The sequence below is a fragment of the Malania oleifera genome, chromosome 5, assembly GCF_029873635.1.
Source record: "Malania oleifera isolate guangnan ecotype guangnan chromosome 5, ASM2987363v1, whole genome shotgun sequence".
Classification (NCBI taxonomy): Eukaryota; Viridiplantae; Streptophyta; class Magnoliopsida; order Santalales; family Ximeniaceae; genus Malania; species Malania oleifera.
In genome coordinates, this window is record NC_080421.1 from 111,007,188 (window position 1) to 111,079,276 (window position 72,089).

At 35.5% G+C, this 72,089-nt stretch overlaps 2 protein-coding genes, 1 non-coding gene and 1 pseudogene across 4 annotated transcripts; 3 read left to right on the plus strand and 1 right to left on the minus strand.

The window, feature by feature from the left end:
• Positions 1-8,084: 8,084 nt before the first annotated feature.
• On the plus strand, positions 8,085-22,287 carry LOC131156304 (uncharacterized). Of its 2 annotated transcripts, none has more exons than XM_058109875.1 (9): positions 8,085-8,329; positions 8,412-8,477; positions 8,630-8,995; positions 9,090-9,351; positions 9,525-9,582; positions 21,077-21,163; positions 21,292-21,426; positions 21,531-21,669; positions 21,838-22,287. In XM_058109875.1, exons 1-9 carry the CDS (start codon positions 8,109-8,111, stop codon positions 22,064-22,066), a joined length of 1,563 nt encoding a protein of 520 aa, XP_057965858.1. In that variant the 5' UTR covers positions 8,085-8,108; the 3' UTR covers positions 22,067-22,287. The 2 variants fall into 2 exon arrangements, with proteins under 2 accessions (XP_057965858.1, XP_057965859.1); XM_058109876.1 differs by having other exon boundaries at positions 8,099-8,329; positions 8,724-8,995.
• A 12,867-nt stretch (positions 22,288-35,154) lies between these two features.
• LOC131156130 (alpha-1,4 glucan phosphorylase L-1 isozyme, chloroplastic/amyloplastic-like) lies at positions 35,155-36,778 on the plus strand. The gene is made up of 2 exons (XM_058109577.1): positions 35,155-35,298; positions 36,581-36,778. Exons 1-2 carry the CDS (start codon positions 35,155-35,157, stop codon positions 36,776-36,778), a joined length of 342 nt encoding a protein of 113 aa, XP_057965560.1.
• A 1,806-nt stretch (positions 36,779-38,584) lies between these two features.
• On the plus strand, positions 38,585-39,475 carry LOC131156248 (uncharacterized; annotated as a pseudogene).
• Positions 39,476-49,638: 10,163 nt separating this feature from the next.
• On the minus strand, positions 49,639-49,711 carry TRNAA-UGC (transfer RNA alanine (anticodon UGC)). The gene has a single exon. It is a non-coding gene; the product is annotated as a tRNA-Ala (tRNA).
• Between the last annotated feature and the right edge of the window lie 22,378 nt (positions 49,712-72,089).

Sequence of the window (72,089 nt, forward strand, 5' to 3'; positions counted from 1 at the left end):
TCTCTAAGAAAAATAGTAGTATTATTGAAGACACGTTAATTAATTTAAATATATTATTTATGTTTGTAGAAACACGTACCCATATTAATGATTTATAATTAATTGTCAAATGCATTAATAATTTAAATTTTTATATATATAAATATAATAATAATATGTGAGATTTAATTATTTTCACTGTTGTTATTTTCACTAAATATATAAGAAATAACCCATTAGACCCTACTGAATTTAGAAGTATTACACATACAAATAGATATGAACAAACGGTCTATTATGAAATCTGAATTTACCCAAAATTTCTTTGCATGTATAAATTGGATATGAATATGTATTTTTTTTTTTTTACATCACATATTCAGTTATCAACAGAACATTCAAGCTTAATTTAGAAAAATATATTTTAGCAAAATCTTTAAATTTTAATTTTGTATTAATTTATAAGGAATTAAATATAATTTAAATATTATATATATATTTAAATTCAATATATATATATATATATATATATATAATCCCTTAGCATGTGCAAGTTAAATATATCTATTTTTTTTTTTTCATTACATATTCAATTTCCATCAAGTATCCAAGTTTAATTTAGGAGTACAAATTTTGATGAAACCTTTAATTTTGTATAAATTTATAAAAGTTAATACAACTTAAAATTTTCTATATAAAAAAAAATATACATATATATTTTTTTTAATGAAAGCAATATAAAAATTTACTAATTTCTTTCAAATAACTAACCAATGTCAAATCATCAATTGGCAAAACATGCCCAACATATATTTGATCTAATAATAATAATAATAATAATAATTATACTAATGTTAATGGAATATATATATAAAAAGGGTACTCTTGTAGTTATATAAAAAAAAAAAGGGGCCTCATGGGTGGAAATCATCGGCTATAGCTCACTTACCCCCGAAGCAAGGTCAGGGCATGAGACCACTTGGGCGTAGTGGGGACTCGAACCCGCGATCACATGGATGCACGGCCGGTTCCTTACCACTAGGCCACCCACCCAAGTGGTGATCTAAGGATGAAATTAATTATAGTTAAAACATTAACAAAGATGTAAAAAACATAAAAATAACCTAGAGTTTGCAAATTTTGCAATACGTGTCACTCGCTCAATTTCCGCGACACATGTCGTTATCCCTCGATTTGTGCAAAACGCGTTAATCGATATCTGTGACACGCGTCACCCCCTCTCGGTTCTCACGACACACATCGTTATCCCTTGATTTGTGCAAAATGCGTTGATTGATATCCATGACACGCGTCGCCCTCTCTTGATTCTCGTGACACTTATCGTTCTCTCTCGATTTGTGCAAAACGCGTTGCTCGATATCCGTGACACACGTCGCTCTCTCTCGATTTCCACAACACGCGGCCATTCCCTTATAAAAAGGGTACGCCCTCCTCGAACTCTAAGCATCACGGTTTTCTATCATCTTGAATAATCACATTTCGATTTGTAGTGATTAGCTCTTCCCAACTTGTCTCTTAGTTGTCTCATTACTCGAAAATGTTGCCAAATCACCCAACTCCCGAAGTTGCTGAGAGCAGCACTAGATCGTCGATTCAAAGATGGAAACCCGGTAAGGCACAGCTGGAGATTCTAGAGGAGGTCTTCCACAACAGTCAAGGGGAACTCCCTTCAGTGGAGCAGACTATCTTGCTTGCAGCACAACTCCGACGGTATGGTCCAATCGAGCCGAAAAATATACGCTTTTGGTTTGAGAACCGTAGGCGTAGGCGGGGATCAGTTGGAGAAGCCACTATCTCAACTACTGCCCCAACAATTCTCCATATTACCTCCTCCGCCACTATTGACCCGAGCAATGCCCCTGCCATTCCTCCAACCCTCTTCCCTATCGAGAATATTCCGATTGTGAAACTTACAACTAATATCTCACCAATGAGCCATATCCCTCACAATGGCAATATCACGGTCACCACGCTAAGGGTTTCGGATAATGCTGGCCTACTTCACCATTTCAAGGAAATCCGATTCGCAATGAGACTCATATACGGGCCACCAATAACTCGGGAAGAGAGCAGCTCTTCCTCTCTCGTCGAACAAACAGGCGTTCTCTCCCTTTTTCCGACCCAAGCCGGCGATATTATAAGAGGTCAACTCTGCCAAGAAAGAACACAGGCGGTGAGCAGTGACACCGCTAGTACTGCGATAGATGTTGACGTTGATCTAAGGCTCTAAAGGCCAGATCTCGTATATTTTTTATTTATTTATAGGACATGTATAATATATATATATACATATATATAATTATCCTTTTCCACATCTTCTGAATTTTTTTTCCATTTCAACCTCTATTAGACCAACGATTCACACTTCAATTCTCAAAATAAAATACTTCGTTCAATTGACCCTCAATTTATTCTAAGACTTAATTAAATCATTAATCAATTTACTCTTTCTAATAGCGCAAACCAATTATACTGTACTCATTTTAAATTAGCAAATTTCGAGGACGAAATTTTTATAAGGAGGGGAGATTGTGATGACCCAAAAAAAAAAAATATATATATATATATATATATATATGATTAAAGTACAACAATAATAAAATAATAAAAATAGTCATTAAGTTAATATCAATACGGAAGTGTTTTTCTGTAGGATCCTTGATTTCATGTTTGATGCCTAAGAAAGACCTTGTCTTAGCGAGTGCTCAGAGACCATTGCGGCTCAGTCGCTCCCTGGAGGTCGGCCTGGTCAAAATGGAATTTCATAGGATAAACAGGATAGACACTGTTTGTACACGTAAATAAGTATATATACATAAAATAGTGTTTTGACAGACATAATTTGTAGAAATACATAATAAGATGATAATAATATAGGTATCATATGTGGGGCCCAAGAGACTATGTGGGGTCCACATGAGTCCCGGAGCCACAAGACATTGTTTATATACGTAAATAAATACACAAAATAATGTTTTGACTGATATAATTTGTAGAAATATATGATAAAATAAGAATAATATAGGTATCCTATGCGGGGCCCACAAAACTGTGTGGGGCCCACATGAGTCCCAAAGCCGTATGGAGGTTTACACGAGTCTCAAAGCTATGTAGGATGCATAAAATCATATGAGAGTTATTCGACTGACGTAGGATCCATTTGGGTCTCGAAATTGTGTGGGGCCCACATGAGTTTTTAAAATTTAAATTTAATTCTTATTCAAAAAATAAAATAAAGAAATACTAAAAATAGTTTAAAAGTAATAACAATGATAATAATATTGATAATAATGATTAAGAAAAATAATGAAATAGTAAAATAATTAATTAACTAATTGATTAATTAGGTAAGTAATTAATTAAAAAAAAAATTATTTAATGGGAATGGTGGCAAGCACTCCCACATGGTCTCCATCCCCATCCCATACTCAACCCATACCTTGCCCATCCCTTGCCCATTCTTTAATTTTTAAAAATTATAATTTCACCCATCTCCCCACACTTTTATAAATTTCATTCTTCCCCAAAATTTTCCTATAAATAGGGAGCTCTCAACCTTCATTTTTCACAACAATTTTCTAAGGAAGAGAAGGATTAGTGAGTGAAAGAATTTGTGGTGGAGTGAGAATTTTGAGTAAGTTCTCAATCACCCACTTTTTTCGATCTTATTTCTTAAAGATAATTATTGTGTTCGTAGCACACGGTAAAAGAAGAAGGTAAGTAAATTTTGATTATGTTAGTTTCTTTTTATTTTAAATTCATACCCGAGTTTATTTTGTACGTAAATTTTAATTATGTTACTTAGTTCCACAAAATTTACATGAGTTTATTTTTACGTATATTTAATTATACCAATTCTATCTTTAATATATTTGCATCTATTTTTGGGTTAAGAAATGTTCCAATCCTCTCGGGTAAATTTTTAGCATTTCTTTCTATTCAAAAATAAAATTATATATATTTATAACACAAAAATTGTGTGGCATGAGTTTATTTTTACGTTACATTTTTTATGTAAATATGAGTAAAGATGAGATTTTCACGATATTATTTTAAATTGCATAAATTATAATAAGATGATTTTCAAACCCCTTATGGCAACGAAAGTTTAAAGTTACAGATGCTCGGTACCGCAGCTTAAAGTTTATACGGATCAGAGTGCACCCACACTGTTTATAGAGTGGTTATTTATGTTAGTGGATTTCTCCTGAGTGCACACCTGGTTTAAGTCCAGGACTTAATAAGGAAAATCTCACTTAAAGTTTACGTACGTTGATTTAGTTTGGTCGGCCAGCCAGCTAAGTCCAGTCTTCGGACCGCACAACCCAGTCATGGGGGTAAACATGACTTACGACAAACAGGCCTAAGGGTGATTTTTATAATATATGTTTATACATATTTAATTACGTGTACAAAGTTACTGATGATTTGAAGGAAAAGTGTAAGTTTACGTGAAAAGGATCATTTTAGTGCTTAAATGACGATCTAAGGAAAACGTATAAGGAAAAGTATATGTATGTTTATCATTAAATATTTTTACAGTTTTAAAGTTAAAAGTTTAATTTAACAGTTATAGTATATGATTATAAAAATTTACTGTTGAAATTGATGACAAAAGTTTTATGCAGGAATTTTTAAATTTATATTTATTCTAAAAGCAGTCTTGAAGTTATAGTATTAAATATTGTTTTACGAAATTATTTAAAAGCTCATTTTGGCCACACACTAATAATAATCTTATTTACTTACTGAGCGTCGTCTCACCCCAATCATATTTTATTTCAGATAACTCTGAAGGACATGTCGGAAATCAGGCTTAGCAAGCATGCGGGTGGGGATTAGAAAAATAAAGATTTATTTAGAAACATTAGTATGATTTCAGATATTTATGTTTGTGTAATTTTCTTCATTTGAAATAAGTGATTGTAACATGAATAATTAGCGCTCTGGTTTGAATAAAATTGAGTTTATTTTGCTTCCGCTGTAAATCAGTAGTAAAAAGTTAATATCCCAAGCCTCTCAGGGTCGGGGTGTTACAATAGCTAAGGAGTTAAGGGATTTATTTGTGGAGTTTGCATATCATTATAAATGACTGCACAAAAGGCTTGCATTGGAAGAAAGAAAAATCCTTGACCTGTCTGCACTATAAGTTCTTGTAGAGTTCAGACAGGTTCTTGGATGACCACTCAAATATGTAGGTGAAAATTTGTGTCTCATTTTTGCAAACCGAGTGAATGATTAAATTTCTTTGATGGATGGTTTATATTTTGTATGAACTATTATTTGAGCTACTGGATTGCATGCCTTATTTGGAATGCCACCTGCATGGATGATGTTGTGATTTATGTTTTGTATGCTATAGAAAACTGTTAGGCTATCTGGTATACTCTCTTTGATTTACAGATTTGGGAAATGTTCTATTTACAGATGACATACTGCATAAATTTTGTTAATTTTTTCCCAAAATAATCAAATCCAAAAAATTAAGTGCTAAATGTTTATAATATGATGCATGGTTAAATTGTTATTGAAAGGATGAGTGATTACTAAATGTAGAATGATCTTTATCCTAAATTGAAAATGCATGCATAAGAATATATATATATATATATGTAAATAGAGGAGTTGAGCATCATTCTTAGAAATAGAGCATAAAAAACTCATTTGCATCACGTGCTTTACTTTTTGAATATTGAGACTCTTCCGAAAATCATAAACATTCGTATCCGGCTCTTAAAACTTTATAATTAAATATGGATTGTTCTTGGTTATGAACACAAAACCATGCCTTAATATCGTATGTACATATATGTTCAAACATTGTATACTAGCTAGCTAATTTCTTGTGAAATTATTATTTTGTAGGGTTGCGGCTGTCACTACGACGATGCCAAACACTACAGTCGAGTCAAATACACACAAGTTTTGACTTTTCCCGTGTTTCTTGTTAATTGAACAGAATTAATTTGTATATTTTAATTTGAATTTGTACTTGTATGTATTTTGATTTTGAACAATTTGTATTTTAAATTTTAATGATTTATGAATGTTTTAGTAATTATGGTTTCATTTTATGTCTACTAAAATGTAATTACAGGTTTTTACAAGAATTTTCAAAAAAAAAAAAATAATTTTTTCAAAGCATTAGTGACGACTTGTAAAACCGTTACTAATAATGGGAAGATGAAGTATTAGTGACAGTTTAGAAACCATCACTATAGAATCAACATTATGGGACCAAAATCATTACTAAATGTCAATTGTTACTAATACTTAATTATTAGTGACCGTTATTAAAACCATCACTAAAAAGCGTACCATTAGTGGCGTTTATTAGATCCGTTACTAATACAAGCGTTTTAGTGATGAATTTGAATAGACCATATGTATAATTTATAATGATGATCGTAGGCTATTAGTGACGGTTTGAATATTTCGTCACTAATAAGTAATAGTATCCGTAGATATGCTGACAAAGTTAAAACCGTTACCAATACTTAGAGAACCATGACTACTAGTATTAGTGAAGATTTTTTGATTATTAGTGACGATTTTAAACCGTCACTAATAACCTCATTTCTTGTAGTGTATACAAGGCATATCAATGACTAAGAAAATATTCATAGGAGAAAATATAAATGGACATGTTAGAAGGGATAATAAAGGTTATGAGAGAATACATGAAGGATATGGTTATGAAGACAAAAATGAGTCTCGGGAGATGATCTTAGAGTTTGCTATGTCAGATGATTTTATTACAATGAATATTTGTTTTAAGAAAAGAGAATAACACTTAATAACTTTAACAAGTAGACAATAGTGCGGAATTAAAAGCAATTATGGAAGGAATTTGTTTGTGCAAACACTTCATTATTTTAATGTAATTATTGAAAGTGATTTGCAAATTATTGTTGATTGGTTTCAAAAAGGTAGATGTACCTTATGGTATCTTTGAGATTTTTGAGAGGAGCTTGTGGCGGAACTAGAAGGAGTGAACTTTATAGTGATCGATCAATATAGGGAAGACAATAGAGCGGCTAATTTTCTCGTTAAAAAAGGAGAAATGAGAAATAATGTCATCTACGAAGAATAACATCTTTTACCACATTCTCTGAAAGGTATACTTTGGATGGATAGGTTGAGTTTCACTTCCTTTCGTTGTCAGTTCAACTCTTGAGTTTTTCTAGGTCTGTTTAGACTTGTTTCTTAGTTAGTATTGCTTGGATTTGGTGTATTGGTTTGGTTGGTTTTTAGTGTTGTTTTTGGGGAGGATTTAATTTCTTCATCTGTTTTCTCTCTTATGCTTATCTTGTAACCACGGTTTTCCTCCGCCAAAATAAAAGGCAAATAGAATTTTCTTAACTAGAAGGATAGATCATATATCATGTAAGAATTATAAAGTTATTCCAAGTGAAAACGTAAGTACAATATAAAGTCTTAATGTTAGATATATATATATTTAAAAAGAGAGAAAGAGAGAGAGAGAGAAAGAAATGAGTGAAACCATCTTTGAAAAGTTCATCTTAGATTGTAGTGAAGTCATACATATAAAGGAGGAGTTCGTGTACAAAATAAAGAAGCTTATTCTACTCGCCATTGACGATGACCTTGAAGCTTCTCTATCCAAATGACTCTTAAAGACAATGATTATCATAAATTCCTTAAAAAGAATAAAAATTCTTAGCTAACACAACTTTTAGGCTTTCTCAAGCTTAATTAAATTTAGAAACTTCTAAATTATGGACGACAATGTATCCAAATTAAGGAAGCTCATTGTCAATAGGGGTCTTTCAGAGATTCCTCACCTCTAAACTCTAACATCTCCACACAATGAATTGACAATACTGGTCAATGCCAAGTTTGCTTGTTCTTCTCCTCGAAGATTTTCAAATTAATATGGATGACCATGTCTCCAAATTAAAGAAGCTCATCACTTGTGTTAATTTTTTAAAGATTTCTTGTCTTTAACCTATCTTTATCTAATGTCAAACTTACTCGCTTTTCTTAATATTCTTGTGTAAAATCACTCTCTTAATAACCTTACGCCAATCATCATTTTAAAGAGAGAAAGAGGTGACAATCATATGGAATAGGGGAGACAAAAGATTATGGTTAGGGTTGGGGGTGAAGATGAAACATTTATGTTGAACGACATTACAGTTATTAAATTTACAGGGAAATATATTCTGTGTCAGTGCTGGGAAAGGGAAGCAAACTGCGAAGTCCACGTATTGAACTCCATAGGAGGAATGATAATGGAAGCTCGATGCCAGCACTGGCTCCCCAAGAAGAACAGATTCTGCGCTAACGCCCCTCTCAACGATTCCCTGTAATCTCTCTCTCTCTCTCTCTCTGTTCAATTCCTCCGTCTCTAATTTCGCTTATATTAATTGTCTAACTGAACATCTTAGGTTCTGTGGGAATCACAACCAGAGGCCAGACGGCCAGTGGATTCCATGCCCAATCGACCCTTCTCAGTAAATCTCTTCTTCGATCTTTTTTCGATTCATTATATGCACTAGAACTATAGAATAATCTCTGAATCTTTTGTTTTCCTTCTTCTAGATAGTTATTCGTTTAACAGTTGTTGACATGTTGCGCGCTTGTTGTTTTACTTGATCTGATATAGCACTGTACTTCGAGAGAATCTCAAAGGGCATCTTAGGAGATGCCCATTAACGAAACAAGTTCAGTCCTTGACCCTTCAGCCCTTTTACCAAAAGGGCATTAATCGATGTACAGATGAAGAAGATGAAGAAGCAGAAGAAGAGGGGAAAACACCTAACCCTAATAAACACTCTTCAGGTTTTTTGGATGGTACTACTTCAGAGATGAAGAGGAATGCTGTCTACAGTATGAGTGTACCTGAATTTTTCAAATTGATTAGTAAAATTGAGTCCGTTCATGTATTAATATGTAAGGATGTTCGGGACTCATATAAGATGCCAAAAGCTTGTGAGATATGGATTAAGAGAGAAGCAGACAGATTACATCGGTATGTAATCCAAACCAGTGAAGGCATGTGGCTTTTTTAATAATAATAGGGCTAGCTTATTCTATCTATGGATCATGCAATTGATTGCTTACAGGACTGTGCCATTTCAAGAGAAACATGTTTTGCAGCAGTGTTCGATTCTCGGAAATTTTGAAGATTTTGGGGTGTTGAAGCATTCAGTTAGGGATTTGGGAAGGGACGAACAGTCTAGCAATGAGGGGGCACATGGGGATGACAATGGCTCCCCTGCAGTGGTCGAGTTTGGAGCTGGGAAGGGGTATTTGACACAAATGCTTGCAGATTGTTACGGGATCAATAGAGTCTGGTTAGTTGAGCGCAAGTCATACAAGCTAAAGGTTAGTTAATTCATCTACAACTGACTAAATCCACTCATGCTTTAAATAAATGGAAACATTAATTTGTTTCATCAAAGGATAATGTGCGTGTATTTAACCTATAGTACTTTGCCAAACACAAAGATTGATGATTACTTTATTTATAGTCTATAATATGATAATGCTACTTTTAGGCTGATCGAAGTCTGCGACAGAAAGAGAACTTGATATTAGAGCGTTTGAGAATTGACAGTAAGATTTTTCTGAAGCCCATTGCTGGGAGCAATTATTTTGTGGTTTCATTGTAGTTTTCCGTAGCTTTTTTCTTTTGGTGTTTATTTATAATGACAATAGATCAAGTATAATGTTTTTCATTCGAGCTTTAATCCTGAAATTGAAAACATTTTCTCTCTCAATTATTTTTTGGAAAGTATGGTGGAGCTAAAAAAAATGTTCAGAAGTGCTGAAGCCAAAATTCTGTGGTGAACATTGAGTATGTACCATTGCCATGTAGAATTGGAATACTTTAAAGATGTCTATTACATATTTGTAAAGCTCAGAAGGGATAGTGCATCTAGATGCAACAGCCACTTGACACTTTGACATAGACTTGCAAACATGTTCAATACGCATAAGCAACGACATTAACTTTTTTATGGTGATTTTTGAGGATAATTATAGGATTAGGTTGAGATTAGGATTAGTAAAGTGAGAAGCTAATTGCAAACCCTAGAATGTGGCTTGTTAGTGAGTCCTACTTTCCTAAACAAGAAATCAAGCTTAAGTTGCTAGTTTGTCTATTGCATTGACTCAATTTGACCAATGATTGGTGGATGTGGGCATATTTATTATTAATCCATGGTTCCATGGTAACTTTACTTATGATATCTTAGTACAACAAAACACAATAGGAAGATGTAACCTGTAGCAAAATGATTAAGATTTGAGTATCCTTGTGTTACACTTGTTTAAGAAAATAGAGAAATAGACTGATGGTGTTGGTTCACATGGCATGTCTACAAGGACTCATTCCTTGCCACCAACCCCCATCCCAGGGGAAAGGAGGATTTGGGGGGCGGGTGCGGAACTTATAAGATATTGAAATGTTTGGTTTTTAGCTTAAATTTGTAGTTTTTGTTTTCTTTGTCGTTGATAATTTTAGCTTATGAATAGGCATAGGGCTAGTAAGCCTCAACTAGGAAAAGCATGGAACATATCATTAAATGTAGAATAAACGTAGATAAGTTGAATTGGAGCATCCGCTTAGTCAACAAAAATTCAATTAAGCTATGATGAACTTTTAAATGCCCGCTCACTTTAGACATAGAAGCATTGATATTTTTGAGGATTTTTTTGTTGGGGAGTCATTCCCTAGCCTCCCTAGTGGGGCACCAGGAGAGCAGCCATTGGGCCGTAAGCTCATACTCTGCAAATACTAGAGTATGAAGACATGCGAGGAGATTCAAAAAGTTTTTTATTCCTTGCTTTGTAGTTAATTTCCCTGCTTCTTCTGGCAGTAGTCAAAAGATTGGAGGGCATTCAGAAAAGATCCCTACAAGAAACATAGAAGAGCAATTTAAATACCATCTTGTCAAATGGAGGTTGTCAAACAGCCTATTCAATGGTTTGGGTCCCAAATTCCTCTCTGATTCCAGTGTGGACAAGACGCAAGCCTGTGCTTCGCTACCAGTGGCATTTGATATTTCTGGCAACATTTTCACAGGCCAAGGAGCCTGAAATACTTGGATGCGATGCAAGGAAGTCGATCATTAATGAGAGGAAGTTCTTCAGCCTTGTGCTTGTCGGCAAGCATGTTGACCTCCTCAGAATCGTTGAATATCTGGCCAGGCCCTCTTTTTGTTTGGATTCTCCCCATCTCAGCCCATGGCCTGTGGCCCCTGGGCAGCCTCGAAGGACAACTCCTTTGCCCCCTTCTCATTTATGAAGGCCCACCCAGTGCCAAAAAGGCTCAGATTTTTGTTTTTGGACTCCTGCCCCTCTGCAGACTCATCTCAAGTCTTGTTGGCAATCCAACTTGGAGTCTTCGAAGTCCTTGGAGTTTCGTGCTCTATTGACGTGAAGAACTTGCAGGACAGCCCTCCCTCTCCTAGTATTGAAGAGCTTAAAGGGTTGGACGTTAACAACATCAAGGAGCTGGGTTCTTCACAAAATGAAGATGGTTAGTAAGACAATTGGCGTATCTTTCAAAAGTTTTAAAGATAAGACCATGTGTGTATTTGGAGAAATAGAGAAGAGAGAAGAGAGGAAGGAAAACTCACTTTTAAAAAACCTCAGGACAGTTGCCGGAAGAGGATGCAAATGGGGGACTCTAAGAGATTGGAGTTCTTAGTTAAATATGATAAGAATGGAGGGAACTCATATTTGGTGGAGGCTGGAAACAGCTGGGTTGCAGAGGTGAACTTATGTTGAGAAAATTAATATCGTTGAACGTGAGGGGTCTTAATGACGAAGCTAAAAGGATGTTAATCAGTTCTTTTCTCAAGGATTGGTGAGAAGATGTAGTTTGTCTTCAGCAAACAAAATGGTCAAGAGCTTATGGGGAACAAGAATTGCAAGTGGACTTCTATTGGAGATGGAAATGCAGGAGGTATATCTTCTACTGTGGAATGATGATATAGTGGGACTGATAGATCACTCTCTAAATGCCTTCTCAGCTTCCTGCCTCTTTAAGAACTTGGAGGACAAGTTCAATTGGATTATCACTGGGGTTTAAGGTCCATGTGAAGGTTCTTTTGTGGAATGAGCTCTTGGAGGTTAGAGGTAAATGAGATGCTCCTGGGGTAATTGGGGGACTTCAACATGGCCTTATATCCCCGTGAAAGGAGTGGGGGACGAAAGTTCCATGATTTCATCAATGTTTGTACCCTCATTGACCCTCCCCTGACGGCGCCATCACATGGTCAAACTCCTGGGAGACTCCCTCATTTTCAAGGATAGATAGGTTCTTAATTTCCAGACTGGAAAGGGCATTTCCCTAAGGTTACTCAAATTTTGTTCCTAAGACCATGTTGGACCACCTCCTCATCCTTCTTGACAAGGGAGGAATTAAGCAGGAGCCAACTCCTTTTCGATTTGAGAACATGTGACTCATATATGATGGATTTGGTGAATGAGTTAAGCAATGGTGGTCTTTGCAGTTGCCTTGAAAATGAAGGGGCTGAAGGAAATTTTGAAAGGGTGGAAAAAGAATACCTTTAGGCAATATACATTTGAAAATGAATGTGATCCTAAATGGCATTAAGGAGCTGTACGACGAAGAGCTTGGATGGGGCCTTAATGCCAAGAGCAAGGCTAGATGACTTTAACTTAGAAAGAGCTTGTTGATGTCGTGAACATGGAAGAAATTTCTTGGAGATAGAAACCCGGTAGGAGCTGGACAACAAAGAGCTTGGACGGGGCTTAATGCAGAGAGCAAGGCTGGAAGACTTAAACTCAGAAAGTGCATGTTGATGTCACTAACATGGAAGAAATTGCTTGGAGATAGAAACCTGGATCTCTTTGGCTAAAGAAGGGGGACTGAGTACCAGTTTCTTACTTTCTTCTACTGAACTGCTAATGCTTGCTGAAGGTTCAACATGCTGACAAGAATTGAAGTGGAGAAGGAGATCCTATTTGAAGAAGGGGATGTCAAAAGGGGCATTGTGATTTTTAAAAGAACCTGTATATTGAACCATAGACATGGAGACTGATGGCATTAATTTCAGCAGTCCTTGTCCTTCAACCGCACAGTGTTTCAAAGGTCCTTTGAGGAGGAGGAAATCTATCAAGCTCTTAAGGGCTACAAAGGAGATAAAGCGCCAGTCCTTGAAGGTTTCACCTTGGCTGCAATATCAAAAGAATTGGTTTCTTCTCAAGCAGGATGTATTCTTTGATGATTTTTTAATAGAAATTCATGACTAGTGTCAATCCAACTGTGTCACCTTGATTCCCAAGAAAATTGGGGCTTGCAACATCAAAGATTTTTGCCCAATTAGCTTGGTGGGCAGCATTTATAAGCTCTATTCCAAAGTCCTCAGTGCAAGGCTCAAAATAGCAATTTCAGAAGTTATCAGGCTGCACCAGCATGAATTTGTCATGGACGCAGCCCTAATTGCAAACGAAGTTGTGAATGTCTACAATAAGGAGAGGAAAATAGGATTGCTTTTTGTGAGCTGGACATGGAGAAGGCAATCATGTGAATATCTCTTTCACATTCTCAGAAGAATGGGCTTTGGGAAACTGTAGTGTAGCCATCTATATTATATTTCTACCCCTTCTTTTTCTGTGCTCATTCAGGCAAGGGGATCCCCTCTCCCCATTATTGCCTATCATGGTTGTGGAAGTGTTGAGCGTCTTGATAATAATTCTACTGAAGGAGGCCTCCTCAAAAGGCTTATTATCAGAAGGAACAGTAGAACACTGGAAGTCTCACATCTTTTGCGAATCACACCTTTTCTTTGTGAGGACAATCTCAGGTGCATTCTCCTTAGGTTCAAAGTAGTTACCGGCTTGAAGATAATCTTGGGTAAAAGTGAAATTATTCTGGTGCAGATCAGCGATGGTGGGCCTTTCCTTGCAGATTTGTTAGGGTGTAAGCTGAGGGCTTTTCCTATTACATACCTTGGTCTTCCTATGGGTGCCAAATTTAAAGATAAAGAAGTTTGGTACCCTATTGTTGAAAAATTTGAGAGAAAACTTGTCGGTTGGAAAAGGAATCACCTATCAAAAGGTGGGAGGCTCACCCTCATCAAGAGCACCTTATCAAACCTCCCGGTCTATATCATGTCCCTCTTCTCCATCCTTAGTTCAGTTGCTAAGAAGTTGGAAAATATTCAAAGGAGATTCCTATAGGAAAGCACGGGTGAGGGATTTAAATATCATCTTGTTAAATGGGGGATGGTTAAACAACCTATGCAAAGAGCAGAATTAGGATTAAGATCTCTTCCTACTTTCAATAAGGCTCTCCTTGGGAAATGGCTTTGGAGGTTCATGAAGGAGAACAATCATTTTTAGAGGGAAGTCATGGCCTTCAAATATGGTTTATACTATAACAGTTGGGCACTTGGGCCTGTAAAAAGAAGTGAGCGGAGCTTATGGTGTTGGTGTATTGAAATTCATCAGGAAAGGATGGGATAATTTCCTCTCCCTCATTTATTTTTAAGTGGGAAATTGGGAGAATGTTTTCTTTTGGCATGATACTTGGTGTGGCAAGTCTCCACTTAATTCAAAATATCCTTCCATCTTGAGGCTGGCCTGTGATAATGGAGCTCTTATTAGCAAGCACCTAGAGCTCACTGACCATGAGACTTCCTGAACATTCCCCTGGTTAGGAAAGTCTTTAATTGGGAAATTGACAATATTGTAGAAGTTTTGGTAGCCTTTTTAAAATCTAATGCTGGGCCACTACCATTGAGCTGAAATGGACCTTGGACTAAAATGGGAATTTTACGGTCAGATCCTACCATAAATATCTCACCTCTCCAGCAGAAACCAGCAGCAAATTCCCCTGGAAGTCCATCTGAAGAACCCCAGCCCCACAAAGGTTGATTTCTTCATGTGGAGGCAACTCTCATAAGGATTCTTACCATTGACAACCTCCAGAAATCTCTTGTTAATAGGTGCTACTTATGTCTGGATTATGTGTAATCAGTGAAGCACATCCTCTTGAATTGCTCCTAGACTAGAATTTTTTGGAACCTGGCCATTTTCCTTGGGCCTTATTAGTCTGCAGTGGGTTACTGTCAGAACAGTGAACAGTGGAGGGGGAGTTATGGGCTTGGAGAGATATCCACATCAGCAAGGAAAGGAGGAAAGCTCTTTTCCTCACTTCCCTTGCCATTTTTGGACAGTGTGGAAGGACAGAAGCAAGTGAGCTTTTGAGGGATCAGCTACACCCCTTCAGTTGTCGAATATTGTTAGATTGTTACTGTTTCTAATTGGTACAATGGCCTGTGTGAACGACTCCTATGTAATCCTTGAATTTTTTGACACTCTGCAATGCGGGTGATGTAACTTTTGCTCATTTGTACTTGTGTGGCATCCTCTTGATACTCTTTTATGGGCTTTGTTTACTGATAAAAATAAAAATAAAAAGCTCTTGCTAAATGCTATCGAGGTTCAGGAATGAAAAAGACTTACTTTGGAGAAAGTTTGTTGCTTCGAAATATGGCCTTGACCACAATGTATGGATTTATAAAGCAGCTAAAAAACCCTGTGGTATGGGAGTTCGAAAGGGGAATGTGAAAAAATATGTACTTCAATGACACTTGGTGCGGCTCATTTCCTCTTATTAGCACAAGATTTCCTTAAATTTTCAGCTTGGCCTGTGACAAAGCTGCTCTTATTAGCACTCTCCTTCAATTGCAGAAAGTGGTATAATCTGGGACATTCCCTTTTTGAGGAATGCTCACAATTGGGAGAATGATAATTTTGCAGAATTTTTTTGCAGCCTTTGTAAAGTTCTTTTTTCATAACACCCCCAATGGACCAAAGGGGATCCTTTACAAGGCTGGCAGCTTTATAGTCAGCTCATTCTATAGGAAACTTATTTCTCCTACAGTATGGAACTCACAACACCCAGCAAAGGTTGCTTTTGTGTGTGGTTGGCAACTCTTGAGAAGATTATTGCTATTAATAACCTTAAAAAATGCTGTACCTTTTTAGTTAACAGATGTTTTTTATTTGAGGAAGATGCTAAATCCATTAGACTCATCCTCCTTTACTGCTTTTGGAGTCACTGTTCTGGTTAGGCAGCAGGGTATCTGCTAAGACAGTGGGGAATGATCTGGGCCTGGAGAAGCATTTGCTCAAGCAAGGGAAGAATAAAAGTGTAGCATTTTTTTAATTGTGTGGAGAGAAGGAATAAAGAGCTTTTGAAGGATCAGCTACATTGCTCTCTATTATCAAAGATAGATGGATAGCCACACTCTGGATTGTATATGATAGACGCTTAGACATTCTTGATTTTTTGACACCTTATATTACAGACTACTTTTTTGTTTCTTAATTTTTTTTTTTACATGGGCGGCACCCACTTGGTGCCCGGCCAATAAAAAACCAAAGAGAGTAGGGCCATAATTATGTAAGATTGAACTATCTTGAGAGTAGTCTTATTAGAATAAACCATTAGTGCTCTTGTAGAATAACAATTGCAATTGTTTTTACATGCCAATTTAGCTACTAAAGATTTGGATAACATTTAGTTTGCGGAGTGTCTTAGTATAGGGATTTGATAGTTTACAAAAGAGAGTGTTTGCTTCCATAAATTTTTGCTATCTGGAAAAAAAGCGGAATAAATGTTCTCAGCAGACAGTAATGACAACCCAAACATTTTTATTAATCATAACGTGGAATAGACAAGGACTATTCCCAAATTTCAGCATGAGAATGCCTATTCCTGCCATATTCCATGCTTGACGGAATAACACCAACTTTTGCATTGTCATTTTCTTTATGATGGCATAACTCTTTTTTTTGTAAGCTATAAAATCTATACTATGATTACGCTATTACTATGATTATGCTATTCCTAGAAATGACATTCCATGAACCAAAAATAGCCTTCAAGTTTTAGCTGTAGAATATAGGCGTGCGCATGGTTTGCTTTAGTCAGTTTGTTTTTGATAAAAGATTGCTCCTTGTACAAATGCCACTTTAATTGTTTTTTCATAGGAAAATAAAAATTTGTTAATGTGTGGAAAGAAGAATTAAATGGAGAGGAGGATAAGAAATCCTCCTAACACAAAAAAAATACAAAAAATAAGCAAAGAAATCAAAAGAAAAAGGCAATTACAACAAAGCCCCTTTCCAGTCCCTTTGAAGATTTGACAAAAACATTCCTTGAAATAAGCCCAAAGAATGGGCCCAAAAAGAAAGCTCTGAATATGACTCTATCCCAAAGAAAATGCACAAAATTTATATTGCTATTGGAAATATTTGCATTCCTTTTGACCCATAGAGTCCAAAAAGCGCCAAAAAAACTGCAATTGTTTGTGCTCTGCTAAGAACTAAATGAAGGTGTATGAGAATGCTTTTTCAAAGTAAAATCAGAATGAAAGAAAGAAATAGTTACATAGAATGTTTTTATCAAAGATTTTTTTAACAATCTCATGCAATCAATAATTCCATTTGGATTAGATAGCAAAGTCTCATCATGTAGATGACAATTGTTGCAGATTGAATAACAAGGATTAATAAGTAAAAATGAGGATGATGAACTGCATGCTATATGCTAGATGTTGTAGCATTAGGTCTTGACAGAAAGCACTTATTTGGTAAGTTGCTCAACTACCTCATGTTTGTAAAAGGAAAGGTCCATTGGAGGCCCATAGGGCCTGGGTTATACTATGGTAAGTAGCAAGGTTGTTACAATCAAGATCCTACATGGAACCAGACTATCAGTGGAAGGCTGCAAATGTTGGCAGGGTCAAATCAAGGATCATAAGATTCTACTAACGATATAAAAAACAGATATTAAGAAATGCATATTTATATGTTATTTTTTATAAATTTAAATATAATGAACCTACAGTAAGTGTTCAAAAGTAGGAAAATAACTAGCAAAGTACTTATATTGTAGACCCCTCATCCTCATCTAACAAAGAGATCAAATGTTCGAATTTTGTAATCTAACTCAAACCAACTTGTAATGAAAAAAAGTGTAAATATTTATAGAAAAAAAGAGAAAATTTTTAACTACCAATCAGTCAACAAACTACTATGCAACATTAATATCCCTCCCTCCCTCTCTCTCTCTCTCTCTATATATATATATATATATATATATATATATATAACACACTGCACTACCTGCCTTTTTCCCTCCCAAAGCATATATATATATATAGTGTGTGTGTGTGTGTTTAATTGAGTGTGCTTTGGGAGGGAAAAAGGCAGGTAGTGCAGTGTGTGAGCTTACTTTGGAGGTTCAAGGGGGCTTGTATTCCCAAACCTAATTTGCTTGAAGTTACAGAGGTTCATGCCAAAAGGAGGAGTCTAATTGGGGGGAGAGGGGGAAGTTATAGTCATTAGACTACTAGGGGGTGGGAAGGACAACTTTGGATCCACAAGAACTCCTTGAGGGTTTGGGAATTAAGTTAGTCATTCCTTTAGGGCAAGATTTGAAAGTGGTTATCCTAGGACGTATGAAAGGAAAAAAGGATGCAAAAATAATTGAATAAATTAGCTACTTCTTTTACTAGGAGATCCAAAATGAGGTTTCCATGGTATATGCTGTTTGAACATGATATTTTCTTCATTGATGAAACTAGGGTTAGAATAGCATCTAAGTTAGAATTATGGGAGAAGTTTTAGACTCTAAAGGTTTTAAGATAAGTAGAAGTAAGGCAGAATCTATGAAATGCGTTTTCAATCATAATAGGAGGAAAGTTGGAGAAAAGATTAAGCATTGGTCCAGAAGTTAATAGCGCTAGTAGATTTTGATTCCTTAGATGCATTATGCAACCTAAAGGAGAAATCGAAGATGTAATACATAGAGTTAAAGTAAGTTGGGTAAAATGGAGAAGTGCTTTGGTTCGGGCGTGTTGTGTGTAGAATAACCTCAATTCCTCAAAGTAAAAGGAAAATTTTGTAAGATGGCTCTAAGACCATGTATGCTATATGGATAAGAATGTCGGCCAACCAAGAAACGACACATCCAAAGGCCAAAGTTGCTGAAATGAGAATGCTAAGGTGGATTAGTGGTATAACATTAAAAGATAAGTTAAAGTATGAACATATTTCGGGTAAGTTTGGGGTAGCTCCTAATCTCCTATAGAAGATATGATAAGGGAAGGGTAGCTGATAGGGTTTGAGCTTTTGTAACATAAGCCAAATAGTGCACTGTGTGTGTATTTTTTGCTCCAGACTCCCAAGTGAGACAAGATCATAGAGAGTCTTTTTTGAATGTGCTTACAATCTTACAGCCCTTTGAGCAAGTTTTATGCTTAAAAATAAATTTGGGAAGAGTAGGATAGCTGGTATTAATATGAGTGACTTTGACCTAGAGCTGGGTGTGGTGAACAAGAGTGGCCTTTGACTTATTTAGATGTTTCTTTGTGTGGTAATCCTAGTTTTGTTGGTTTTTGGGATCCTATGGTGGAATAGTGACTAAGTATCTCAATGGGTGCTTTTATTCTCTTGGTGATCGTATCACTCTTATTTAGGCTCGTCTCTCCAGCATTCCTCTATGTTTTTGCCCATTTTTAGAGTTTAAGTAGGGGTAGCTACGAGCCTTGAGAGAGTCATGAGAGATTTTCTTTGATCTGGGATTGGGGAGGAAAAGGATCATTTGTTTAGTTGGGAGGTGATTTCAAAGTATACAGAGGGGGTTTGAGTCTTGGTAAGTTGATGTCTAGAAACATTACTGTGATTTGGCAACTAAGTGCAAGCAAACTGGATCTAAGGCTTTATCTCTGGATGTGCTTACTCTTTGTTTTGATAGTTCAGAATCCACTTCTCATCTTTTTATGTGTTGTTCTTTTTCATGGAGGGGTCCAGTAAGTTGTTTGGCATTTTTGGAGAGAGCTGGGTTTGCCCAGATTTGGAGGATTTGTTGGCAATTTCCTTTAAAGGTTTTTGTAGGAGGAGAGATGGTTCTGCTTTGTGGAGTTGTGGCCTTTGTACTGTTTTGTGGTGTATTTGGTTGGAATGGAGTGCTTGTCTCTTTGTGGGGAAGGAAATGACTTGGCCTTTGCTTTGTGATATGATCCAATATATATGGCCTCAGTATGGGCTTTTGCAGCAGGTTGTTTTAAAGGGGTGTCATTACTATGCTCAATTTTGTACATTCCTCCTTGATTAATGATATCTTTCCTTTTAATACCCAAAAAAAAATATTAAAAATGAAAAATAATAAAAAATGGAAGTAATACCATCATCATATGTTAGATTTTTAATTTTGGTTATGTATGATGGTTGAAAAATTTTATAACATGGATTTATGTAGTACATAATCTTAATAAGTTTTTTGGTGAAAATATGATTGTTTTCCCCTGCGTTTGGGAGCATGGATCTTGGGTTTTGGATTTGGATTATTGTGGATTTGAACCAAACGTAGTATAAAATTATTTTGAGTCTCGGACAAATCCATAAATTCAAACCCAAAGCCCAAAATTCATGCTCCCAAACACTACTAAACACATGTTGTTCCATACAGAGGTGAAGGATATAGCAGTAATCTTCTTAAAATGCCCGTCACAATTCTCATATTTTAGCCAAATACTACATTACCAAAAATTTAACAACATGAATCGAATAAAAATATTCCAAAACATTTTTATCTTGTGAGCCAAACGGCACTTGGGTTTTTTCTTGGAACGCTAATAAACTATTCCCAAGAGTTTGGTTTAATATTTTTCAGTGGGCATTTACATTAGTGTCAGGACTTTTTTACGGTTATGGTGCTGAAATTTTGCTTGAATTCCCTTTATTCTACAACAAAGAGATAATTATTCGAGCCAGTGTCTTATTATTTTTAACAATTCACCAAGATCTCATCCCCCTGATCCATTGATCCTTCCCCAACTCTGCTATATAAGATAATTTCTTCTTCTTAAATCACTACTCCAAACCATATGAGATGCTCAGGAAACAGAAAATTCTTCCCTTGCATTGGTTTATATGTTTGTTTCTGCTGATCAATGAAATATTTTCCTAATGTAAGGCCTCTTATTATGTAGATGATGCCACCATGCATATAGTTCATTCTTTACTCTACATTTTACTTGACAAAATTCAACTTGTACAGTTGAGGATTTGAACTTGAATGCTGTTGAATCATTGCGGGGAGTTTCTTACCTGGCAATTGGTAAACACCTCTGCGGGCCTGCAACAGGTGATAAAGATGTTGCCTCAATGAACTTGTCCTAATTCTGGATAATGAAGTTCTTAATACTTTATAGTCATTTGTTTCCAGTGTGATCAACAGTTATTCAATTGCTCTTGGGATTATTTTTTCTGCAGATTTGACTCTAAGATGTTGCCTAAAGGGACAACAGCATCATGATAGTGCTGTACAGTGTAATGCCAATCCTTACCTGATTGGCCTTGCAATAGCAACATGCTGCCATCATCTTTGCCAATGGAAACACTACATTAGTAATATATCCTTCTGTCTTATCAAATATATGAATTTCTAGTTCGTATGTTCTACCTCTTTTGCTTTGCTGCTAGCTTTTCACTATAAGTTGTTTGTGCTGCAGATAAAAGATACTTGACAAATTTAGGGATCACCAAGGAAGATTTTGATGCGATTACATGGTTTACCAGCTGGGCAGTGGATGCTGACCATGGCTCAGACCTTCCTGATGTTTTTGACTGCGGATTTGATATTTCATCCATGTAATTTTGTTTGAATTGATTATCAACATGTAGTATAATAATGAGGCAACAGACTAGAATTGCCATCGTGACCAAGTGCTTTCCTCCCTCCCCTTTTCTTTCTTTCTTTTATTTGTGTATTTGTTTATTCATAATTTGACAGATTCATCTTGTCATATGTTTTAACAGCGAGAAGGAAGATGGTTGTGGCAATGCAGGAGGGGTTGAAGAAGCTACGAAGAATATGAAGGCAGCAGAAAGGGCAGTTCTGGGGTTTATGTGCAAGGAGATCATCGACAAAGGAAGGTTAATGTGGATCAAGGACCGTGGTTTAGATACCGAGCTTATAAAGTATGTTCCGCTGAACATCTCTCCAGAGAATCACTTATTGATTGCCAGGAATTCTTTCAATATCTGAGATTTCGAGTTCTTTCTTCTACTTGAGGTTTTAGGAGTGACATTTTTCTGAAAGTTATTGTTAGATGAGGCTTCTTTTTTTCTCCCCAAGTTACTGATATGTCTGAGAATAGCTATTTTTGGTTGTGGATATTGCACAAAATACATTAAATGCTGATACAATTAAGAATAGCCATCTATGATTCTGGACATTGAACAAGGAAATTCTTATTATTTGTGGCACGTTTATTCTTCCTTCCAGTACTGCTAAAAAAAAATTTCTATGGATCATTGCACATTTTGAACTGCTGTAAGTTTGATTCATCAGTTTAAAATTCACCCATCCATATCACACAGCCTGCCGGTGCAGATTTGTGTTCTTTCTGGTTAGTTTTTGCCATCTACAGCCAATCGATATCTCAAGGTTGTGTTCGAGAACAAAGAATTGGGATTCTTGGATATGGCTTTCTATTGTATATTGGCCAAGTTTGAAACCTCATTTCTACATGACACAAGTGCTGCATGAGGGGAAAAATCAATAAAATTTATTTCAATTTTTTGGTCTACTACTGGTTTGATTGGTTTATAGACATTTTTTTTATTTGTTTTAAAAAATATTTCATGATTGGAATAATTATTTTAACTCAATATATGCATAGATTTTATGTTATATGTGTGTTGTATTGTTAAAGTTAATATAGAAATTAAATTTATGAATAATTTACCTAAACATATAACATAAAAGCATGTAAAATATAAATATAAAACTAATGGTGAACTAGGAGTTGAGGAGGACAAGCTGACCCAATTGGATTTGATTTTGAAACTATTACCCTAATCAAATAATCTATCTTAAGAACATGACTTTTTAAATCATTATATTAATTATTGGACATCATGCACAAACGCCTTATAAGTAATTCTTTATATTTATAAGATCTTGCCCGAAGAGTAATGTGATTCTCCTATAAGACTTTCTCATCTAATGAAACATGTTAAACAGTGAGTGTCACATGATAGGGATCACATACAATCTGATGGGATTTCATTGGATGAGAGGGTATAATAGGAGGATCGCATTAGTTCCCTAAAAATCCTAATTTTTTCTTGAATTAAGAAGAACATGTAATCTAATATATTTTTTAGGACCTGAGAGAGGATCAGGTTAGTCTTCTATAAGACCTAATTTTTTTCTCAGCTCAAAGAGGTATGCTTGTTGTTGAACTTTGATGAAGACCAAGTCAAACATCAATGTGAACACGGCTGATGCCATAATGGGAATTGGCTTTCCACCCAAATAAAATAAAACAAAATAGAGTAAGACAAAGACTAACCAATCGGGCTACCTAAACTTGCTTCCAAAGCAATCTTATTTTACAAATAATAATAGAAGAAGAGAAAGTTCAATATCTTATAATATTTAACTATGTAACTTTATACTACTTGCTAATTTTTGGACGTGCAGTGTTGTTTTTTGACTTCAAAGAAATTATTCAATTCCAACTTTGATTTTGTTTACTAAAAGGAGAATGGGGACAAAGATATTCCTCCTCACTCATCAAACGCTGTAAGGAGATTCTTTACATATTGAGGATGTATTTTGTTAGGACTGGAGGAGCCCATTAATGAACTTGATACACATGAGTGAATATCAACTTGATCCAAAAATTTAAACCTATTGGGTCTTGGGTTCAACTAAATATATAAGTACTCATCATCCATTCAAATTTTTTAATGTGTGACAAACTTACAAGTGGAATTCTTAACAATCTCCCCCTCACTTGTGAGTTCCAACTACTCATCCTTGAACAGAAATCGTTTTTCTTATGAAAGTAAGCTCAATTTCCCAATAGTTGCTCAAGTGGGTTTTACCGTTGGTGTCTTACATGCCTCAGATTGCATTTCATGTGCCTCCGAACCAATCTTACCTCCCACATCTTGACCCTATTCGAATCCATCCTTATTGGCCTCGGTCACATACTTGGTCCTCCAACTGTCAGCACGTCAAGAGAATTAGTTTCACGTTTTGACTTTTATGATGTCACTCACCTAGAGTTACGAACCATCAGCTTTGGTACCACTTCTTGAGATCGGAGGAGCCCATGGGTGAACTTGATATATATGGGTAAACACCAACTTGACCCAAAAGCTTAAACCCATTAGGTCTTGGGCCCAATCATGTATATAAGCACCCATCATCCACTCAAATTTTCCAATGTGAGACAAGCTTACAAGTGGAATTCTCATCATATTTGATTGATAGATCTATATTATACATTAAAATTGAACCGACTTTTCATCACAATATTTTTTTACCTCATTTTGTTTTTTTTTTCTTTCCCTTCCTCTCTCTCTCTCTCCCTCTCTCTCTTCGCCACAACACCCTCTTCTTCCAAAACGCTCGTCGGACACACTACGGTTTTTTTTTCCTTTTCCTCTCTCTCTCTCTCTCTCTCTCTCTCTCTCTCTCTCTCTCTCTCTCACTCACACACACACACACACACACACACACACACACACACACAACACCCCCTCTCAAAATGCTTACCATAACCCCCCTTCTAGAACACACCACATTACAAAAAATAAGATTATTAGTGACGGTTTTCAATTAGTCGCTATACCTGCCATTACTAAAACTTATTAGTGACGAATTTTTCAAACCGTCACTAATAATAGAGTGTTAGTGACGGATTAAAATCATTACTAAAAACCTAAGCCCGTCACTATAGATTTTACACCAAATCGACCAAAAATCGTCACTAAAATCATAGTATTAGTGACGGTTTTAAAATCGTCACTATTACTCTATTATTAATGACGATTTTAAAACCGTCACTAATGCTAAATTATTAGTGACGATTTTAAAACCGTCACTATTGTTCTATTATTAGTGACAGTTTTAAAATCGTCACTATTACTATTATTAGTGACGATTTTAAAACCGTCACTAAGGCCGTAGTATTAGTAACGATTTTGAATCCGTCACTAATACTTAAATTGGACAATTAGTAGTGAAGTTAATTTTTTTTTCCAATTATTAATTCCTGTAAAAATCTGTAATTAAATTACACTTTCTTATACATAACATTAAACCATAATTGCAATAAAATTCATAAATTATTCAAAATTCTAGTTCAAATTTAAATACAAATATATTATACAAATTCAAATTCAAATACAAATATATTATACAAATTCAAATTTAAATACAAATACATTATACAAATTCAAATTCAAATACATTCATTTGTTCAGATAACTAAAAAAGTGAAAAGTTGCATTCGAGTTGCATGACATCGTTCTGACGTTGTCATAGTTGTAAACCCTACAAATTAAGAAAGTTAAAAAAATTAGTATACGATTTTTGAAGAATTTTGGCAGCATTTCTCCTGTATATGTTTGCACATGAATGTGTGTGACTATATGCCATTGTTCCAATCTGCTCACACAAATGTAAGAGGTTCATAAATTTAACAATTTAGTCTTAACTCATATTATCAATCACTACTTTGATATCAAGGAATCAATTATAAAGTTTCCTACGTTAAAGCAAAGGGAAATTTAATGAGTGGAAAAATGACTTGCTGGTTATGGACAAAAAAATAAAAAAGAAGTTTGTATCATTAACTTAGACTAATGGGCAATGGAGCCGATAACATGAAAACAACTACAACTATGCATTTTGATTGTTTCATATCAAATAACCACCCTGAATTTAAAAATATCTCAATGAAGAAAAAAATAAGATTCATCTGAGGGTATATTCCAGTAAAGTAACCATATAAGGGAGGCAGATTCAGCCAAGTGTAAGGCCTAGATCTAGGGGAGGAAAAACAAAAGGTAAGACAATTAAAGAAAGAAGTATTTGTCACATCTTCAAAATCCATTAGACGTGTCATCATTAGATTGCCATCATCATGAAGCCATGAGCAAATTCTAATAAGAAGAACTTTGTTTTCTTAAAGCTAGAAGGTTTGAATTCTTTATTAAAAAATAAATTCAAGTTAGAAGGTTTCGTTCTAATGGATGATTCTTATTAAATTTCACCTTTTCTCACCCCCATGTAGTTCAGTTGCATGGTCGTACACCAGCAAAATTCAAAACAAAGTGACAATAATCAAGATTCTGGAGCACATGTCTGGGGTTTAGGTAGTATCCAGTAACTGAGGCACAGGACATGACCATCTACGTGTCTGTTTACAAATACATGGAACACAAATGAATATAAAGGAACAATTGACGTGCCTAGTATCCACCATAAGCCTTCCCTTGTTTCAACCTTGCCCTTAACCTCGTGACTATGCAATACCCTCCTAAAGTTTTGCAAAATGGACAGTAGAGAGCAATGGAAGTCATCATGAAGTCATCACGAGTTTCATAGGCTTTCAATGAGGTGCAATCTTGCCAAAACTGATGCTCAATGGGTTAGTCACTATATGAATGGTCTCAAAATGACCATACAGACAAGTAAGCTTGCAGAGGCTTTATAAGGTGGTGATGCCTATCATCTTGCACTAAAGGTTGAGTCACAACTTACCCGCAACATGCCTAAGAAGCTTGAGATAGAACACAACAGTGGTGCACCAACTAGGACAGCAGCCCTTCTGCGTGCTAACCAACCAACCAGTGATAATAGTGGTAAAACAGCCCCAAGTAAACTAGGGGAAAACAGAGTGAAATGCTATAGATGCTTCAATATTGGCCACGAGTCCAATGAGTGTCCAAAGAAGGCTGAAGACAGAGTTAGCCTTGCTGAGGATCAAGAGGCTGCCTGTGAAGAAAAAACTGCAATTCTTGAGGACCAAAAGCAGCAACTAGAAGCTGAAAATGATGTGGCAGAAGAAGGGATTGAGGATGATGTCCTTGGTGAGTCTTTAGTCATTTCAAGGTCATTACTTTCTCCTCTAGCCAGTAGCGACACGTGGCAACATAAAAATATCATTTGAACTAGAGGCACAGCGGGTGGAAAGCTTTATAACTTGATAATTGATAGTGGGAGCAGTGAGAACCTGGTTTGTCAAAAGAAGGTAGACAAGCTAGGATTTAAAAAAGAGAGACATCAACAGCCATACCACATTCTATGGTTCAAAAAAGGAAATGAGGCAATCGTCTCTTTAAGATGCCTTGTCAATTTCTCAATCGGTTCCTTCATGAAATCTGTTTATTGTGTTGTGGCTCCTATGGATGCATGTCATATTCTTCTTGAGTGGCCTTGGCAATATGATAGAGGCACAATCCATGATGGTATCAAGAACACTTATTCATTTTTTTATTAAGGACGGTGAGAAAAAGAAGCTAGTGTTTAAATTGATGAAGGATGATGATGTTTAGAGGCAAGAAAATGGTTGTTCACCTGCTCCTAAATAAGAAGGGTTTTGTTGAAAAAATGAAAGTGGGTTGGGTTACATCCTTCTTCAAAAGGAGTCTAAGATGCAATTTGTGTTCCCAAATGACGTCGAGGAGATTTTTTATGAGTTCAAAAATGTGATGCCAGATGTGTTACTTGATGGGCTTCCTCCCATAAGGGATATACAACATAAAATTGAACTTTTACCAGGTACTACATTACCTAATTTGCCCCACTGTTGAATGAGCCCAAAGGAGCATGAAGAGCTTCGAAAGCAGGTTAGGGAACTTCTTAGAAAGGGATTTATTCAATAAATCCTAAGTCCTTGTGTTGTACCAGCTTTACTCATTCTTAAGATGGATGGAGCTTGGACAATGTGTGTGGACAACAAGGCTATCAACAAAATCACCATTAAATACATGTTTCTTATTTCAAGAATGGATGATATGCTTGACGTACTATCTGGATCTTAGTGTTATTTCAAGATTGACTTGAAGAGTGGTCATCACCAAATTAGAATTGGGCTTGGAGGTGAGTGGAAAACAACCTTTAAAACCAAGAAAGGGCTCTATAAGTGGCTGGTCATGCTCTTTGGGTTGTTCAATGCACCTAATACCTTCATGAGGTTTATGAATCAGGTAACGACTTTTCATTGGGAAGTTTGCTATTATTTATTTTGATGATATTTTGGTGTACAACACAGAAGCAATGTCATGTTAACCATTTAAGGGATACCCAACAGCGTTGAAGCAAAATCAGCTTAATGCCAACATAACAAAATGCAGATTAATGGTGGACAGGTTGGAGTTCTCAGGTTTCATTGTTTCACAAAGGGAATAGAAGTTGATCAAAGCTATAGCCAGCTGGCCTACTCCAAGAACAATTACAGGGATCAGAAGTTTTCATGGTTTGGCCACATTTACACGAGATTTATCTGGAATTTCAACACTATAGTCACTCCCTAATAGTTTAAGCTTTTAAATAATATTTTTTAGCATGAATAGGTTTAAACTGTATATATATATATATATATATATATATTTCTTAATATTTTAAGCTTTGAAATAATACTTTTTAGCATGAATATTTTTAAAAAATATATATATATATATATATATATATATATATATATATATATATATCCAAAAATCAGCTGCAAGTCAAATTATACTGCTTGTTAACATTCCTTTTTTTCTTTTCTCAATAAAACTTTTTTTTTTTTACATTTGAAAAAAAAAATGATTCTAGCTACTTGATGATATATTTAAAAAAAAAGGATAAATAAATAATATTAAATTAATGAACATATATATATATATATATATATATATATATTTATTTATTTATTTATATATATTTATATATTTATATCTTGAAGATGCACCACCACCCAGCATGGGTCAATTATTGTGGCCACAGGCCAAAACCTGCCCCCCATTCCATGATGTGTCATATACTTATATATATATATATATATATCATTATATAATTGGTTATGGGATGATGGAGCAATCTAAAGAATAGCGAATGGAGTCTGTGAAGGGGAAACTATTGAACTCGAGTGGGATCCTGCCCTATGCAAAAGCTCTATGGGTTTTCATCAATGGATATTTGAGAAGATCTCTATGTCGATCAACATGTACATTTATTAATATCGCAGTTAATAATAAATTAAGGAGCCCAAATTAAGCAGCTCAAAATGAACATATAAACAAGTAAGCTTGCAGAGGCTTTATAAGGTGGTGATGCCTCTCATCTTGCACTAAAGGTTGAGTCACAACTTACCCGCAACATGCCTAAGAAGCTTGAGATAGAACACAACAGTGGTGCACTGTTGCATTATGACTCATTCTAGAAGCCTACCATTGCCATTGAAGTCTTCAATGGTGGGCTATTTTTTCAAAGGTAGGTGATTAGTGGTTGTAATAGTGGTATTTCCTAACCTATATAAACCCATCATCTCCATTTGTAATTTCATCCCCAAATTTGCCTACTTCTCTCTTAGGCACATTCTTTCTTCTCTCTCTCATTTTGTAATATTTTTACAATAGAGAAATATTGATTGATAGTGTCCGAGGACATAGGCACAATTAGCCGAACCTCGTTAAATTCTGGTGTTCTTCATTTTATCTATTCAGTAGTTAGCTTTTGTCAGGTATAGTTGTAGTAATATATTGTATTAATTACACGTCTAAGGAAAATTCTGTCTAGGCAAGAGGGATTTAAGCGGTTCGTTGTGACCCCCCACTTTCCTGGGAATTTACCTGGTGTAATTTTGCACAATTATTCACTCTCTATTTACCTGTACAATAGTAAATTGTGGTAAAGTTAGGTGGAACAATCTCAAGTTTCACAACAATTGGTATCAGAGCTAAGGTTATTCTTAGTATGCTCTGTGGTTGCAGCTTAGTCTGACCTTCCACATCAGAAAAGTTTTCCTTAGGTTATTGGCATTCCGCATCGGCAGCTATTGAATAGCATTTATGGCAGAGATGGCAGATAGTGCAAAAGCATCTACATCAAACTCGTCTATTTTGGCAAGAACTACTGTGACAAATGCCAGATTTGCAGTGGAGATTTTTGACGGCACCGGTCATCTTGGGATGTGGCAAAGTGAGGTTTTAGACGCTCTCTTTCAGCAAGGTCTAGACATTACCATTGAAGAAGAGAAACCAGAAGATATTGAGAAGAAAGAATGGGGGACCATCAATCGGTTAGCATGTGGTACAATTCGATCGTGTCTTTCAAGAGAGCAGAAGTATGCATTTTGTAAGGAAACTTCTGCAAACAAGTTATGGAAGGCACTGGAGGAGAAGTTTTTGAAGAAAAGCTCTCAGAACAAACTCCATATGAAGAAGAGACTATTTCGCTTCACTTATGTCTCGGGTACCACTATGAATGATCATATCACCAACTTTAATAGGTTGGTTACTGATCTAGTTAATCTGGATGAGACTTTTAAAGATGAAGACCTGACTTTGATGTTGTTGGGATCCCTTCCTGAGGAGTTTGAGTTTCTTGAAACTACTCTACTCCATGGAAAGGATAAAGTGTCTCTTGACGAGGTTTGTGCTGCTTTGTGCAGCTATGAATTGAGGAAGAAGGACAAGCTTGAAAGCACAAGTGGAGCCAACGAGGCTCTAGTAGTTCGAGGCCGTTCACAAAGCCAGAATAGTAGAAAGAAAGAGAGATCCAAGTCAAGGTCCAGACCAAACAAAGATGAATGTGCCTTTTTTCGGGAAAAGGGGCACTGGAAGAAAGACTGTCCGAAGCTAAAGAATAAAGGCAAACCTGATAAAGGAAAGGCCATCTCAAATGTGGCTGAGTACGAAGATGGGAGCTCAGATCTTTCGCTTGCTGCTACGCCATGTAGCCATCATATGTGTCCCAATCGAGATTGGTTCTTTGATTTTAAAGAACTAGAAGGTGGAGTCGTCTACACAGCAAATGATGTCCCTCTTACCACACATGGGATTGGTTCAGTCCGCTTGAGGAATCAAGATGGATCAATCAAAATATTAACGGACGTAAGATATGTACCAAGTTTGATGAAGAATCTTATTTCTATGGGAACCCTTGAATCAAAGGGATTCAAAGTAACAGCAGAAAACGGAGTCATGAAGATCATCTCTGGTGCACTCGTGGTAATCAAGGGAATTCAGAAGAACAATAACTTGTATCACTATCAAGGTCGTACAGTTATTAGGACGGCAGCAACAGTTTCTTCTGATGAATAGAAGCAACTAGATTATGGCATATACGCTTGGGGCATGTAGGTGAAAAATCCTTGGGACTTCTTACAAATCAAGGATTATTAAAGGGAGCGAAGACCTGCAAGCTAGATTTTTGTGAACATTGCATCAAAGGGAAGCAAACAAGAGTGAAATTTGGCATTGCAATCCATAATACCAATGGTATTTTGGATTATGTTCACTCTGATGTGTGGGGACCTTCCAAGACAACTTCACTGGGAGGAAAACACTACTATGTGACCTTTGTTGACGATTTTTCTCAAAGAGTATGGGTGTATACTATGAAAACTAAGGATGAAGTGTTATGAGTCTTCCTCAAATGGAAAAATATGGTGGAAACTCAAACAAGCAGAAGGATCAAGTGTCTCCGTACAGATAATGGTGGAGAATATAGAAGTGATCCATTTCTTAAAATCTGCGAAGATGAAGGTATTATTCGACACTTCACAGTGAGAAGTACACCACAATAGAATGGAGGGGCAGAACGTATGAATCGAACATTGTTGGAGAAGGTTCGGTGTATGTTATCCAATGCTGGGTTGGGTAGAGAATTTTGGGCTGAGGCTGTAACATATGCCTGCCACCTTATCAACCGCCTACCATCTACTGCTATTTGTGGTAAAACACCATTGGAGAAATGGTTTGGAAAGCCCGCTACAGATTATGATTCCTTACATGTATTTGGTTCCACTGCCTACTATCATGTCAAGGAATCAAAGCTGGATCCGAGGGCTAAATAAGCAATCTTTATGGGAATCACCTCTGGAGTAAAGGGATATCGTCTTTGGTGTCCAGAAACAAAGAAAATAATCTTCAGTAGGGATGTTACCTTTAATGAATCTACTTTTTTAAGAAAGGTGACAGCAGAAAGTGTTGAGCAAAAAGATGGTGCTCCAAAACAGGTGGAGTTTGATAGAAGAATTGTTTACCCAGAAAATGAAGACTCTCCTATGGTAGAAGAAGAGTCTCCTGTAGAAGAGGTTTCAACCCAAGAACCTCCATAGCAACATGAATCTATTGCATTGAGTAAGCCAAAGAGAAAAATTAGAAAGCCTGCTCGCTTTGTTGACATGGTGGCTTACGCATCTCCAATTGCAAACGATGATATTCCTGTTACTTACAATGAATCAATCCAAGGTTCGGAAGAAGAAAAGTGGAGGGAAGCCATGAATGAAGAAATGCAGTCCCTTCATAAGAATCGAACATGGAAGCTTGTTAGTCTTCCGAAGGGAAAGAAGGCAATTGGGTGTAAATGGGTATATACAAAGAAAGATGGATTTCCTGACAAGAATAGTGTTCGCTACAAAGCAAGGTTGGTGGCTAAAGGCTATACACAAACAAAGGGAATTGATTACAATGAGGAATTTTCTCCAGTTTTAAAACATTCTTCCATTAGAATCTTATTGGCTTTGGTAGCAAAATTGGATATGGAACTAGTTCAATTAGATGTAAAAATTGCATTTTTACATGGAGACTTGGAAGAGGAAATCTACATGACTCAGCCAGGAGGTTTCAAAGTTGCTGGAAAAGAAAATATGGTGTGCAAACTTGAAAAATCGTTGTATGGATTAAAGCAATCCCCAAGGCAGTGGTACAAATGATTTGACAAGTTTATGATGGGGCAAAAGTACAGAAGAAGCAAATATGATCACTGTGTGTATTTTTGCAAGCTACAAGATAGATCTTTCATATATCTTCTTCTTTATGTTGATGATATATTGATAGCCTCCAAGAGTCAGACATAAAATGACAAACTAAAGGCTTGGTTGAATAGGGAGTTTGAGATGAAGGATCTAGGCGAAGTAAAGAAAATTCTTGGTATGGAGATAAGTAGAGAAAGGAAATTGGGGAGACTTTGTTTGACTCAAAAACAATATTTGAGGAAAGTACTGAAGCATTTTGGTATGGATGAGAAGTCAAAACCTGTTAGTACTCCGCTTGCTCCTCATTTCAAGTAAAATGCATCTATGTCTCCAAAAACTAAAGAAGAACGAGAATACATGTTAAAAGTACCGTATTCAAGTGCTGTTGGTAGCTTAATGTATGCCATGGTGTGTACAAGGCCCGATATTTCACAAGCCGTTGGAGTTGTGAGCAGGTATATGCATGATCCTGGAAAGGAACATTGGCAAGCTGTGAAATGGATTCTACGATACATTTTGTATACGGTAGATGTTGGACTAATATTTGAGCAGGATAAGCAAGATGATCATAGTATTGTTGGATACTGTGATTCCGACTACGCTGGTGATTTGGATAAGCGTTGGTCAACTACTGGTTATGTTTTTACTCTTACAAAAGCGCCAGTTAGTTGGAGGTCTACTTTACAGTCAACAGTTGCTTTGTCCACTATAGAGGCAGAGTATATGACAGTCACAGAGGCTGTGAAGGAGACAATTTGGCTTCAAGGATTGATGAAAGATTTGAGAATTGAATAGAAGCACATCAAGGTGCATTGTGATAGCCAAAGTGCTATCCATTTAGCAAAGAACCAAGTCTACCATTCAAGGACAAAGCACATCGACGTTCGATATCACTTTGTTCGAGAAATTCTGGAAGAAGGTGGAGTAGTAATCCTAAAGATTCGAACCACTGAGAATCCTGCTAATATGATGACAAAAGTGGTGAGTGTGATCAAGTTTCAACATTGCTTGAACTTGATCAACATTGTTGAAAATTGAAATATTTGCGCTACAAGCGCTTTGAAGACATTATGGAATCTATGAGAGATGTTAAGAGATGGAATTTCGCCAAGGTGGAGATTTGTTGAATTATGGCTCATTCTAGAAGCCTACCATTGCCATTGAAGTCTTCAATGGTGGGCTATTTTTTCAAAGGTAGGTGATTAGTGGTTGTAATAGTGGTATTTCCTAACCTATATAAACCCATCATCTCCATTTGTAATCTCATCCCCAAATTTGCCTACTTCTCTCTTAGGCACATTCTCTCTTCTCTCTCTCATTTTGTAATATTTTTACAATAGAGAAATATTGATTGATAGTGTCCGAGGACATAGGCACAATTAGCCGAACCTCGTTAAATTCTGGTGTTCTTCATTTTATCTATTCAGTAGTTAGCTTTTGTCAGGTATAGTTGTAGTAATATATTGTGTTAATTACATGTCTAAAGAAAATTCTATCTAGGAAAGAGGGATTTAAGCGGTCCGTTGTGACCCCCCACTTCTCTGGGAATTTACCTGGTGTAATTTTGCACAATTATTCACTCTCTATTTACCTGTACAATAGTAAACTGTGGTAAAGTTAGGTGGAACAATCTCAAGTTTCACAACATGCACCAACTAGGACAGCAGCCCTTCTGCATGCTAACCAACCAACCAGCGATAATAGTGGTAAAACAGCCCCAAGTAAACCAGGGGAAAACAGGGTGAAATGCTATAGATGCTTCGATATTGGTCACGAGTCCAATGAGTGTCCAATGTGTACATATATATATATATCCAATTGCTCGTAAAATGAGTGTTTTTGGAAGGGTTGCAGGCTTTAGGGTTCAAGCATGTCTGAGTTTAGGCTTAGTAAGAAAATTTTCTATTAAACCCACATTATGATGAGCTTCAATGTTATTAGCAATATAAAGAGGAAAGTTGTCTATTTTTTTTTACTAAGTATTTCTTCCATTTTTTAGCACCGCATACAACCATGTCATCCTTCACCAAATGGGAACTAGGCTCAGCAGGCACCTATAAAGCAACGAGATAGAAAGTTTCTGGCTATTAAATTTTCCTACTATCAGTGCTAAACTTCTTGTTTGAGAGACCTCATTACAAAATCCAATTTGAGTCATCCCATTATCCTCTATATAGTGTTTTAGAATATGATGAAGCTAGAGTTAATGGTCAAATTTGAAAGTATTGATTGGCACTGTTGAATTCTAAATAGATCTATAGGGCACTAACTCTCTCTCTCTCTCTCTCTCTCTCTCTCTCTCTCTCTCTCTCTCTCTCTCTCTCTCTCTCTCTCTCTCAATGGAACAAGCAACATGAAGTTTGCGATGAATGGGTGTATCCTGATTGGGACCTTGGATGGGGCAAATGTTGAAATACGGCAAGAAGTTGGAGAAGACAACTTTTTCCTCTTTCGTGCTAAAGCTCATGAAATTGCAGGACTTAGGAAAGAAAGGTCTGAGGGCAAGGGAGTTTTTTCCTGTTTTTTTATTAAAAATAAATAAAATATTAAATAATACTCTGATTGGGAAAAATTTTCCCAAACTAATGCTCACATAATCTTGCAGTTTGATGCTGCGAGATTTAAACTGATAGGCCACTGGGAAATTAACACGTGGCACGGAGAGGAGCAAATCTCGCAGCTTGGAGCTGCGAGATTTAAAGGGAGCAGCCAGTGGAAAAGTGACTTGTGGCAAGGGCCGGAGCAAATCTCGCAGCTTGGAGCTGCGAGATTTAAACCAGAGAGAGCAGAGAGGACAAGAGTTTGCAGAGGGGAGGGGAGATTGCAGAGAGTGCAGTTGGGATGTTTCATAATTTTGTATTCTGTTTTCACAATTTACAGCTGAAAGCATGGGCGATGGCTGTAGTAAAAAATAAGGCTGATGAAGAATGAAGCTAACCAAACATTACCCTGAATTATAAGAAACCCATCATTACAATAATCATCCACAGAGAAGAAATTCTTTAGAAGAAAAAAAAAATGAATCAACTGCATTTAGAAGAATCACATGATTGAAGGAGAGAATAGATTACATACCTGTTATCTTCATCATTCCAAGTGCATCCAACTTGAACACAGGGCTGATCCTGAGCTTGACCCTCTCCCAGTTTATGATAAAGCTCGCCGGATTCGATCAACTACAAATCTTGCAGAAGGATCACATCATGTTTCTGCACATCCTCTGCGCTCTTCTTCCCTCCAACCAAGGCAGCCACAGCTTCCCATCGATGCGGGTCACCTGCACTCTGTGCAATCTCCCGTCCCCTCTACACTCTCTACAAACTCCAGCTTTAAATCTTGTAGCTTGGAGCTGCGAGATTTGCTCCAACTCCTGCCACGCGTCACCTTCCCGCTGGCAGCTCCTTTTAAATCTCGCAGCTTGGAGCTGCGAGATTTGCTACCCTCCGTGCCACGCGTCAATTTCGCAACGGCCCATCAGTTTAAATCTCGCAGCATCAAGCTGCGAGATTACGTGAGCATTAGTTTGGGAAAATTTTTTCCAATCAGAGTATTATTTAATGTTTTATTTACTTTTAATAATAAAATGGGAAAAAACTCGAGGGCAAGGTATGCGAAGTTTCCTTTTTTGTTTTAGAAATCAAGGCATGACATCATTGTTCTATTCGCACACCCTGGTGAGCCTTTGCTTTGTTCTAAAAAAATTTACATGATGAAATTATTACTTTTCATGTTTCCAAATTCTTGTTTGGTGCATTTGTTGTTTTTTTATCAAGCTTTTTTTCTTTATGTAGTTTGTGCTAGACCCACATTTTGAGGAAGTCAAGGAATTTGTCAGAAGTGGAGTTTTTGGGCCTTATAACTATGATGAACTGATTGGATCACTGGAAGGAAATGAAGGCTTTGGCCGAGCCAATTATTTCTTAGGGGGCAAGGACTTCCCTAGTTACATTGAGTGCCAAGAGAAGGTAGATGAGCTGATTATTTCTTAGTGGCCAAGCCGATTATTTCCTATTCAAACTCAATCACTAGTGCAAATGTGTCAAAGTAGTCCACAATTTTCTTTTCTGTGTATGCTCTAGCAATTATATTGTCTTTAAATTTTCCAATTAACCCGTCAAAGCTAAATTTTGAATATTCACTATTCCCCTTAGAACCTATAGGTTCCATTATCAATCACTATGGTATTATGCATGATAGATTCAATTTCATTGCTTATAGCTTCCTTCCAAATTTGTGCAATAGTTGAGGTTGCACTATGAGTGCATGTCAATCAATCATTATCAACAGAGAATGTGTAACATTCATGTCCAAAGTTAATTTGTTTCCTTTGTTTTTACTTCTTCTCGGTTCTACTTTTGAATTCTTACTTTCATAGTTCTAAGATCCAATCTAATTTCTTTGTTAGCTTCGAAGAGAAAATGTGTTTCAAGAATTCTTTGTTTTCCAATGAATAGTCTCTCCACAAAAAAAAAAAAAAAAACAAAGGTAAGGTTGCATAGACTATGACAACCCTCCCCCTACCCTAGAAAAGCAAGGAGCCTTGTGCCCCGAGGATGCCACCTTTTAATTGTGTAATGATCCAAGACATCATTTAGTACTAGGAACCTATAAGTTGCACTATGTTCTACATATCCAATAAACCTACAACCAATGGTCATAAACCCAAGTTTTCTCTTTTTTTAGGTTTGATTTCCATAACCATAACCAAACACGCTCACACTTATAGGGTTCTAAATTAGGAGTATAGCAATCCACAAGTCATTTTGATTCTTACATAGAATTCTACTTTGCATGTGACATGCTGAAAGTATTGCTTCCCCCACCCCACACCCCAAATAATAATAGCAGCAGCAGCAACTTCAACAACAACAACAATAACTAGCCATGGTGTCACAAGTCAAACATTTCACACCTCATGTCGGGTCCTACAACACTACCTAAAGCACCCTTGCTAAACTAGTCAGCCAAAGTATACCACGGTTTACCACAAGAACATTCACAATAATCAAAAGCAAAGTAGCAGAAGCAATAAGCAATTCTTGAAAGCAAATGTCAAGCAAGGTTTTCAAAATCAAGATTCTACGTAGGATCGTTGGAGGGGTCTGCAGGATCGGATCGTAGAATCAGATCGAGAATCGTAAGATTATTTTTTCAGTGTAAAAAAAAATATTTTTAGACAAATGTATATGAAATTTTATGACAATTCTTAAGACTATAAACTTAATTAATAAGCTTAATTAATAAACTTAGTTAAAAAATATTTAAAATATATGTATATGGAATTTTATGATAATTTGAAAGACTGTAAGCTTAATAAGCACAACTGTAAAAAGAAGAGGAAGAAAGGAGTCGATAGAGAGAAGAGTGCTGACACTGTTGGCTGTTGGATTGTCTGGGTGATTTTGAGTTGTACAATTCTACAATTCAAGTCTTGATTTTAACTACCATGAGTATGTAGTAAACGTTGAAGTAACATCATTCATTAACAACACATTCCGTGCAGGGGAATGTCAAAGTCTGATATAAATGCTCTTGGGCAGAGGGTGAAACCATATCTTCCCCAGATTTGCGGAACCATTAAGTGGCACTTGAATAACAAGAGTGCTAAGGTGAGGCAGCAAGCTGCTGATCTTATTTCAAGGATTTCTGTTGTCATGAAACAGTGCCAAGAAGAACAATTTATGGGTCATCTTGGGGTTGTCTTGTATGAATATCTGGGAGAAGAGTATCCAGAAGTTTTGGGATCAATACTGGGGGCTCTCAAAGCTATTGTCAATGTTATTGGTATGACAAAAATGACTCCTCCGATAAAGGCTTTGCTTCCTCAACTGACCCTAATCTTGAAGAATCGACATGAGAAGGTGCAGGAAAATTGTATTGATCTTGTTGGTCAAATTGCTGACCGTGGGGCTGAATCTGTCCCAGCAAGAGAATGGATGAGGATTTGTTTTGAGCTTCTTGAGATGCTTAAAGCCCATAAAAAAGGTATTCGGTGAGCAACTGTGAACACGTTTGGCTACATTGCAAAAGTCATTGGACCACAAGATGTCCTGGCAACATTATTGAACAATCTCAAAGTGCAGGAGCGTCAAAATCGCGTGTGTACTACTGGGGCAATTGCAGTAGTTGCAGAAACATGTTCTCCTTTTACAGTACTACCAGCATTAAGGAATGAGTATCGTGTACCAGAACTCAATGTGCATAATGGTGTTTTAAAATCACTCTCTTTTCTTTTTGAGTACATTGGTGAAATGGGTAAAGATTATATTTATGCAGTCACTCCACTACTTGAGGATGCTCTCATGGATAGAAATTTGGTACATAGGCAAACTGCTGCATCTGCTATTAAGCACATGGCTTTGGGAGTGGTTGTTTTAGGTTGTGAGGATGCTTTAGTACACTTTCTGAATTATGTATGGCCAAACATATTTGAAACTTCTCCGCATGTTATTAATGCTATCATGGAAGCCATAGAAGGGATGAGGGTTGCCTTGGGTGCAGCTGCAGTCCTAAACTATTGTCTGCAGGGGCTCTTCCATCCTACAAGAAAGGTTAGGGAAGTTTACTGGAAGATTTATAACTCACTGTATATTGGAGCTCAAGATGCACTGGTGGCTGCTTATCTTGTGCTGGAGGATGAGGCGAGCAACATATACAGTAGGCCTGAGTTGGTGATGTTTATATGAGGTTTAGTTTGTTCTTCATGCTTCAAGCGAATCTACAAGAGGCTCTTCGACAGGCTAGGACCTATCCTGGGGTTCTTTTTGTGGCTGCTGCAGTTTGTTTAGATGTGCATGCTTATTAAGCTGGATTGATGAACTACTTGCTATTTGTTAACTTCTTCAGTAGTTTTCTAATTCAGGAACATTGTTATGAAATGAATACTTTACTGTTGTGAATTTGATAGTTTTCATGTACTTCCTCTCTGACTTAATTTTCTATCCTTGTATTAATTTTGTATTACTTCCATCCTCTCTTGAATTCCATAAATATATTGTTGGATCCTGCCTGTTAACTTAAAATTGTGGGTATTCGGTATTGTAGGAGTACTCCTATGATAATAATATTCTTATGGTTTGCTTAGTTTGAGGGAATAGTTATTCCTTCAAATACGATGGAAAATAGTTAAATTTTGGAAATTAAGGGAATAGTTATTCTTGGTATATTTTTAATTATTTTATTTAACATGTAATAAGAAAGAAATAGATATTCTCAAAATTTGGGAATAGTTATTCTTTGTATATTTTCATTATGGATTTAGAAAATGTTTCACATTTTTATTTTTTTTATATTAATTAATAATTTTTTATATAATTAATTATGACCAATTTATTAAAACCAATCTATTGAGATTATGAATTTTGGGATTAGGGGAAGAGGAGAGCTTTAAGTGGAGAAAGGAAGATGACAGATTCATTATTCTAGTAAATTAGTTGAGTATCCAAAGAGTTTCAGACAACCATAAAAGAGGGATGATAAACTACCTTTTACATACCTTCTAATGAGATGAGTCACCCGCATCATCTGAACGAGATTGACGCATCATTTGTTCAATCTGCACTTTCCAATTCTTTATGGCTTGCATCTCCGCTTCCCAGTTCGACATCTTTTCTTTCAATTGCTGGTTCTCCGCTTCCACCATTTGCATCCGGATAACCATCTCCTCCGCTCGAGCCTCGGTGGCTCGATGCTCTCAGTCAATCTCAGCATGAGACGCTGCACTGAAAGAAGATGATGATGTTGGGGCGACGTATCCACTCCCAAGACCATTCAACCAGCCACTTGTTCGTTGCCCAAGCACCTGAGTGTAGATCTCGTCATCCGTCATTGGCTGACTGCCCTCTACAATGGGTGCATCCCTTAGCTCAAGCATCTTTGTCTATTTTCAGTCATGAAAATTATGCAAATGAAGAAATAAGAATACAACTGACGTTTTGAATAAGATAATGAACTAAATAATCTACTTAACTTACATGTTTCATCTGCGCACCCTGGCACCACTCCCCCGATGGCCTCTAATGTGTTCTCTGATACAGATCCGGCCTCGACTCCAGGTCTCCAGTGACGGGATCACGCTACATTATCATATAAAATTTCATTAATATGAATTCAGCGGTGTCAATATAAATAACACTTTTCAGGTAATAGTCAAATAGTTTCGTAGCAATTACCTTTCGATGATTGACGAACAATTTCGAGCCACTGCAATGTGTCGTATCTAGTTTGCTGCAATTTGCAGCATTTTTTTCACATATAGCCTACAAAATAGATGTAATGACTTTTTATTATTCACATAAATATGAAAAAGTAGTTATTGTAATTAATAGAAACACATCACCTGATAGTTAGGGTCGCGAAAATGGCAACACACCACCCGCCAATCCTCTAGGGAGATTTTACCGTATGGATGTGCTTCTACCTCATCTCCCATCTCCCTAAAATGGTTGCTCATTTTGCTGCAATAGGTCTTAAATAGAGAGCACAACTGCGTGTTCACCACCTTTTTGACATGGTCTGTGGTGAAAATGTCCATATCAAACTCTTCCTACATATGAAATATATATTGAATGTTAGAGAATCTTTTGGGTAATATATTAAAAGTGAAAGAAATTTTTTAGGGTTACTTACCAAGATGCTCTCATATAGAACCAAGCGCTGAGCCTCCGTCACCTTTGTCTAGGTGAAGCAGGTGACTAGAGCATATTGGCGACATATAATGCCAAGCTCCCGTGACCAAGTTGTGCACCAATCGTCAAGAGGGACCGTAAAGCCTGGAGGAATGTTGATATAGATCCGCCGCCCAGTCCTCTCCAGGTGCTTCTTTAGCGCAACGTTCTTCGCTACACCACGACCTGAACTCGTCTGCATCATAGAGGTTGATGCCGAAAGAAGAGTTAAAGAACAATAAGATAATCATACATATGAAATGACAGTAAATATATTATTCTAAATCAAATACTCGTAACATTACCAACGCTGCTCATTATGGTCTGCAACTCACCCTGGTTTGATCCCCAACTGATAGATCCATGTCGAGCTGGGGTCCCCAGGGCTTAGATGATGCCGCATCAACACCGACGTGCTCAATCGCTCTTGAGGATGACCCATCATCCTCGTGGGATGATGTCGTTGATAGCTTAGACTGAAGTAAGCGACGACGACCTCCTGCTGCCATGTCTGCAAAATAATTCACAAGTAAATATAAGAAGATTGGATATTAGCTGGATGCATAGTAAATATATTTTCACTTATTTTCACATGTCAAATACATGGTGAAAACATAACATGCTTACCCCTTATACATCCTCAATATCAGTATCATCCTCACTTTTTAGAGTGTCTTCTTCTTCACTGCAGTACTCAACCATAGTTTCATCTTCCCCATCAATTTCATCACTGTCGATGAAGTCAACGTGTACAAAAGGTTCAATTCCAATGTCAGCAGTTCCTACGTGTTCTGCTGTGGCACCAACCCTATTTAATGGTATAGGATCGACTCCTTCCTCGGCAACATTGATAGTAGATTGTGTTGCTACACTAATAGATGGCTGATCTTCTTGGAAAGCATCATCGCTGACACTCTTCTTCCCATCTGCGACTTCTGTAATATCATACAAACTTCAATGAGGAATTTTTTGGGCCACATGCCATTCACCCTTTAATTTTGTGTCCTTAAGGTATAACACTTGTTCTTCCTGTGTCGCAAGCACAAAAGGGTCGTTTTGATACCATGTTTTACTGAAATTGACACTAGTAAAGTAGGCATCCGTATTTATCCCACTCTTTTTATTGCTAATGTCCCACTAGGTACACTTGAAAATGTGGACAAGTCTGTTAGCTCCATAGTGAAGCTCTATAATGTCATCTAGCACACCAAAATAGTTAATTTCCTCATCTCCTTATGTTCCTAGCATCGCAACTCCACAATTTTGGGTTCTTCTATGCAGTTCGAGGGACTTTGTATGAAATCGTAAGTCGTTGACAATGCAACCACTGTAGCGGTTAACTCGTTGATCGGGGCCACATGCCAACGCGTACAAATCTTTACTTGCTGTTGGTTCTTTATTATAATACATGACTTTCATCTATTAATTACAAAGGACTTTAGATGAGTAAACCATTAATATTGAAAATGTACATTGTAGCGAACTCAGGCGGTAGTTGTTACTTACACGGCACCCAAACCAATTGAAAAGTTCATTCTTATGTCTTTCGTCAACATTCCTTTCATTTTGAGCCAAAAGTTCAACTTTATGTTCGCTATATGCAACAATAGTACATGTTAATGTCAACTAAGTATATACGCATATGTAAATACAATGCAAAATAAGGAGTTTTGAACCACGTACTCGATATATGGAATAATTTCATCACAATTATTGAGTAGGTAAAAATGTGTCTTTAATAGGTCGTCCATATCAATGAAATCGTAAACTCGTGCACCGAACAGCCGAACATTTTCCCGAAATATAGAGCTCCTCGGTTCTTCATCTTCGGCATGAATGTCTGCATTTCGCTTGTCACGAGTGAACCTTATTTCAATATCATGTAGATACATTGAGTAAAATGCAAGTCATTCAATATCAATGTATGCCTCAATGATTGAACCTTCTGGTCGTGCCTTATTGTGCACATACCCCTTCAAAGTGAATAAAAACATGTGCATTTTACACAGCATTAGTGATTTGTACACAAAAAAAAAAAAAGCGAGGAAATCACATGAACATTGTAGGACTTTATAATTTACCTCTCAATAGGATACATCCAACAATATTGGACCGGTTCTCCAATTATGGCCTCCATTGGTAAATGGACGGCTAGGTGGACCATCACATCGAAAAATGTTGGCGAAAATATTTTCTTCAGCTTGCATAGTATGATCACAATGTCCTCCGCTAACCATTCAAGTACGTTTACGCTCAATTTCTTAGACCACAACTGTCAAAAGAAGATCCAAAATTCAATCAGCACCGAGTGAACATCTTCAGTCAAGTGTCCAGGAAGGAAAACGGGCAGAACCCGTTGCAAAAGGATGTGACAGTCATGACTTTTCATTCCTAACATCTTCCTTTCCTTCGTGCTTATGCATCGAGGCATCGAGATATGTTCGATGCATATCCATCAGGGAACTTCACTAATTTCAACCATTTTCGTGCGAAAATTGTTTACCGCGCTGTTTTTAGTGACGAAAGTATTAGTGACGGTTTTAAAACCATCACTAATAGTGTCGTATTTGTGACGGCTGCTAAAACCATCACTAATGCTTAGACTATTAGTGACGGTTCTGAAAAACCGTCACTAATACCAACTTTTAGTGACGAAATTGAATTCATCACTAATACTTTCGTCACTAAAAACCAGTTTTTTTGTAGTGTCATGCTCGAATTTCATGACATTTCTGCGTCTCTCTGCCAAATTACCTTACGTCATTGTCTCTTCCTCCACCACAATACAAATTGAAGCCCTCTAGAAACCAAATACACCTATAAAAATCCGTATTTTCATTAATTATTACTTTCCATTGAACTATAAGAATGACCTTTTTCCTCAATCCTACTACATACTATAGTATCAAGAAATAACATTTATATAGTTAACCTTATTAACCATATGAAATCAGACCTAACAAAAAGTTCAGCTTTCTAAAAGCATCATACTATTCTTATAGTAAGAGGAGTTGAATTTTATTTCATACTTGATCTTTTGGTTTTTTTTTTTTTTTTTTTAAATCTTAATACCGAACTAGGTTAGATATGTTGACAAATATGGCTTATTAAACAAGCATTTGTACACTATGTTTTATGTTAACTTAAATAGTTGTAATCGTTGTTGTAAGATAAACATAAGATCTTCTTGATCAAATCAAATCATGTTCATTGTGAATATATAAACTATAATCACTAGACTTCTATGTTGTATACTTTGCTTTAATTTCTTTTCTAGGCTAGCATCTTATAATTGGTCAACCAATTTAACCAAAATTCAATTCGGTCGGTTCGGTTAATAAATTTTTTTAATCGAATTTTTTTTATTAATTCAGTTAATTAATCGAATTCACCAAACTGACCAAATGCTTACCCCTACTCTTATCTTTATTATTTACTTTTAGGAATGAGTATTAATAACCTATTTATATGTTTACTTAAAAATATTCCTATAAAAATTCTAATTTGTCACGCGGGCCTTTTGCTAGTTGTTCAACAGTTCGGGGAATATAAGTCAATGACATCTTATTTTTTCACTTATAGATAAGGCATCACATAAAGATTTCGATCATGAAAGATTTTCATAAAATACTTGTGTTGCAGCCAAAAATTGAACGACCTTCACGATCCCTGATCACAACTACCTAAAAAAAGATAAATAAGCAAGGCTTGGAGGACTCGAGGTGTACTCTAAAGGATCTCTCCAATGCCTAAGTCAGGGATTAGCTTGATAGGTTTTCTATGCAACAGTAAAGTAGAGTTTAGAATGAGATACTTTAGCCTCTTCTCTGAATCCCCATTTATAGTGATGGAGTTTGACTCAAGGGTGATGTGTCATTTATTGGCGAATTATGGTGCAAGCGTGAATCGCTCCAATTGTTATAACGTTGACTTAGATTGTTTTGGTCATCATGGAGCTGGCGTTAATTGCTCTGCCTGAGCAATTGACTTAGGTGGTAATTGCCCTCGTCAATGATAGGCTTTAGTCTCCTCTGGACTTATGGTAAGTAATATATTTGGGGCATATCAACTTGCATTTCATTTTCATTCTTTTATTGTCCTATTTAGAATTCAAAAAATATTAGAAAAAATAAAATAAAATATGACAAAATACACAATTTTATATTTAATTATCAAGAAGAATAAGAAAAAATAAAAAATATACGAAATCATTAATGAATAGTTTTTTCTGCATCATTAATTTTTAATTTTTTAATAATTTTTAATTAGAAGAAATTTTCATTTTTAGAACTACAATAGGGAGAAAAAATATAATAAAAAATATATTTTCTTTTATTTTCATTTTCTTTCGCCAATCAAAATCTTTGATTCAAACGCATCCTTCCTGAATCTTACGGTTTGTTTTGTTCAACGCAATAACTATTTATTGGAATAAGATGAAATATAATTTAAATTTTGGGAATCAAGCGAATAGTTATTCCTCATATATATTTTTAATTATTTCATTCAACTTGTTGTAAGAAATGAATAGACATCCACATGAAAAAATTTGGGAATAATTATTTTGTCTATTCTTTATTATGGACTCGTAAAATGTTTCACATTGTTCTCTGTTTTATAGTTACAATATAATTTTGTAACTAACCTATTAAAACTAATGTATTCCTAAGAATAGACATTTTGTAAACCAAACGTAATCTTAATTCCATGAAAAAAAAATTATTACAAATTACATTTTTTATTTTTTTGAGGGGCATAAGTGTCTTAGAAATTAAATATCAAGAAAAGTTTGTGGGATCTTTGAAATCTCAGGAAAGGTCTATTAGATTTTTAAAAATTTTAGGAGAGATCTGCGACAATTTTGACTACTAAACTTCAAGAGAGCTTAGAAAGGTTGGCATCTTTTACCCTAATATTTAAAATAATAAATTATTAATAAAATAAAAATAATATTATCTTTGTATTAGAGATAATATTATTCTCAATTATTTCAATTAATTGAATTCCTAATTAAGGTGTGTTTGAGAGTACAGATTTTGAAACTTGAATTTGGAGTTGCATGGATTTGGAACAAAGTAAATATAATTTTGTATATATATTTTTTGACCGGTCTACTCCTATTTAATATAATATTATTATACACTATTATTATATTAATATATCATTAATAAAATAAAAATAATACTTTTGTTGTGTTATACTATTAGTAAGTATTTAAAGATCGTATTGTCCTTAATTATTTCGATTAATTGAATTATTAAGCTAGTATTCGGGAGTATGACTTTTAGGATTTGAATTTTGATTTAAATACATATGGTGTGAAAACATCAAATTCTCACAAATAAATTTTTTTAAAATTTCATTTCATAAAAATATTCTTAAAGAAAACCAAATAAAAATAATTCCAGGAGTCAAATTGATGTCACTTTCTCATAAATAAACTTTTCAGAAATTTCATTTCAAAAAAATATTTTTGAAGAAAAATCAAATAAAAATAATTCTATTAGTCAAGTTAACATCATATTCTCTATAATGACCCGGAATTTAAAATAATTAGAAAATATAATGAATAAAATGGATTAAAGAATAATAAGGGAAAATGAAGGATTTTCAGAAGGAACAGCAGGTCTCATCGATGAATGTCCTGTCCTTGTCGACGAGTGTCCTTCTAAAGCTCGTCGACGAACTTTGTTCCTCGTCGACGAAGGAATCCCGAGAGTGTATATTTTGGAACTCTGAATTTCATCGAAGAAGGTATCTTCTCATCGACGAAGTCTCTATAGTGCCTCGTCGATGAATCCACATGTCTGGTCGATGAAGCCCTAACTATAAATAAAAAGTTCTTTATTTTTCAGCGAGAATTCACGAACCTTCTTCACTCTCTCTCTCTAAAAACGATATCCCAACCATCTTTCTTCAATTTCGAGCCATATTTGACCCTATTTGACGATCCGGAACCGCCACAAGATTCGTAGGATCGTTCTCTGTAAGGCTATAGAAGCTGATCGTTGGTTTAAAAGGTTTGGGAAACATCCCAAAATTAGGGTAAGTGGATTATTTTGGGATTTCTTTAATGAATAATGTTGTATGGAGCCTAGGAAATAGTAAACAAGTATTTTTCTTAAGATATGAGTTGATTGGAATTTATTCTAATTAACTACGATTTTTGGATTCAAGGTCCAAGTGAACGCTGCGGGTATCGGTTCGAGGATCCTGCCAGCGTAGTTAGAAGTCAGGTAAGGGGGAAATTTATATGTTAAATCCGGTTTTCATGAATTAAAATGGATTATGTGTTATCTATGTATATATGTATTTAAATGGGCATAAAATGCCAACCATGTAAAAATTATGATTTCTGAACCTAAGGTTGTTTATATAGTTATGTATATGTGAAAGTAAATGGATGAAAGTGAAAAGGAATTTTCTGAGGAATTTATGTAAGAAATGAAATGTATTTTCAGCATATAAATGTTAAATGTGGGTTGGTTTATTTTGTACGGAATGTATATGAATTTTACTGTTAAATTGTGTGGCATGAGATTTTGTGCAAATATATGTTAAATGTATGAGATGCAGGTTAAGTAAGTAAAGTATTATGAATAAAATATGACATGGACTATGCTACCTATGTATGTTAAATGCAACCATGTAAATGTATGATAGCTGAAAGTTACGTTAGCAAATTCTAGCGCATTTTTTATGTGGACTAACTGTAGCATATTTTAATGCATTTCTATGTGGACTAACATATGATGGCTAAAGAGCTGTTGTAGTACAAAGGAATGAAATGAAAATGTTATGCAAAGTAATGACAATGGAATGATCATGAAATGAAATGACAAATGTGAACGAAGTAAATGGGAAAGAGTCACTTGAAGTGAAACAAAATGTAATGTTTAAGCTATGAACATTAACAAATGTGTATGAATAAATAATGACAAAAAGAAATAAAGTATTATGATATTAGAAGTATCTATGTGTGTAGAACATGTTACGATTGGGTGAGGCAAACTCTTCATCTGAGCGCTTGCTCAGAAAGGTGAGTGCATTAGTAGCTTCAGATGTGGCAGTAGCTGCATAACGTACTAAGGCAGAGGGGACCTATTTGTATGAGCAGGTAGATTTCCCTATCCTTAGGACCTTTTTCGGTAAACTATTGTTGAATGCGTGAGTATGGGATCAAGTTAACGCTTGAGGGCTTACTGGGTAAGGTGAGTGCCTTGACATGCTTTAGTTGTGACCTCAGGGTTGTCTAAGTATTATAGGAGAGGGGTGTTACTTGTATGGGTGGGTAATCACCCTTATCCTTGGGTAATCTCGTGGGTTAAATATTTGCATGTGATTGTTTAGGTTCAGAAAACGAATTTCAATGTTATGAGATGATTTGCATATGTAATTAAAATGATATCTATTTACCTTATGTTGGTGACGCGCTGTTTTAATATGTATGTTTCTTCCCTTATTGAGATATGTCTCACCTGAATATGAATGTTTCTTTTTCAGGACATCCTCGAGGTCGGGCTTAGGAGCTCGAGGGTTTTTTAGTATTTTTGAGGACTATATAAGAAAGGGTATATGTTGAGCATATTTTGGGGATGTATATGTTTGGGTTTAATGTCTTTATGTTCTATGGCTGTTGAGTAAGAATGGTTGTGAATATACTGAAATGTGTTGGAGATGTATGTATCTATGGGAAATGCAGGTAATGGATAAATATTATGGATTATAGGTAGAAAATAGTAAACTCTGGTATTACAGTATTATGGTATATGTTATATGGAGATTATGTTTATGTTTTCCGCTGCGTATGTATGTTATGAATTATGATTTATCAGGATATTATCAGGTTATAACACATTGGACCCGGGTTTATGGGTTCAGGGCGTTACATTCTCTCTCATAAATAAAATTTTCAAAAATTTCATTTCACAAAAATATTTTTGAAGCCAACTAAATGAAAATAATTCTATGAGTGAAACACCATATTCTCATAAATGAAATTTTTAAAAAATTAACTTCACTAAATTTGATATCATGAGTAATTAATTATTCTTTGGGAAATCTCTTTTTCTAATGGGACTTTTTTCTTTTACATATCGTTGAGAGTTACATGTTTAATAAATAAAATTTCAATCATTAAAAGGATAAATTTTTAAATATTGTACACAATAAAGTTGCGGAAATGGAGATGCGGGGTATCGAACCCCGTGCCTCTCGCATGCAAAGTGAGCGCTCTACCATTTGAGCTACATCCCCGAATTGTTTCTATTAAGACCCTATGAGCAACCAAAAAATTATAACACCAGAAATTTACGTTGTTCAGTCAAGATCGACCTACGTCCACAGAGCACACCACAAATTCACTAAAAATTCTCTGAAAAAATACAACTCTCTCCTCACACTCTCTTCTTCCTCTCATTTCTTCTCTATTTCTTCTCTTTGTGCTCTGTACATCTTACAACTCTCCTCAGCTCCTCTATTTATAGGGCTGATAATCAATTTACAATTAAATACAATAAATCAAAAAGAGAAGCTTCATCCATTTAAATTAAATGGTGGATAACAGCTCCATCTTGCAACGCTTCTCCAGCTCCTCACGTATCTCCAGCTCAGCATTTCCTAGCTCCTGCACAACAGTATCCCACTTGGAGATGGAGATGCCTCCTCAACTAATATCATGAATAAATGATGTGCTCAAAATATTTCTTTAGGCATGAAGACCAACTGAAGTTGAACACAACTTCAGTTTCTCTATAATCACCTCCTTAGTTAACATATCTGTTGGATTTCTGCTACCTTAGATTTTTTCAAGTGTCAATACGCCGCCCTCTATCAGAGATCTGATAAAGTGATAATGCAATTTAATATGCTTAGTTTTGGAATGAAATGTTGAGTTCTTTGCCAGATGTATTGCACTCTCACTATCACTGTACAAAACATTCCTCTCCTGCTTTAATCAAAGCTCCGTTAACAAACCCCGAAGCCAAATTATCTCTTTACTGGCTTCTGTCACTGCTACATACTCAGCTTATGTAGTGGATAGAAAAACAATCTTCTGTATCTATGACATCCAACTAACAGCTGTTGTGCCAACAGTGAATATATACCCGGTGGTGCTTCTGCGATGATCAATTTCACCTACAAAATCAGCATCTACAAATCCTTGGATTTTCAAATTGCTTTTGCCGAAACATAGGCACTTATCAATAGTGCCACATAGATATCTCAAAATCCACTTCACTGCTTCCCAATGTGTCTTCCCTGGATTTGACATATACCTGCTGACAGCTCCCACTGCTTGGCCAATATTCGGTTTGGTACCAACCATTGCATACATTAGACTTCCAACGGCTGAGGCATATGATACCTTAGTCATGAAGTCTTTTTCTTCATATTTCTGGGAAGACTAATCCTTAGAGAGACGGAAATGACCTGCCAATGGTGTATTTATAGCCTTGGCGTTGCTCATATTGGACCTCTATAAAACACGGCTAATGTACTTTGACTAAGATAACTGCAATGCTCTTTGTTGCTTATCTCTAGAGATCTGCATCTCAAGAATTTGCTTTGCAGGACCCAAGTCTTTCATATCAAATTTCTCCGACAATTGCTGCTTCAATTTTCTAATTTCTTCTATATCTAATCCTGCAACTAGCATATCATCAACATATAACAGTAGGATAATATAGCTAGTACGATACCTTTTGAAGTAGCAACAGTAGTCGGCATTGCACTTCTGAAAATTGTTCCTCTGCATACAGCTGTCAAATTTCTTGTACCACTGTCTAGGATCTTGTTTGAGACCATACAAACTCTTTTTCAATTTACATACAAGATTCTCTTTACCTTTTATTGAGAAACCTTTTGGCTGTTGCATATAAATTTCCTCATCAAGATCACAGTGAAGAAATGTCGTCTTCACGTCTAACTACTCAAGATGTAAACCCTTTGAGGCAACAATGCTCAAAACAGATCTAATGGTTGTCAGTTTGACAACTGGTGCAAAAATATCAGTGTAGTCAATTCCTTCCTTCTGTTCGAAACCTTTGACTACTAACCGAGTTTTATACCTCTTAGATCCATTATGCTCTTCTTTAATCCTGTAAACCCATTTTTTGTGAAAAGCCTTCTTACCATTGGGCAACTTAGCTAGTTCCCATGTTTTGTTGGTGTTAAGAGACTTCATCTCGTATTTCATTGCAAGCTTCCACTTGCTCGAATCTCCTACCTGGCATGCTTCAACGTAGCATTCAGGTTCTCATCCATCTATAAAAAGTAAATGGTTCACATACCTCCTATTTGGTACATGTTGCCAAGAAGATCTCCTAAGCTCTGGTGCTGGAGTAGGAGGTCGTGGTGCAACAATCTGTTCCACATGTTCCTCTGCCTAAGGAATCTTGGTATTCTGCTAAGGATTCTCGGTGTTCTACTGACGTGTCCTTACACCTTCTAAAACATCATCCACATCTACAAAGGTTGTTTTAGACTCTGTAGATTCTGTTGTGTGTCTATCTTTGTATATCACCTTTTCATCAAAAATGACATCTTTGCTTCTGATCACCCTTTTGTTTTCATCATCCCAAATACGATATCCATATTCATCTCATCCATAACCGATGAAAATGCATTTTTGAAATTTCAGATCCAGCTTATTCCTGACATGATTATTTATATGTACATATGCAACACAACTAAAAATTTTTAAATGTGAAAGTCTTACCTCTTTGTTACTCCAAACTTCTTCTGGTAGACTATAGTCCAATGGTACTAATGGACTCCTGTTAATCAAATAAGCTGGTGTGTTGATTACTTCTGCCCAAAACATCTTTGGCAAGCCTGACTGCATACGCATGCTTCTTGTTTTTTCTGTCAACGTTCTGTTCATCCCCTCGGCTACACCGTTGTGTTAAGGCGTACCTGGCACAATTCTTTCCATTCTGATACCATCCTCATAGCATAATTTCTTGAACTCGGTGTTGACATACTCACCATCGTTATGTGCTCTCAGCTTCTTGATTTTCAAACTAGTTTTATTTTTTACTAGTGCTTTACAAATTTTAAAAGCATAAAAAACATCATATTTATATTTCAAAAAGTAAACTCATACCTTCCGTGAATGATCATCGATAAATGTGATGAAGTAATGCTTCCCACCTATGAACAAAATGGTTGTTGGTCCCTATACATCTGAATGGACTAGCTCAAGTCTCTCCTTCTTTGGGGTACTGATGTTTGTTTGAAAACTGACTCTCTTCTGTTTCCCAAATATGCAATCCTCATATGTGTCAATCTTCACCGACTGTAAATCACTCAATTTACCCTTTGAGTGCATCACCCTGAGTCCCTTCTCACTCAGGTGTCTGAGTCATTGATGCCGTAAGTTGCTATCATCATTTCCTGTAGCAACTGTAATAGACATGCATGCATCAGGAGTTACATAAAAAGTACCACTTTTTTTACCTCGTGCAACTGTCAATGCACCCTTCAAAATCTTCCATTCATCACCAATGAAAGATGTGTTATATCCTTCGTCTTCTAGTTGACAGATTGAGATCAAATTCTTCCTTAAGTCTGGAATATATCTTATATCTCTCAGTTTTCATACTGACCCATTCATATTGATCTTCACAGTCCCCTTGCCGTAAATGTCGCAAGGTTGATCATTTCCAAGATATACTTTGCCAAAATTACCTGATGTATACTCCTCTTGAAAATATCTACTGCAAGTGGCATGGAATGAAGCTCCAGAGTCTAACACCCAAGACTCCTTTTTGCTCTCCAAAGAGCATATCAACAAATTATCATTTTCTAAAGCAACATTGGCTTCTGTCTTTGCCCTCGTCTCGTATTCTTTCTTCATACTTCTGCACTAGTTCTTATAATGACCAGTTTTTCCACAATTCCATCACTCAAAAATTGTTGTGCCCTAGGAACCTGTGTCTTGAGAACCTCTAGGATTTTTGGATTTAGACCGCCTAGGCCTCAATTTGTCGCGGTTGTTTGATTGTCCATGCCTGTTTCCTCTATCTCGACTTTCCATGTTCAAGGCTGAACTCAAAGTGGAGCCATGGTTTGACTGCATTCTGATTTCCTCCATCAAAATCATGGTGACAACCTCATCATATACAAGCTTTGCTTTCCCTGCGGAGCTACTGATTGCAGTAACAACATCATTCCAACTTTCAGGCAACTAACTGAGAATCAGTAGGGCATGAATCTCACTATCAAATGTTATCCCTACTGAGGCGAGTTGATCCGAAAACTCGTTGAAATTATTCAAATGTCTGCTAAAACTTTCACCTGCAGACATGGTCATAGTAAATAATCTTTTCATAAGATGTACATTGTTAGCGGATGAAAGCTGCTCGTACATATTAGAGAGCGTATCCATTAGAGACTTGGTAGATATATGCTTGATATTGAATGTCACAGACTTTGATAACGTCATTTTGATGGCTCTGAGAGCTTTTCGATCAAGCAACTCCCACTCATCCTCGTTCATAGATACTGGCTTACCCTCCAATGGTAAGTGCAACTCCTTCCCAAACAAATAATCTTCTATATACAATTTCTAGAAACTGAAATTGTTGCCATTGAACATTTCGATTTTGAGTTCTTTTCATTCGACATCTTGATTCACTGATCTAGAGATGAAATTAGCTTAAATGGACAGTACGGTTGGATCCGTAATGGTTAAAAACCTTAGAAATGGTTCAAGTCGTTTGAAAAATAGACCCAAAACGACTCCGAAAAGCTCGGTCAAAGAGCAAGTCAAACCTGGTCAAATTGGTCAACGCTAACGTGGCACACTAGCGTGACAATGCTGATGTGGCACTAGGGCCCCTGCAACCATGGAACTGGGACCCACCTGCTCACGTGGCCCACCTACTAACTTGGCAAGTGATGTGGCCGGGTCTGGAGCAGGTTGGGTTGAGTGCGGACCAGGTCTTGGGTTGATCCGATCTGAGTGAGTGGCCGATCGGAGTCGAGTTGTCGTGTCGGACTGAGGCAATCCGGGTGAGGAAGACGCGTGGGGTGCATGAGTATTCACCGAAATCATAGCTCTGTTCAGTGGCTCAAAATTGAATTTTGAGGCCACCATCACGTTCACCTCGCCGAGACGAAGCCAACGGTGCAAACAGGAGCTCGAAAGGAGCTTAGACGGAGGCACACGCGCCCACACATGCCGGTGACCTGCCGCTCACGCGCTGCGAGGCATAAGTATAATTTAACCAATGATAAAAGAACTCTACACACAGCAATCCAAAGAAATGAGATAACAAATCTTCGGAGCCACACGGGACTATCACTAGCATTCAAAACCATGCTATGCATGGGGTGCCATGTAAGGTGAGCATGACTCGGTTTAACCGAATTAACTGATCGAGTTCGATATACTCGATTTGGTTAATATATAGCTTCAGTTTGGTTCGATTTGGTTTGAGATTTGGATAATTTCAGGTATTCGACTTTCGATTCAGGTATGAGGAATCTTTAATTTGGTTAATCAAATTACTCAAATTACTAATTAATTAATAATTAAATATAAATTAGTAATATTAATATATGATATGTGTTAAATCTTAAAAGTTTTATCTTAAAATATCCCTTTTATTAATAAACTCTTTTATTAATCAAACTGAAACTGGTAAACTAGAAATAAAATTTGCAATCATATTTTATTTTTATAATTAATGTTATATTTATTCAATCAAATTCAGTTAACCGATTTACTTGAAAAATTGATTCGGTCGGGTACAATTCGGTTATAACAACTAATTCGATCAGTTCTATTAGGGATTAGTGTTAACTAAAAAAATTAATTAATTCGATTAATTAATCAAATTTAGCTGAACCGACCATTTGCACACTCCTAGTGATGTAGGGAAAGGATTTTTAAGAAAAGTACAATGCTCAATAATGATGTTTTATCTAATAATTTGTTAAGAGGCGGAGGGTACCTAGGAAGTGGCCAACTAATGTTCTTCTCAATTATGAATTTAATTTATCTTATATTTTTTAAAAGAAAAATCAGAGTACTATTGTTAGAGTGCCATTGCTGCACTCTTTTAATACAATATGATAGGGGTGTGCATAATTCGGTGAAAATCGAATTAAACAAAATAACCGACCAAGTTCGGTCAATTCAGTTCAATTCGGTTAATTTTTAATTCGGTTTGGTTTGATTTAACATTTTGGAAAAATCTGTTATTCGATTTTCAATTCGGTTATAGAAAAATTATTTCAGTTAACCAATTTAACCGAATTATATAATTAGTTAATAATTAAATATAAATTATATAATTTATAATTAGGGTTCCATAATTATTATATATTTAATAATTAAATATAAATTAAATATTGCAAGCTTACAATCATATTTTTTTTCATAATTAATTATAATTTGATTCAGTTAAATTAAGTTGACCAAATTAAATTTGGTTCAGTTGGGTAAGGTTCGAGTAAGAAGGGTAGTTTGGTCGATTCAATTATGATGAATAGTTAACTAAATTTTTTTGGTTAATTGGTTAATTAGCCGAACCGACCGATTACACACCCCTACATTATGTAGTCCACTACACATGCCACCACATATGGAAGCCCTTTTTAATTTGTCAAACATATTCGGAGTTTTGGAACATTTTCTAAAGTAGACACATGTGCACACGACTTACATCTCGCAAAATTCACATTTTGATATCTATTTCACTTCGTCAGAAAATTACATTTTACTCGTGCTCACATGAGTGCAAAGACAGGTACACACAACTCAACTCACTATGGGTATGTTTAGATCAAGAATTTTGGTAGGAAAAGAAAAGGAAAGGAAAGGAAAATGAGAAGGAGACTCATTTTCTATTGTATTTTTCTCTTTATATTAAATACTATTAAAAATAAAAATTTATTCTAATATGATTAAAAACTAAGGAAAAATTAAACGTGGATGGTGTATAAAAATCAAATTTTGTTCTCTCTCTCTCTCTCTCTCTCTCTCTCTCTCTCTCTCTCTCTCTCTCTTCCATTCAAAATGAGTCACAAGTTTTATGGAAAACCAGTCTACACTTCGTGTCGAGCATATATACGTACTTTGATTATTAGTTTTTATAATAATATTAAAATTTAACACATTATTTAATATCATTTTTTCAATAAAATTATCAAATATTGATACATTTATATGAATAATATAATATCTATAAAAATTACATGTAGTATATAAAATTTTAGAAATGTTATGAACATGTACATGTATTAAATATAAAATTAAATGAGAAAAATAAAATACAAATATAAACCATATTAATATTGAATGAGAATTTAAAATATAAATTTGAGTAAAATTTAAATAGTTTATTTTATAATATATGGGAAGTTGAACACTTATTTTATATATATTTACATATAATTGTGATATTTTTTTTATTGGAAACTTCTGGTGATAAGTAAGCAAAAAAAATTGTATAAAGACCCAAATATATATTAGAGTACTATTGTTAGAGTGCCATTGTTCCACTACATATGTTAGCCCCCTTTAATTTGTCAAAGGTATTGGGAGTTTTGGGGCATTCTCTATAGTAAACACACATCCACACAATTTGTAATGCCTCGAACCCAAAACTAGGGTTTAGAGTGTTTTACAAATTATATCTCATGTATTTGATATCATAATCTCAATCACGCAACAGAAATAACAACATATCCCCAAAAATATATACCAGAGTTTCTACATTTATATACATCTCAAAAACATAATCCAACAACCAGTATTCCCAAATATTCACAACACTGAAAACATAAATATATTACAACCCCAAATATTAAAACTACAGTTTATACCCTCTAATTCAAAAGTGATACAATAGCTCGAGCTCCCTAAGCTCGATCATGAACCATTAAATAATGGTTTTGTGACTGAGTCTATTCGGGCACCTGAACCTTAGGCCGGGCACCTAAACCTCCTGGATTAAAATATTTTTACTGATTTTTTAAAAGGGATCAAATGAGTTAATTTCATTAAACTTGTTTTAAAATTTTCTAATTATCCTCATTTAGTCCCCAATGGTCAAAAAATCCTCCTTGCTTATAAATACCAGTTCATTTGTCATAATTAGCAAGGATTAACAAACTTGATTAGGGCAAAATCCTCTCAACATCCAAAACCCTATATTAGCCCATACTACTTCCAAACACTCACATACTCCACAGTCTTTGATCTTTTTAAGTGTTGTGAGTATCTCTAAAGTTATTGTGCTTAATCTTACTAGCTAGAACTCTTACTTGCATTATTGCTTGATTGATTTTTTTTTTTTTAAGTTTAGCATTAAAGTTCTTCCACTGATTTTATTTAATAAATCATGTGTGGGAAGACTTTGAGGGTTGTGGCTCTTGCATTGTCATTGCAAGATATCCAAGCCTATATTTTTTGTGTGCAAAATCCTTTTCAAAAGCTAGTTTTCAAACACTCCATTGTGCTTTGTATATTGAAATATCCTATTGAGTTTGTTTGAATCAACTTGCTTAGCATATTTGAAACCCTGATCTGATCTTGTGTTATTCACATATTGTGTTTCAAATCTTTCTTTGATATACACTCAAGATCTGGACTAATAATCTATACTTATTTGAGTGTTTAGCACACATTAGAGCATTGAGCATATTTACATATCATATTTGTTTGTAATATTGCTTAAGCTATACTGGTGTACATATCTGCTTGTGAAGAAGCGTAATTCCATGTACAAAAATTTCATATCATTTGTTGTATTCTAGGCGTGGGCCTGAAGAGGGAGACTAGCCCTGTGGAATAGTCTCGAATTGGATTAGATCCGGTTAGGAAAGCTAAGTGTGTCATCACGGTAAGGCGTGTTGGTCGAGATCAGCCCCTTGAATTGACCTAGTTGTAATCGGTGCTGCTCCACCCGTTAAGTGAGCCGTAATGGAATCTTTGTGCTGGTATAGCCAAGGTGGGGATGTAAGCAATTTGGCCGAACCTTGTTAACATATCGCGTGTACTATTTACCTTTCCATACTTTACTATTACTGTACATGTATGTTTATTTATTGATTGCATAAATTGACCCTAGGTTTGTGTAATACTGTTGTTAATGAATTGACCTAGGGGATAAAATTTTTAAATACCAATTCACCCCCCCCCCCTTCTTGAGATTGCACCAAAGCTAACAAGGTTTTTGGTTTTCTTCTCAATTAAGCAAGCCAAAAGATATTTATAACTTAGTTGACCAGGCCAAACTCGTCGATGAGATGGCATCCTTGTCGACAGGCCGCAAAAGGAAGTTTGTCGACGCCAAGGTAGACTCATCAACAAGCCTGAGATTTCAGGATTTCTCAAAATCCCTCGGTATCTCCTCGTCGACAAACCACTAAAAATCGTCAATGAGCCTTGCTGATTTTTACCCTTTTTAATTTTCCTTCTCTTTTCTTATTTATTCAATACACCTATCTCAGGTCGGATTCTTACACCCTTCATGATAAACACATGAAATACGTATGTCTATCCCCTGATGCTATCATCATTGATTCCCAAACATCTGAATACATCACATATGGTTCTTGCAACATCACCATACATTTTGATTTTGACATTTCCAATAACAAACAATTTGCATGAAATATCATTTTTCATCAAAATACAACTAGTATAAACTAACCTGTAGATGTCAAACCATTTTCTAGGATAAAAGTATCCTGTATCTAAGATCCAAGAATCACCCGTGAGGCACTCCAAACCTGATCAAACACATAGCATATCTCTAACACTACATTCTGAGTCTTCCCCCACTACACTTGCAGATTTTGATGAACCCTTAGACATATATTGGCATTCCTGTTTTCACCAAGCTAATGCTGAAGAATTCTCATCCATGACGTGATACAACACGTCCTTAGCCAAACAAAGACGAGTGATTGCTCCCACTTCATTCCAAGTCGTTGCATCCATACCATCTGATTGAAATTATGTATACACCTTTTACCAAACCTTGTTGCACCATGAGATCCTTCAATTAAGAGGCCATACAACACGCTCTGATACCAATTGTTATGAAATAAAGGCATCTTCCAACAATGTGCAGTGGAATAAACATTGTATAAAGAATCACACATACATACTTGAAAAAAAGTAAATGGTGAATTGAAAATTATTCCACAACCACAGCAATGTAAAGAGAGTAAAGATAAAAGCAACGACACCAGGAATTATGTGGTTCGATAAAGCCTACATCCATGGGAGCAATCAGCAAGAGATTTCACTATGAAAATCAAAGATACACACTCAATGATCTTCTTTCCTTCTCTCACCCCTCTCTTACTCTCCTACATGTCAAAATATGCCTTGAAGAACATATATAACAAGCCCTTGGAGGTTTCCTTCCGAATCCCCAACCATCACACCATTCAAATTCAAAGTTCAAATAACTTCTCGCAACCCAGGCGCACTCATTGACGAGAACAGGGGATTCGTCGACGAGTCCAAAAAGCCCACTAGTCGATGAGTCTATCCTCTCATTGATGAGTCTTTAACTCTGATTATGGCTCTCGGTATCTTCTCGTCGACGAGCACGGAACACTCGTTGACGAGTCTTTTGCTGCCAGCACAAGAAGACTTCTCTCACATGTTTTCCTTCCTTTGTTTGTAATCCCACAAAGTATAAGAGCCACATGCAAATATAACAGTTTACAAAGAACCTTTATAAGAAGTTGGATAAACAATACAATGCTCCTCAAATGAGCAAATATAAATTACCACACAATCTCACACTACTCTCTCAAGGAATGAATCAAACATAATAAATAAGCAAGAGAGAATTGAGAACTTGAATATGAACAACGAAGATGCAAAGTGCTAGGTTTTCTATAAAATCATGTTTATGACTAAACTTGTGTAAAACCAGTCAAAACCATGTTTAATCAAGTCTAAGGATTTGTATTTATAGCTAAGAACTCATTCTAGCCATTATCTAACCATTGGGAGTGAATCCCATTCATTTTACTTGAGATCTAGCCATTTTTTGTCCGTTGCTGTGCTGGGCTTGAGGCCACTAGTCAATCAGTCACACTCACTAGTCGACTAGGCACACCCACTAGTCGACTAGTGCCTTGTACTAGTAGACTAACAATATTCTGCTAGAAATCGTTAACATTCTGCCTGAACTGGTCGACTAGTGCCCTGAATCAGAAAAATCATCAACATAAAAGTTGTGAGATTTTTTCTTAAGTTTTCAAGAACACCAAGATCATGCTTTTTGAACTCTTATAGTAAAAGTTATGCCAAAAATACCAACAGGTGTTCAGAAAATTTGATAGGTGCATAACTGAGGTTTAAAACCCAAATAAAAAGCATTTTAATCACTTAATACATTCTTGGACAAAATTATATAAAATATATTAAGTCTAATAAAGTTTAATACTTGTCCAAATGAGTTTTCTCTTGAATATAAGATATATTGTTAATAAAAACACATTTGAAAAATCATTTTGATATCTTATATACTTGTATGTCCTTTATTGAAAAATATACTTGACTTTCTTTGAACCTTTAGGACATAAGGTTCGTTTTGTCAAAACCGGGACCAAGTATGAAAAAGTTTATAAAACCAAGATATTGAAAACTTGTCCTTTTGGAAAACATATTTTGAGTTTAGGATTCTTTGACACATTCTTTAATTTAACTTTGAAAACTATGAATGTTAAGTTTGTGACTTTGTGAAATCCTATAAACTCATATGTTCGAGTATGCATGTGCAAATTGCTCAACTCTTACTCAGAAATTATGTATGAAACAAAACCGCAAAAGTTACAAAATAAATTACCTCAAACACTCCCCAAAAACATATAAGACTACATTTAAGCTTCTTTTGATTGTGCTTGGGTTCTTCCAAGTACATGTCCATTTGATTTATTCAAACGTCAACTTGATCCGATCTTTGCCTTTTGACCAATACTTCATGTATTTGACACTTGAACCTGTACTAAACATGATCTACAAAGATGGAATGCACTAGGAACAACATGTAGGTTAATATCATCAAAACATATTAAACATGATGATGTAACCACCAAGGCTAACAATCTCTCCCTTTTTAATGATGTCTAACTTATTAAGAATTTATTTGATCTTTGCATTTGAGTTCATACTTACCATACCTTGAAATGCAAATATAAGTTCACTTAGAATCACTAATGAGTTGTTATCATCAAAACAAGACAATTGAGTTCATGTAGCCACTAAGGCTAACAAAATATAATGCATAGATTTAGAGTAGGTAGGGTAAAATGGAAAAGTGCTTCGAGTGTGCTTTATGATCGTAGAATACCCTTAAAGTTAAAAAGAAGTTTTATAAGACGACTGTAGGACCAATTATGTTATATGGATCAAAATGTTGGGCGAGTAAAAAATAATATATCGAAAAAATATTAGTTCTTGAAATGAGAATACTTATATGAATGAGTAGTATAATGTTAAAAGATAAAATAAGAAATAAACATATTCGCGGTAAGTTAGGCATAACTCGTATAGAAAATAAGATAAAAGAGGAACAACTCAGATGGTTTGAACATTTACAATATAGGTCACATAGTGCGTCAGTAAGGAATAATGAATTAGTTAATGAGAGAAGCAGTAGAATAGGTTGGGGTAGACCTAAAATAATTTAAAATGAAATAATAAGTAAAAATTTAATAGCTCTAAATGTATTAAAGCGCATAAATAGACAGAAAATAATTCATATAACTGATCCCACCTAACGGGAGTTAAAGTTTAATTTGTTAAGCCTAAGAATTTAATATCAAAGAAAGATACATAAGGAGTTATTAGTTGGTTAGTAATCGTAGTATGGGATAATACTATTTTAAAATTATTATTAAAAACATGTATTGTTTATAAAATACTTTTAAAATGAAAATGGGTATCCCAAAATAGGAAATTTCCTTGGGTTTTAAGCCTTAAGTGGAGCCCTAAATGAACAATTATCAGTGTTACTAGTGAAGATAAAGCCATGGCTCAAAGAGGTCTCCTTGCTGTTGAACTTTGACGCAGAGCAGGTCAAACATCAATTGGCTAAGATATGAAATAGAAAAGAGAAATTAAAAGAGCCACCATCAAATGTGAAGGCGACTGATGCTATCCTGGTTTGACAAGCAATTGGGCTTCCACCCTAATAAAATAAAACAAAATAGCGTAAGATAAAGACTAACCAATTGGGCTAGCTAAACTTGCTCCCAAAGCAATTTTAATTTACAAATAATAATAATAATAATAATAATAATAATAGAAGAGAAAGTTCATTATCTTATAATATTTAACTATGTAACTTTATAGTATTTGCTTCTTAGTGGACCTACAGTCTTGTGTTTTGTCTTCAAAGATACTATTCTATTCCAACTTTGCTTTTTGATTTTGTGTGTGTGTGTGTGTGTTTTATAAAAACAGAAGGTTCAGACCCATCAAATCTTAAAAGGATAAGGAGATTCCTTACACATTGAGGATGCATTTGATTGGCACATTGTTCAATATTTTGCGTAATATAAGTCAATTTTTTTTATAATGAAAGATGTTCATAACATATTAGTATTTCATTTTCATCCTTGCTTTCGATAATAATAATAACAGCAATAATTTTCAATCTCATTAGGTGAGATCGGTTATATGAATTCTTTTCCGTCAATTTACTTGATGAGAGTATTTTTCTCTATTAGGTTAAGTGCTATTAAACCTTCCTCACTATATTCCAAGTTGCTTACCCCTATTCCTTTTTATCTACTTTGTTAGTTATGTTTAATTTTGTTTGTCCTAATTTGGTTGGTTGGTTTTAACTTGTAAGCACGGTATTCTTTCGTCAAAAGTGAGGGTTTATTAATAAATAAATGGAGGTGCCGCCCTATTAAAAAAAAAAAAAACTCATTCCTCATCATAAGTGCTTTACTAGGTCTTCATTTCAAATATCCAAATCATGTACCCTCATCTTGTCTTTGACTGGTGTTATGCCTAAATTATTGCACATTTTAGCAACTTTTACTTTTTGTATATGTTATTTCTTAATTTCCCAACATCAAAAACCATAAAACATAGCTAGCCTCATAACTGTCTTCTAAAATTATCCTTTTATGAATCTTAATTCCAGAAAATATTATTTTATTTTATTTTATTTTTATCAAATTACACTTTTTATTTGACTTATTGAACATCAGTGCTCATATCTAATATAATATTATTTTATGTTATAAATATATTTAAAATGTGTTTAGGAGAATGAACTTCGAATCTTAAATTTAAATTTGGACAAATTTCAATACGATTTTACTATATCTTATTCAAATCTAATAAAACTTTAAATCCTAGGTCTCTTCAAATTTAAGGTAAAAGAGACCTATCACTTTTAAAGTTTCATAAAAATATAGAACTTCTCTGAGTTTTTCAAAATCTCAAAAAAAAAATTAAGATCTCAAAAGTTCCAAAGATCTTTTTTATGATTTCAAAATTTTTAACAAATTTCTCCTGAAATTTGTTAAAAAGAAATAAACCTTTAGTTGTATTTAACAAAAAGACAATTTTTTAGGGGGGTATAAGTGTCTCAAAAATTAAATATCAAGGAGACACGTGGGATTTTTGAAATCTCAATAGGATATTTAAAATCTCAAAAGAGGTTTGTAGAAATTTTAAATTTTCATAAGAAATCCTTATCTTTTTTTTTTTTTTCCAAATTTCATGTTTTTCCAATGAAAATAAAGCACTTTTTATTTTATCAATTGAACATCACTGCTCCTGTAATAATCCCAAAAATGTATATACGATTAAAGCATAATAATAATAATAATAATAATAATAATAATAAAACAATAAAAATTGTCATTAAATTAATATCAATATAGAGGTGTTTTTCTATAGGATCATTGATCATGTTTGATGCCTAAAAAAGACTTTGTCTTAGCAAGTGCTTAGAGACCATTACGGTTCAGTCGCTCCCTAGAGGTCAGCCTGGTCAAAATGAAATTTCATAAGATAAACAGGGTAGATTATAGAGACCCAGAAGATTTAAATTACGAAATTAAAGAAGGAAAAGAAATTTTAAAAGGAAATCCACAGGGCTTCGTCAATGAGTGCCCTGGGCTCGTTAACGAATTGCCTTCTGTGAGCCGTCGACAAGGATACGTGTCTCGTCGACAAAGAGATACCGAGAGCAGGATTACAGGACATTCAAGTTCGTAGACGAATTCATGACCTTACGAACTCCCTTCTTCGGTTTGTCGATGAGTCCACGTGTCTCGTCGACGAAGCCACATGGCCAGTCATCTATATAAGCATAAAAACTAGATCTTTGGCGAAGAAATCAGTTCCTATTCTCTCTCTCTCTCTCTCTCTCTCTTTCTAGAATTCAGTTTCTCCACCTTCTCTATAAGATTCCGACCCCATTATTCCCTTGTTTGACGATTAGAAGTTACCACGATAATCCTAGGGAGATTCTCTACAACTTAGTTAGAGCATAATTTTGGTTTGAGAAGTTTAGGCACCATCCCAAAATTAGGGTAAGTAGGTTATTTTAGGGTTTATATGGTTAGTAGGGTTTTCTGAACCTAGATCTTGTGTTAGATGAAAATATACTGAAGTCTGAGTTGATTAAACTAGGGTGTTGTGATTTTAGGGTTTGGGTTTCCAAACACCACAGGCATGGGTTGAAGATCCCAACGGGTGTTTTCTCAGAAACTCAGGTAATATTGATAAATAATTAGTAGTTTAGAATTTTATGGATAAAGATATATGTGAGTCTGGGGAAAAAAGTGAGTATAGTGTTATTCTGAGTTTGGGTTGATTGAATTAGGAAATGAACATTATTTTAGGGTTTTGAATTTGGTACTTCGCGAGAGTGAGGATAAAGTTAAGGTCAAACCTTCTAGTTAGTTAGGTAAGGAAAATATGCTATGCCAGTTAAAATAGAATTTCTTACCAGTAAAGTGTAGTATATGTTTATGGGTTTTCAGAGAAAGAAATATTACATTATTGAATTTTATTTAGTGGCGTGGCATGAGAAATATTTGTATGGTATAGAATTCTACTTAGATTTTACAGAACTACGATTTATACAATTTACTCAGATAAACAGTTTTATTCAGATATACTGTTTTAATCAGATATTACAATTTACTCATATATACAGTTTTATTCAGATATATAGTTTTATTCAGAAATATAGTTCTCATAGTACCATGATATACAGATTACAAAACCATGATATACAGTTATTACAGAACCATAACATACAGTTATTACAGTTTATACATATCAGTTTATTACAGCGTTATGGTAAATACAGCTTTACAGAATCATGGTTATTACAGTTGCATAGAATCATGGTAAATCAGTAAGATATATAACAGTATTATAGAGTATCAAACCTTGATGGAACATATCAAATTACAGAGCACGGTACCGTTGCTATTACAGTATAGAGTGCAACCACATATCTTAGATAGTGTGTGAATTATATGTGTAGTCAATTGTGCCTTGAGAGAGATTGCAGGCTCCCTATTAGTCTAGGGTGAGGTGGTTGATCTGACGATAGAGGTTTCAGTTGACTTATCCTGGTAGGCCAACCAGTGTTAAGTCCCGCCTACGAGTTGCAACCTTGTCATGAGGGTTAAATCATGACATACAACCATCGAAAGAAGTTTTCACAATTATATATATATATATATATATATATATATATATATATATATATATACAAATTTATAGAAAACAACAGATATATCTATAGATACTAAAAGTATAATTAAATAGAAAGTTCAGAAACAGTTGTATTTTAAGTCACATAGGTGTGAGTTATACTGAATTAAATTTTGCATGTCATTTTAGCTTCAGTAGGTTAAAAGTATATTGTTCTTGTAAATTCAATTGTCACACACTGATAATAGCATATTTCGTCTTATTAAGAGATGTCTCATCCCAGTAATTGAACAAATTGCAGGTGATCCAGCTAGATGAGCATATCAGGCTCGGAGATAGGGGAGATATTTATACTGCCTTGTTAGAATGGCATGTGTTTTTGGGGAATGTATGTATTAGTAGTTTCCAGGAGGTCCAGGGGATGTTTCTAGAGTAATATGCATGTATTTATGTTTTGGGAAAATACAAAAATCTGGTATTGTAATTATGGTTATATGATTTTATGTTTACTGCTGCATAGGTATATTATCTTATGAACAAGGATTCCTCGGTGCCCACTTTGGGCTCGTCAATGGGGACGTGTGTCTCGTCAACGAGAACTTACTGAGAGGCCTGTTCTAGGATTTGAAACTCGTCGACGAGGAGATGGTGTTCGTCAACGAGATCCCTTCATTGACTCGTCGACATGTCTTGTCAACGAGTCCACACGAACAAGTTCTCTATATAACGCCCAAAATAGATTCTTCAACGGAAAAATTTCTCTCCCTCAGTTTCTCTCTATAAAAACAAGTTTCTCTCACTTCTCTCTAGATTTTCGGCTCTGTCTCTCCCCGGTTCGATGATCAGAAGCTACCACAGTGATCCTAGGGAGATTCTTTACAACATTGCAGACGCGAAATGTTGATTTAAGAAGTTTGGGAATCATCCCAAAACCAGGGTAAGTGGATTATTTGAGTATTATCAATATTACTAAGTTCATTTGAGCCTAGATTTTGTATTATATGAGAATATAGTGGAGTTTTGTGAAGTTAAATCAGGGTATTATATTTTCAAGAATAAGGTGTTTTGGGGACCCTGCAGGATTGGGTTGAGGACCCCAGTGGATATCTTTTCAGAACCCCAAGTAAATAATGAATAATTTATAATTCTGAAGATGGAAAAATGAAGAATATTCTAGGTATTTATTTGATTGACAGGATATATATAAAATATTTTCAGGGTTGTAGAATTATAAGTGTCAGAGGTGTAATTTAGAACGTTAGTAGACAAGTTTAATTACGAGGTAAGGGAAATATGCTATACTAGGATTTTAGTATGTTATCAACAGAAATTACATGTTTTACCATATTATTATTATTCAAATTATAAAATATTTGTATAGTAGAAAAAACCTATTTCAAAGCATGTGAATCTATTTATTTAAAATGTGAGCTCATAGCAGATTAGTATATTATTTATGCAGGTTACAGATGTCACGACCTGCTCATTTTCCACATTTTTTTTTTTATAAAATGATATCAATGTCATATATCCCAACTCAGCAGGTCACCATCCACCTGGACCTGTGGGTACCAGGGATTTAACAAAATATATAGCAGAAACCTAAGCAGCAGAAAGCATATAATCATATACATCTCACCATAACATGATTTACAATATACTAGAGTCACTATACCACTGTATTTCTTTATATATACATACCAAAAATCATATCTAGGGACATTTCCCACAAAATCTAATTATCCCTACAAAACTTACCCTTCACAGAGGGCAGATATACAACACTAGCTCAGCGGTGCTTTTCCCACTCTCCTATCTAGGGCTCCTGAAAAGTTTATAAGACTTAGGGGTGAGACATCTCTCAGTAAGGGAAATAAACTAATACCAGTGGGTGGCAACATGAGTATTCTGTGTTCTACATATATCATATATAACATATTCAGTATTGTTTATCAAATCTAGGAAAACATATGTATATCAAAACATGGCAGAACATACTGCATTTCATAAACATATCTCATCTCATATCATAATAATAATAACATAAAAACAATCCTGGTAGGTTAGCTGGCTATTGTCATGTATTACCCCCACATGACTGGGTTGTGTAGCCCGAAGGCCGAATCTGACAATGATTGGCCGACCACTGCCAAGTCAAACAGTAGTCTATAGGTCTAATGGGTCTGCCAGACTTGGTCCGTACACCAGGGGCGATCAGCACACTTCTTATAAACCACATCGACCATCCAATCTCACACAACTCCGTATAGTGGCGTTAACACAGATAACATAATCACGAAGACCATGGACACATAACAACGGTATCGTACAAGTGCTAGCTTAGACCAAGCCAACCAGGTTCTGATATCATATAATATATATTCTGAAACGGTGATACATGGATATCTCATATCATTAATTTTCACATCAATCATATCATTTTGCATATATACGTGTATCATGAAAATCATCGGCCCGTACGCCGGTATTACACATTTTATCATAGCTCGGCTCGTACGCCGGCAAAACGTAACACAACCCGTACGCTGGCAAATCACAGTCACATAGTATGGCTCATACGCCAACAAACATAGCACAGCCCGTACGTTGACAAATCACAGTCACATAGCACAGCTGGTACGCTGGCAAATCACATCACATAGCACGGCCTGTACGCCGGCAAAACATATAAAATTTCGGCCCGTACGTCAATTTTCCATCATAAAAATCCATATCATCCACATTCCCAGAAAATAGTATTTCACAACATTTTTACTCATGCCACACAAATGGATTTTCACATATTCAACATATGATCATTTTCACAGTATTTTGCAAATATAAATCATATATATATAAATATATTTATTTTTCCTGAAACCAAATGCTATATATACATATACATGCATTTTCTCAAAACAAAACTTACTTAGTTTATCCTCTTATCTGATTCCTGGAAAGCCCCTAATAAAACTGCCTCGCACCCGTAAGGTTCCTAATTCAACACCTTGAAAATGAAAACTCTTAGTATTAAAGTTAGGTATTTTCGTACGTACAACATTTTCTATAACTACCACTAAGTCAAATTCGGCTTAAAAGCCTTACCTCAACTTAGGGATGATCCCCTTCACTCCCAATTCAACACCCTTGGAAGCAACATTGCCCAGAATTAAAGTTCAGTATTTCTAAGGGTATAACACTTCTTACAACTGTTACAAATCCAAATATTGAATAAAAAGTCTTACCCTAGATTTGGAATGGTTTCCACCTAACTTTCACCAACGATCCGCTCCAGCAGATTTGGAGAGAACTTCCCTAAGAGCGTCGTGGTGACTTCGGATTGTCGATTCGGCGAAGATCTGGCCCGTAATCAACAAAAGAAAGAGGCAAAACTGAAGGGGAGAGAGAGAGGGAAAACTTAGCTTCGTTTGTAAGTTAAAAATCTGGATTTTTCTATTTATAGACAGGTGATTTCGTCGACGAGACACGTCACCTCGTCGACGAGTCCTTTATTAAATTCGTCGATAAGACCCTGTATTTGTCGATGAAATTCAGGCTGCCCCAAAACCTCTTTCGGTATTTTCTCGTCGACGAAACCCTGTGCTCATCGATGAATTTTCTTATGCACTTGTCGACGAGGCCCTGTATTCGTCGACGAGTTCTGGCCTTTCCCTTGAAATTATGGTTATCCCCCAAAATGCGATGTCGTCGACGAAGTCTACGGCCTCCTTTTGTTTCCGGTTTCCATTTCCCTTCCTTTTATTATTTAAATCTCATTTTTATTCAGGTCGTTACAACAGATACCATGTTTTACAACATATTAGCAAAAAATGTCAAGGAATATATATGCTCTATAGAATGGTGAATTTTTAGTATACATACAGATAGAAATTTTACAAAATATTCAGAACCCTGATTTATTTAATTTTCAAGATACCATGATTTACAGTAGACATATAGAAACATATATTTTCAACATTTTTAGAATACCATGATTTCAAAACCATAACACCCAGATACTCAGATATTTAGATATACAGTTATTAAATATTTAGTCAGTTATTCAGATTTTCAAATGAATTTTGTAATGTTATGTTTATTTCAAAATCATGGTAAAAATAGTAATATAAAAATATCAGTTAAATATATAAAGTATCAGACCCTAATGGACCAGGTTCAATCAACAGAGTACGGTACCGTAACTATTTTCAGTTCAGAGTGCAACCACATAACTCAAATAGTATGTGAATTTTCAGCAGTCGATCGTGCCTATGTTGTGGATAGGCTCCCTATCAATTAGGGTTGAGGAAGCCGATCTGACTTTCGGAGTTCAGTTGACTTATCCTCGTCGGCTAGCTAGTGATAAGTCTCGCTTTCAGGTCGCACAACCCTGTCATGAGGGGTTAAATCGTGAATTTCACTTATCCATCTAGGGGATTTTCTCAGTTATTATATATATATATATATATATATATATATATATATATATCCAGATTTACAAAAACCGTAGACATAACTATAAATATTAGAAGTATTATTAATAAAAAATTCAAAAAAATAATTTATGTTAAGTAACATAGGTATGAGTTATACTGTACATTATTTATACGTGTTTTCTCAGATTCAGTTATTTATAGTATTTCTAAATTAGATTTTACAAATATGTAAACTCACTTGTCACACACTAGCAATAGTATATTTTGTCTTACTAAGCGTTGTCTCATCCCAGTGATTTAACATTTTTTATGTGATCCAGTTAAGCGAGCAAATCAAGCTCGCAGATAGAAGAGACTTCAATACTGCCCTATATGTAGGGTGAGTGCTTTTGGGAAGTCATTTTTGAGTAGTTTCTAGGTCTAGATGAGGGTATTTTGAGAATAGTTATGTATGTATATTTTTGGGAAAAATTTTAACATTCTGGTATTGTATATATTGATATGGTTATATGTATTCTGTATTCCGCTGCTTAGGTAGTTTATTGAGTTCCAAATTCCACAGTCCCTATCTGGTTCGTGATGATAGTTTAGTTTTATTAGAAGGTATCAGAGTAGTGAAATTTTACAGTTTATATATGTGAAAAAAAAATGGCATGAAAAATCAGGTCGTTACACTCTATCCAGGGCCCACACGAGGCTCGGAATCGAACTTGCTTCGGCATATCAACTGCGATCTTCATTCACCGAAAGTCTTCATGTAATCCATATGTACCTACAAAGAGTTACAAACTGAAGTGTGTTTTGAGTGCATGTGCTTGTCTGAGGGTTGAACCATAAGATATAGGTCGACCAATTTCTTTCTACATCAGTGTCCTTATATACGCTTCATAAATCTCACAATATAGGTGATCATTCTCACACCCAACGCATGTGGGACCCACAAAATCACGTGAAACCCACATGAGTCCCGAAGTTATGTAGGGTCATAAAATCGTGTAAGATATATTGGAGTTGTGTGGGATCCATGTGGTTCTCGAAACTGTGTGGGGCCCACAAAAGTTTTGGATTCAAATTTGTTTCTTCCTTTATATATGTAATTAAAGATAATAATAAAAAAAAGGAAAAGAAAAAAAAGAAGAAAGAGGAGTGTTGGCAACCCAATTGCAAAGCACATCACCTCACATCTCATTCCATCTCACATCCCACGTGTCATCTTCTATCTTCCGCCAATAATTTAAAATTTTTAAAATTAAAATTTTACCTCTTTCCCCAAACTTTTGAAAATACAATTTTCCTCCCCAAAATTTTTCTATAAATATGAAACTCTCAACTTTCATTTTCCACAAAAATTTTTCAAGAGAAGAGAAGAATTAGTGAGTGAAAGAATTAGTGGTGGAGAAAAATTTTTTGTTATGATTAAAATTCTCACTCACCCACTATTTCCAATCTCATTTTCAGAAATATTCATTGTGACCGTCTCATAAGGTTAAGTAAGGGAAAGCAAATTTGATTATGTTAG

Bases quoted from the DNA above. Each gene is read 5' to 3' on its own strand.
- LOC131156130 (XM_058109577.1), top strand. From the start codon at position 35,155: ATGAATGGGTGTATCCTGATTGGGACCTTGGATGGGGCAAATGTTGAA. The intron at 35,299-36,580 runs GTTTTTTCCTGT...TTCTTTATGTAG, and splicing joins AAAGGTCTGAGGGCAAGGGA to TTTGTGCTAGACCCACATTT.
- LOC131156304 (XM_058109875.1), top strand. From the start codon at position 8,109: ATGGTTAGGGTTGGGGGTGAAGATGAAACATTTATGTTGAACGACATT. The intron at 8,330-8,411 runs GTAATCTCTCTC...TGAACATCTTAG, and splicing joins GCCCCTCTCAACGATTCCCT to GTTCTGTGGGAATCACAACC. The intron at 8,996-9,089 runs GTATGTAATCCA...GATTGCTTACAG, and splicing joins GAAGCAGACAGATTACATCG to GACTGTGCCATTTCAAGAGA.